This window comes from Perognathus longimembris, chromosome 17, assembly GCF_023159225.1.
Source record: "Perognathus longimembris pacificus isolate PPM17 chromosome 17, ASM2315922v1, whole genome shotgun sequence".
In the NCBI taxonomy this organism is placed as follows: domain Eukaryota; kingdom Metazoa; phylum Chordata; class Mammalia; order Rodentia; family Heteromyidae; genus Perognathus; species Perognathus longimembris.
The window spans coordinates 47,737,837-47,798,784 of record NC_063177.1 but is presented as its reverse complement, the minus strand read 5'-3'; the positions used below and the strand labels follow the sequence as shown (position 1 = coordinate 47,798,784).

The 60,948-nt window shown below is 39.2% G+C and overlaps 1 protein-coding gene across 7 annotated transcripts; it reads left to right on the top strand.

The window, feature by feature from the left end:
- The first annotated feature begins 2,500 nt into the window (after window positions 1-2,500).
- LOC125365235 (ABC-type organic anion transporter ABCA8-like) lies at window positions 2,501-57,015 on the top strand. 7 transcript variants are annotated; one of them, XM_048365182.1, is made up of 41 exons: window positions 2,501-2,750; window positions 2,887-3,048; window positions 4,869-4,956; window positions 5,724-5,829; window positions 6,983-7,187; window positions 7,457-7,621; window positions 8,911-9,014; window positions 10,175-10,401; window positions 12,059-12,200; window positions 12,655-12,840; window positions 13,641-13,788; window positions 16,537-16,705; window positions 18,951-19,009; window positions 21,224-21,334; window positions 21,954-22,129; window positions 22,879-22,998; window positions 23,250-23,388; window positions 23,896-23,986; window positions 25,093-25,232; window positions 27,028-27,147; window positions 30,553-30,751; window positions 32,760-32,926; window positions 34,352-34,485; window positions 35,216-35,353; window positions 37,819-37,926; window positions 42,676-42,849; window positions 43,041-43,154; window positions 45,233-45,352; window positions 46,356-46,421; window positions 47,260-47,351; window positions 48,472-48,592; window positions 49,619-49,736; window positions 50,257-50,348; window positions 51,501-51,661; window positions 51,990-52,065; window positions 52,139-52,233; window positions 53,361-53,480; window positions 53,700-53,840; window positions 54,551-54,630; window positions 56,162-56,217; window positions 56,341-57,015. In XM_048365182.1, the coding sequence occupies exons 4-41, from the start codon at window positions 5,734-5,736 to the stop codon at window positions 56,437-56,439; spliced, it is 4,869 nt and encodes a 1,622-aa protein (XP_048221139.1). In that variant the 5' UTR covers window positions 2,501-2,750; window positions 2,887-3,048; window positions 4,869-4,956; window positions 5,724-5,733; the 3' UTR covers window positions 56,440-57,015. The 7 variants fall into 7 exon arrangements, with proteins under 7 accessions (XP_048221139.1, XP_048221138.1, XP_048221141.1 ...); XM_048365181.1 differs by having other exon boundaries at window positions 4,869-5,049; XM_048365184.1 differs by lacking the exon at window positions 4,869-4,956 and having other exon boundaries at window positions 5,728-5,829.
- The last annotated feature ends 3,933 nt before the right edge of the window (window positions 57,016-60,948 follow it).

Genomic DNA, 60,948 nt, shown 5'->3' with positions numbered 1-60,948 from the left:
TAATTGGTGAATCTGAATGTGAGTGCATTTGCAAGTTGGAAATACACATCCATCAACATGTAACTCCCATCTGTAGAATAATACTTTATTGTATAATTACAAGCATTTTGAGACTATTGCTTTAATGTTCAGAAAAATGTTTTGATGATCTCTGCCTCTCATTCTCAGACCTGTCTGTGTGTATTTTTTGTTTCGCATTCAAATGATAATTTTTAAATTTAAAATTTTATTTTTATTATTTTTAATTAGCTGTACCAAGGTGTTTCAATTCAATATATCCATTTAAGAGCACAATATATATTGAGCAATTTCATCCTTTCTGTCATTCTTCCTCATCCATCCCTTCAAGTTTCCAGGTTCATTTTTACATATACACATTAAATATTATAACTGTACTCTCTCACCCTTTCTCTCTCTGTTCATCAGACCTATATTTTTAAATGTAAAATACTTTCTGTATCTTTTACTCTTTGTGTACAGTATGTTGAGTCAGATTGAGAAATATACACTTTTCATAACAGTAGTGATTACTTCAATTTTAAATCAATAAAAACAAGGCAATGATAGAAAGTTTAGAGAGAATTTTTTAAATTTGTTTATACATACAATTTAAAATATCCTATCTGAGTATATTTCTTTATAAAAAATAGTAATATATAGTTAAAATAGAATTCAAGTCCTGTGCCAATGACATACTTGTAATCCTAGCTACTAAGGGGGCTGAGATCTGAGAATCATGGTTCAAAGCCGGCCCACACAGGAAAGTCTGTAAGACTCTTTTCTACAATTAAACACCTGAACAAATAAAGCTCAGGGACAGAACCCAGACCTTGAGTTCAAGCCCCCGGACTGGCACACACAAAAAATTACATCTATTTCCCTATCATCTAACATCTTTCTACAGTTTATTATTAATCTATATATCTTATCATTCTTATTGATTTAAACAAAATTAAAACAAAGATTAAGGTGAAGAAAGTAAATAATGGTAGCACAATTCTGTTTTGAATTTAAAAATAATTTCTAACTCATTGAGTTGACACAACTGGTTGTTATTTATGAATTCAGGTTGGGAAATATGAATATTTTCACTGTTCTAGAACTTGACAAAATTTTGTAAATGGAGAAGCTACTGAGATAATAGGTTTAACGTAAATATCAATTATTTTGTAAAACTGAGAGTTCAAGTGACCGTGTTAGTATTTTAAGCAAATTCTAAATTTTGAGATGGTTTCAAGTATTTCTCATGAGGTTTTGCTCATTTGATTTGAAAAGCATTAAAACTTGATAATGTAGTATGTCTGTTTTTTTTAAATTATTAACATATTCAACAGATAATATTGTATGTGAGAAAAGCTACTATCTATTTTAAAGAAGTGTGCCTTATATTTTTTTATAAATTTACTACTACTTTTTTGTACTATATTTCCAAATCAATTGTCAGAATTTGTCACTTTGCATAGCATATCAAAGGACTAGAGAGGAAAAAGCTTAAAAAGTTAAAATAGATTTCTTAGTTGGGAACAGCAGTTTACTCTGAAATCCTAGCTACTAAAGAGGTTGAGATAAGAAGATCTAGCTTTAAAGTCAGTCCAGGCAGAAAAGTTCAAGAGACTCTGTCCCTAATTAACCAAGCTGGATTTATGGTTCAAGTGATAGAGCATCAGCCTTCAGCAAGCAAGCTAACAACACCAAGACCTGAGTTAAAGCTCCTGCACCTGCAAAACCAAATACGCAAATGCATAAAACTACTTTAAGTAATCTTGAAGGTGATTTTATGTCTTTGAGGGCAGTACTGATCCAACTTAAAAATACAGCCATGTAATTATTCAGATCTTCTGCTATCTATGTCTTTGGTCACAGATCAAACTTATGAATGTACAGGCACTTGGCTTCAAAGTCATCACAACTCTCCATATGGCCAAATGTGGATGTTGACCTTATTATAATGTACTTTGTGCAAAAGAAACTACAGTAAAATATACATCTTTTCCAGTGCATATAGACTATTCACTAATTTATACTCTATCCTGTCACAAGCCATAACCACTTATCAGGAAAAAGGGTTTCAGACTACAAAAGAATTCAGCTAAAAAAAAAAAAACTCACCAAAAAGAAAAAGAAAAAACAGACATTTGGAAATTCAGCAACATACTGCTAAATAAGACAGAGGTGAAAAATAAATGTCAAGGGAAATGAGAAAATAGTTGGGATGGAGTACAAGTGAAATTGGAAACAGGGAACAAGCATCTTATCTAAGAGATGTCAGGGAAACAGAAGAGATTTTCTCTGAATAAGCCGTTTACCTTCTTGTGTTTGTAAAAAGTGTGATGTAAACCACATTCACTTATAGAAGCTGTCATTCTGCTGTAGAGCAAAGCTTCTGTAAGCTATAAAGAGAGAACACTGAGCAATGTGGCATTTTCTCTGTCAAAGTGCACTTTATACTATTATGGGGCCACAAATGCGCCACTGCTCTGAAAGGGCTGGCTGGGTGTCAATGAAAAGACAAACTGTCCAAGAACGGTCACGTGAGCATGGTATTTGGCAGAGCAAACAGAACTGAGCTCATGAGCTCCTTCTGAAAGCAGACTTCGCAGGATCCGGTCACAGAAGTCAAATGGTTAGTGCAAATGCTAGAGATGTGATATAGACACCAGGAAAAAATTAAGACTCAATTATTTTCTTCTAAACACAGAGACTAGGGGACAAACTGTGTCTCTAGATTCCTTGCTTGGAATTTCTCAAAAGTAAGTTCCTTGTGTTTTTCTGTTATGCTATGGTATTTGCTTTTTTTGTTTTGTTTTGTTTTTTGTTTTTTTTGCTGTTGTTGTTGTTGTTGCTTTTTTAGCTGGATGGTTTTCTTTATTTTTTCTTTATAACCAGATGATAAAGTTTTATGAGCTAAATTCTGAACATCTGTGCTGAAATTACCTTGAAAATTAAGAGGCTGGTTTGGTATCTGCTACTTAATAATACGTATATAAAAGCATTGAGTTAAAACTTTCTGAAAATTCTGCAATCACTACAGCAATTTGAAGACAGAACGTGAGTGTAGACACAAGCTTAAATTGGTTACAGTTGATTATGGAAGAACTTAGAATCTTGAGAATGGATTTGTAAGCCTGTGATGGTTTTGAAGCTATCGTTATTTATTTTTATTTTAGAGTAATTTCAAGGCATTTCGGGGTAGTTAGTTTTCTGATTTTGACAGTGTTTACCAACCACATGTTCAGATATGTTTTATTATCTGATTACTATTACTCTCAGGATTTAAGAATTTTAATAATAAAAGATATTTTCTGTGAGATTTTTCCCCATATTTGGAGACCTGGAGTTGAAGTAGAATGTGAGCTATCTTTTCATAATATTTATCTCAGATACACATTGTTTATGGTAAGCAGAAGTTTTATGCTTTTAGAGTGTAACTTAGTTTGAATTTAACAACAGTGTGAGAGGAAATCCTTTAATTATTTTAATTTGTAAACTATTTGCTGTATGTATAAGAAGAAATTCCTATCATTCAGATCGGTTTTTATTTTTTGTTTGTTTTTTACAAAGCACAGAATATGCAGCAGTTGAGGAGAGACAAAGTAACAATATCTCTTTACAAATGGAAACAAATAATCTAAGGGATTACTGGATTCCCACTGAAATTTCTCTGTCACAAGGGCTGTGGCTGATTCTAAACTGAAAGGTTATCTATCTTGGCCAGTTCACCCTCCTCTCCAACCCTGCACGGGCCCCTTAAAATTGCCCACTGTGAATTCTCTGTCCTAATGACCTACAGAGGTCCACAGACACCCCTCACTCAACACTGACCTCACTCCATTGCCTTGCTGGAATTGTTCTCTCTCTCTCTCTCTCCCTCTCTCCCTCTCTCTCTCTCTCTCCCTCTCTCCCTCTCTCCCTCTCCCTCTCCCTCTCTCCCTCTCCCTCTCCCCCTCTCTCCCTCCCTCTCTCCCTCCCTCTCTCCCTCCTTCTCTCCCTCCCTCTCTCCCTCCCTCTCCCCCTCCCTCTCCCCCTCCCTCTCCCCCTCCCTCCCCCTTCCCCTCCCCCCTTTCTCTCTCTCTCCCCTCAGCTTCACTACACAGCTCTGAGCTGTAGCTCCATCAATGCTTCTTTCTGAGCTTGCCTTGGCCAGTGTGTCTTCCACTGGAACTGGCCTCTGGCCTCCTCACCTGGCTTAGACTCCAGGAAACAGTTCTGCCCTGAACATGGTCCTGTCTCATGACTGGGGATGAGGGCTTCAAATGGGGACTCGCCCACTGGGGATCACTATGGGCAGGTGAATGGCAACCATGGGGTTTCCTGCTGTAGCCCGCATGGCATTCTCGAGGCACAAGACTGCCTTCTGGCTGGGATGGAGCAATGGGCCCTAACCCATTCTTTCAAGTCACCTGCCTGACAGGTTTCTCAAAACTCAAGGAGGTTACTGCAGATAGCTTTGTCTGTTTCTGCTTTGAGGGAATTTTTCTGGTTTTCGTTTTCCTTCTTTTTTTTATTGTATTTTTCTTATTTACCTATCTTTTCTGGAGGGAAGGAGGGAACAAAATGGAAGGACCAAGGGTGAATAAATGCAGCAGTGGTATTCACTAGACACTATATTGAAAACGAACTATACAAATAAACTGGGAGGGAAGGGGGAAACTGGTCAAGTCCAAAGGAAGGGGGTGACATTGTCCAAAAAGAAATGTACTCATTTCCTGACCTGAGAAATGGTAACCTCTCTGGTACATCATAACAATAAATAAATAATAATAATAAATAAGAGCAACATAATAACAATAAATAAATAATAAATACGAGTATTCCAGACTCTCTCTACTTCCTGTAATTCCACTTACACATCCAATTTCCTCCCATAGGAAAGAGTGTTGAGAACACTTGTATTTCAAAGTTTCCAGGGAAGTTTTCATAAAATGAGGTCATAGTTTCTGGCAAAAAGTCTAAAATGTAAGGGTAACCATTAAAGGAATAGAGCTATGCCTTACATACCGTTGGAAGAGGAGAAGAAACAGAGGAAGGGAAGAAATCTTTATTGATCCAGTAAGAACTGAAAGAATCTATACAATAAAGTAAAAATTGAGACAAAACTAGAAACAGATTAAAAGAGGATTAACCTGAGAATAAAATCTGAGGGACCAATTGTGAAAATTCACACTGGATTTAATTCACATCTTAACATATAGCTTTTCTACCCACTTTCTAAGCATTAAAGCAGTTAAGGATTTTATTTTTCATATATCAGACAAAACATTTTAAGTCAACCAAAGGTTAAAAATGGAGGGACAAATAAAGATAGGTGAACAAGTGTTAGCCTAAAAAACCCTCTTTACTTTTAAAGCAACCAGTTTCAAATATTTGTAACAGCAACACAAAACGCTAAGAAATGCATACTACTGAAAAAAGCTGAAGTTAATGCAAGCTAGCAAAAGAAAAAAGTGTAAAGAGCTAAGCCTATTTTCATAGAGCAGACTATGAAGAATGAGTTATAGCTAAAAGACAAATCAGAAACTGGTAGATAAATGATGGAATATAGTCTGGTACTGAGGAAAGGGTGGCAAGGGCATAATAAAATCCAAACTTGGAAACTCTCAGATTCTAAGCATTGGTTTTTGAATACTGAAGTCATCAGTGTCTGATATTTTCTTCTCATTTATGGGATATTTGCACTTTGAAAGAACTCGACATTTATTGTGTTTTCTGTCCTTTCTCATTAGACAGGACAAAATGGGCAAGAGAGAGATAAGCGTGTGTCAGCAAACGTGGGCATTGTTACACAAGAACATCCTTAAAAAATGGAGAATGAAAAGAGAGACCTTAATGGTATGACTTGCTATTGGGGCCACTTGGTATTTCTAATAGAAAAATTCACGTTATCTGTACAGTATATATTGGCATCCTACACACACCAAAAATAAGTAAATAAATAAATGACACACCCTTGTGTAACAAAAGGATCCAGTATCAGACCATGAATCTGTTTGAAGGTGTTTCAGTTGTCACGGGCCCATAAACTGAGGTCTAGAAGCACTGAAGCTGGTAAGAAATTGAGAATTCAATGAGTGGTTGGAAAACCAGTGGTCATACTTTTTACAAGTGTTCCAAATTCACAGGCAACAAAGGTTCAGTTAGGACTATTCTAAAGATATGAGAAATAAATCAACCTGCAGAAACAAGCAGCTGGCATTTTTCTCTTTTGAGTTTCTTTCTCTTTTTAAGAATAAATTATGATCCTGCCTGGGACTGGTGGTTCACACTTGTAATCCTAGCTACTCAGGAGGCTAAGATCTGAGGATCGAGGTTCAAAGACAGGACAGGAACGTCTGTGATACTCTTATCTCCAATTAGTCATGAGAAAACTGGAATTAGCACTGTGGCACTAGCCTTGAGCTGAAAAACTCAGGGACAGTGCCCAGACACCAAATTCAAGTCCCACAACTGACACAAAAAGAAAAAATTCATGATCCTCAAAAATAGTAGCAAAGGTTGTGGATGTATTTACCACCAAGAAGAAAGTTATCATTAATTGATAGTATTACCATGTAGCACAAAGCCCATTTGAACTTTGATATCTTTTGTTTTTTAACTAGATATGTATATCTGAGTAATGTTTTAGTCTTTTTGTTTTGTTTTATGGAAGTCTCATTATATAACACAGATTGGCCTCAAACTCATGATCTTCCTCCAAAGTAATATCACCTTACAGTAATTTACAACATATTGCCCAGGTGCATTTCATATTTTCTTGGGTCAATACAGGCTTTAGTTTGGGTCCTGGAGTTTAATTCTTTTGAAATCCTATTAACAGTTCATGAACACTGAATTTGAACTCTACATATTTGAAATGGTTCCAAAATGGGGATGGTGTTGAAATATTACAAGCAAGCAAAGAGACAAACTCCTTTGCCAACGATGACAAAATGATTATGTGTGAATAATTTGAAATCCTGACTATTCTTTTTCTTGGGTTGTGTAGGAATGGATAAATGCTCTGCTCCTCCTGCTTTTGTTGTACTTATATCCTATCGATCATCAAGTCAATGATTTTTCTTCCCTGAATTCTACGGACTTGGGAAGAGTAGATTCATTTAGTGAACCCAAATTTACAATTGCATACGCTCCTCTGACCAATACGACCCAACAAATAATGAAGAAAGTTGCCTCTGCCTCGTTCATGACAGGTGAGTTTCCTAACAATGCAGGAGGACTAAATGGTAACCAAACGTGGGTCCCTTGACTACAGATGCTAATTTCTTCCTTCTGGCTGTGCCTAGGTAGAACCTTAGAAGGATCTCTTTCAAATGTTGGGATTCCCTGACTTACTAGAAGCCAGCCATTGGTTTCATTTTACTTTCACAAAGAGCTGTAGTAAAAACAATTGAACCCGACATCTTAAGGTCACCTCTTCCAGCAAGATATTAATAATAATATTCCCTTCTCTTAATGGCAGGCAGAGAAGTTTTCGGACTGCCTGATGAAGAAAGCATTAAAGAAGTAACAGCAAATTACCACGAGGATATAGCAAGAGTCCTTTTCACTGATACATACTCATATCATCTGAAATTCTTGTTGGGAAAAGGAATCCCAATAAGGAAAGAACACAGGGACCACACAGGTAACGTAAAGGATGGAATTCCATCGCTCTTGACTTCAATTCTGTCTTGAGCCATTCGTGGGGATAGGTGTTAGCATGTCAAACTAGCCAATCCTGTGAAAATGGATATTCATTTTAGATATACCTGTGCACTCTCTATATTGTTATATGGACATATGGGAACAGTTTCTTACTATATATGTGTGCATTTACATACGTGTATGCATAGGAATAGATAAGAAGACCTTGGGTTGGAGGCATGATTGAGTTTCCTATGTCAATTTGGAGTTCTGGAAAGATGATATACTTATCAAGAGTAGAAACTAAAAAGCCCTTTAGGTGAGGAAGAAGAAAGACAAGGTTGTCTATCTTCTATTGGGTTCTGAGTGAAGAAACAAAAATTCTCTGTAAGAAATTATAGCTCTGGGTCCACCATTTCCTAAGACGTAGTTCTTTATTATGTTATCCTAATTATTAATTCAAATAAACTGATCCTTGGCTGGTCTGGCACTAAGGTAACTATAGAAAGAGTAACATGTTCTCTAAAAAAGAGCAACCTTCCTCTCAAGAAACAAAGATAGAATATCTCCGAATATAGACTTACTATCCATCACACAGTCAAAGTTCTGTAATGAGAATCAGGAGACTCAATCAAGCTGAATATGTCCTTCTCAGTGGAATTATAAAACTGATAATATAAATTGTTAAATCAATCAAAATGTTAAATAATATAGAGTGAAAATAAAAATATGAGAAAGGAAAACATAGTGAGAGCTTAAAAACATACTAACACAAAGCTTAGGAAATCCATTAGCTGGTTTGAGGCTGGTACCAGGGCAAACACATCAGCGTCTCTTATTTTTGTATCATTTTATGTTTTAAATGCATTAGATTTTATATTTTACCTTATTTCCTATCATTTGAGTAAGTTCGTATTTTTAAAGTCTTGATGTAATATGCAGTCATTCCTGTAATCATTTCAATTCATCTTACTGAAGAACATCACTTTAGTAGTTTAAAAAATTCAATGAACATTGTCTTCAAAATCTTTGTCTTCGCAGTATACTCTGATCAACATGACTGAAGCATAATTTATCTTATTCAAACTTTTATATTTTCCCATTAACTCTGTGTTGTATCTCATTTTAGAACAAAGCATAGGTTCAATCTTCCACAACGCATAATACGTTCTAAAAAAGCATTTTAAATGATACTGTTCTCACAGTTTGGGCCATTTGTGAAAGCCATTTCCTATCATGGGGAAAGAAAGAACTCAGTGAAAGTTATGGCTTCTTCTTCTTTCCACAAAGCTCATTGTGTTGAAATAAATGGAGATATTGACTGTCAACTTTCAATATTCTGGAAGGAAGGTTTTGTGGCTCTTCAAGCTGCCATTAATGCTGCTATTATTGAAGTGAGTACAAAATGTTTTCATGAAAACTCATGTTCAAGGCAAATTAATGCTATTCAAGGCACTAACAGTTTCATGGGAGAAAATACAAATGAATGGGCTTGTTCTTGCATTTACTCATTCATGATTTTATGACAAAGTTTACTGAGGTTGCTAAATGTCATGAGGAAATAAATATTCTAAGAAAAAAGCCTGGCTCCTACTTGAACTGATCCTTTTCAGGAATCGACATATATAAATTTTTTCAAATGTTGCAAGTGAAGGATTGACCCCACCCTGTTTTCCCAGGTGCATCTAAATACCAGGCAAGCCACCAAAGATAAGCGCAGACTGCCCGACACAGGCAGGGCAATCCAATCTGAGCCTGGCTGTCAACATTTTATTGTGGGCTTGGCCCATAAGACTCTGAGGCCAAACTGTGAGGCTAGGAAAAGGTTAAGAGGCTGGAAGACTAAAAACTATATCCTGTGAAGGTCAAACTATCTAGGCAAGATAGATTTAGAGCTGTTTAAACATTAAAAAGTTTGAGACCTGGGTTAAGGGAATACTTACCCTATTCTCTGCCAACACCTGCAGTTACCCCCTATACTAAACTCCTGTAACCCTGGTCTCCTTGTTCAGACCCTGTAAAAACCTTGACGCCAACCCCACCCCTTGGCACAACCTCCGTATGGGACAATCTGGGTCCCTCAATGGCATTAAACAGTCCTAGCCTGTTGAGATGGAATATGACCTGTTACTTTCCTTTCTTCTCCATTTTCCTAACAAGAACAGAGATAGGCTATCATGTGGGTATCTGGAAAGCCCTTGTATGTAAATAAAGAAGAACTTCTCTTCTAGAGCATCACTGAAGAAATCCTAATAGGAATAACAGTTAAAATTGAAGCTTGAAGTGAGGGATTTATGGAATCAAATGTATATAAGGTCAGAAAAGGCATTTCAACTAATTAAAGTGATGCAGGGTATCAACTAACACAACACATAGGAAACTTCACGACCTGTGGACAGCTCAAAGATGTCGATGTGGGAATTTAGGATAGCATCAGGTCCTTACAGACTAGTTACTCATTCTTTGGAAATGGGATAGTTTTAACATGAACACTGTTTTTAAACAGAGCATGTCCTTCCTTAGTGCACAAATTTTATTTACTGTCTTTCTTCAGGTCACAACCAATCATTCTGTGATGGAGGAACTGATGTCAGCCACTGGGAAATTCATGACGGTGCATCCCTTCATCGGTCAAGGAGGAGTGACAACTGATTTCTTCATCCTCTTCTGCATCGTCGCCTTCTCCCCATTCAGTTATTATGCATCTGTCAATGTGACAAGAGAGAGGAAAAAGATAAAGGGTTTGATGAAAATGATGGGTCTTCGAGATTTGGCCTTCTGGTGAGTCACACGTAGGACAGAGAAATCGGTAAATGAAAAAAACATAACCTCAGGGTAAGAAGTCATCTTTATTAAAGTCTAATGAGTTTAACTTTTCTTCATTGTTCCTATGAATGGAATGCATTGTATGTAGTATAACATTTGCCAGGCTGAGGTTGGACATTGCTGTGGTTCTAAAAGAAAGGGCACTGGGCTAGGTGAGTGAGTTAGGAGTTAGAGAGGGTAGTAGGTAGGAAGTTACACAGTGATTTCTCTGTCAGATGGAATTGTGCCTGGGACACAGCTGAATAAGATAAAAGAGCTCAAGGATGGGAAGCTTCAGTCCCAAAGGACTGAAGAGTGGGAGCATGAATAGACTAAGTTCTGCATGAGAACTTGTGGTTCATTGACTGGAAGAATCAGGAAGTGTTGTCTAGAGGGAAAAGGGGGGCTGGGCCTGATGGATTATACTTATGGCAATAAGTGAGGACTTGGAGTTTCTTCCAGCACTAAAATCCTAGAAATTAGTATTGACTACTTTATTGAACTACTTTAATGCCAAAGGAAAAGATAGCCAAGCAGTGAAATCTAGAAACTCTAAGGCAAAACATAGAGATTTGAAACATAGTTACTTCACATATTTCTTCACTAGGTTCTCTGTAAAGAAAGTGGGTCAAGCCCTGGCACTGGTGGCTCCTGCCTGTATTCCTAGCTACTCAGAAGGCTGAGATCTGAGGATCACAGTTCAAAGCCAGCCTGGGCAGGACAATCCGTGACACTCTTTTCTCCAACTAACCACCAGAAACCGAAAGTGGTGCTGTGGCTCAAGAGGTAGAATGCTAGCCTTGGGTTGAAGAGCTCAGGGACAGTGCCCTGAATTCAAGCCTCATAAACAAAAAATAAGAAGAAAGGAAGGAAGGAAGGAAGGAAGGAAGGAAGGAAGGAAGGAAGGAAGGAAGGAAGGAAGGAAGGAAGGAAGGAAGGAGAAAGAAAGAAGAAAGGAAGGAGGGAAGGAAAGAAGGAAGGAAGGAAAAGAAAAGAAAGTGTGTCAAATACAGAAATTGTTTCTTGGCATAGAGGTCAGGTGAAAAGCCAGATGACTTAATACTACTAAGTCCTTAAAACATTATCCAAGACATAATAACAATTTTATGTGTTAGTTGTTATTTTGGTGGTTTGTAGCAATTTGGTTTCTGATTGCTAAGTGATATTGTTTCTTTACACTTTTCTAAAAATTTTGTAAAACAGATCAAGAAATTGATGAGGAAAGGAAAACTCTTCCCAAACAAAAGAAATGGTATTTTGGAAAAAAAAAGTGTTCTATCTTAACATAAGATGGGTATAATTTAAAGCCAGTAAGACTATTTGAGATATACATCTAGAGAAATGTGAGAATGGTTTGGAGGAAGAGAAGAGACAAAGTTGCACACAGGGACCAATTTATCTCTAAGGAAATTCATGGAACTCCTCACACTATAGGCCCCCAGGGAAAAGGACCTGGGGCTCACTGAGGGACCCCACATACCCAGCAAGACAGAGGATCTGGAGTTCACTGAGGGGGCACCACATGCCACTACAACAAGACCATGAACAACTTGATAGTGATGTTTAATTGGATTGAAGGTCTCCTTTTCAGCTGAACATGAAATCCTAAAACAGCTCTTTGTTTCCATCTCAGGCTGTCCTGGGGTTTGCTCTACGCTGCTTTCATCTTCATTATGGCCCTTTGCTTGGCACTTGTGATAAAATCTATCCAGTTTTTTGTCCTCACCAACTTCATGGTAGTCTTCACCCTCTTTCTTCTTTATGGATTGTCGATGGTGAGTTGATAATTCAATTTCTCCCTGTCTATCTCTTATCCAAAGAATCATGTGTTGGGAGCCCAGCCTGGTGGCATAGTTCCTCAGAAGTAAAGGCAGAAGAATCAAGGCCAACACAGGCAAAATCAGTTGATCCACTATCATAGAAACAAACAAAATAAAAGGGCAGGAGGAATGGTCCAGGCAATGGACCACTTGCCTAGCATGTATGAAACCTTTGTCATTACTCTGCCTATCTGTTTCTTTTCTGGTCTGTTTGCATGAAATGTCTATAGAAACAGGTGCAATTTGATGTGTGGTATTTTGTAATGTCACTTTTTGGTACCACTTACAATAAAAAGCTTTGCATATTCACATTAAATAATGTAACTGTAATTGTGTATTAAATCCCTTCTAACATGTTACTAATGACTCCTAGAAAATCATAGACCAACAGGGTCTTCTCTCATCATAGGTAGCGCTGGCTTTCTTAATGAGTGTCTTGGTAAAGAAGTCATTCCTCACCGGCCAGCTCGTGTTCCTTTTCACAGTCTTCTGGGGGAGCCTGGGGTTCACCGCATTGTACAGATACCTTCCTGCATCCGTGGAGTGGATTCTAAGTGTTTTTAGTCCCTTTGCCTTCGTGCTTGGCATCACCCAGGTGAGACTCCACCTAAGTGTTTATCACCAACCTCTTTCTCCTCTGGAATTGAATAGTCTACAATCACATCCATGCTCCGTGTTGTGAGATATTAAACCCACATGTGGACTCTTAGAGATTATAAAGATGAACTTTGGAAGGCTTTGAAAGTATTTAGCCCAGTAAAACAAGCCTTTCAGATAGTTTTTTTTTGAAAATGGCCGATGTTCAGTTCTTTACCTTGAAGTCATATTCATTGATTGGTAGACTGTCTTTCCATTGGATTTTTTTCTGCTTAGTTGATTCTTACTGAACTCGAACTCACCTTACATCCAATTAGAGGGTAATGCCAATCATTAGATAGCAGTACTTAGGACTTAACAAAAGAACTGATTATGAAGCACTTATTCACTCGAACATTTACTCATTGACTTCTTGTAGAACTCACCAATGCTTTTTTTCTCCCTAGAGTGAAAACTCCCCTTTGTGCAAGATTGTCAGAGAATACACATGCACTGACTCAGTTCTATTTAAGCCTAAGTTTAGGTTCAATTACCTTTGCCATGCGTCCCCTACTTCCTCTAAATCTTCCAATTCACTTACAATGTGGGTTTAAAAAAGAAAGTATGGTGACTATTAAATTGCATTATACTTGCCCATATGTTCGTAATTTCCAATAGATCTGAGGCCGCAGCCCATCTCCTTATTTAACTTTCTGTTCCTAGCCTGTGATCGTAAGTAGCTATTTTCTTCCTGTGCCAGACTTGGTTTAAATTTTATCATAAATCTAATTTCCATTCATATGTTTTTTAAATCTTCAGCTTTTACACTTGGACTATGATTTGAATTCTAATGCACTTCCTGACACCTCAAGCGGCTCAAATCTCATCATAGCCACAAACTTCATGTTGGCATTTGATACATTCCTCTATCTGGTATTGACAATGTACTTTGAAAAGATTTTGCCAAGTGAGTAGGCTATTAAAGTACAATGTCATTTTATTAGGTTGATTTTCCAATGCAAATCCCCTAGCAATGAGTGCATTATTTATGTATTAAAAAAACCACTTTGTATATCAATGGGAAGGAAATGGACAGACTGGTTCTCTTTTTATTGTGCTATTCAAATTTTATTTTTAAAATTATCTTTAGATATTGGTACAAAGAGGTTTCGATTCAACATATTCATTTATGTGCATGATGAATCTTGACTAATACCAACCCTCCCATTCCTTTGTCATTTGACTGTTAAGAATTGAAGTTTAGTTGGGCACTGGTGCCTCACGCATGTCATCCTAGCTACTTGGGAGGCTGAGATATGAGGATCATGGTTCAAAAACAGTCCAGAAAAGAATGTCTATGAGCCTCTTGTCTCTAATTAACCACCAGAAAACTGGAAGTGGTGCTGTGGCTCAAAGTGGTAGAGTGCTAGCCTTGAGCAAAAGAGCCCAAGGACAGTGCCCAGGCCCAGAGTTCAAGCCCCACAACCACCACCACCAACAACAAAGAATTGAAATTTGTGTGCATTGCTAACTGGTTACCATACTAATCCTGAGTCCTGCCTGTACATCAAGAACCACACAGAGAGATTTAAAGGAATAAGAAGCTTAGCTTACCCGAGGAAGATTCAGATATGATTTAACTATGCTAGAAGATAAGTATGGATGGTTTCGATTATCTTTTTATGCTTGGCCTATTTCACTGGACATAGTGACTTCCCATTTCACTCAAGCAATTTTGGTGTAGATATATGGTTATTGTGGGAAACAGTTTGGAGGTTGCTTGAAAAATTACAAAGAGAATTGCTGTGTGATCCAGCAATCTCACTGTTTGGTATCTGTCCAATGGAAATGAAATCAGCATGCCAGCCACTTGCTACCATTACTGAGAGATAATAAAAATGTAACTTAGAAAACAAGAAATCAGCACTGTTCACACCATCCAAGATAATAGAATCAACCCAAGTGTCCATAAAGAGATGACTGGATAAAGAAAACGTGCTGCACATAAACACGGATTCCCACTCAAAAAAAAAAAAATAATAGTGAAGTCCTGTCGATTGCAGTGATGATTCTGAACATGCAAACATTATCTCTCTTCCTTGTAAATTCAAAAGCAAGGAAAGACTACCTCTTTCCCCTCTGCTGTTCCCATTCAAGACAGAACCTTCATTAATAAACAAAAAGCCACACAGAAAGAACAGTAGGAATAAAAAAAAAAAAAGGACAGTGAGAAGAGAGACAGGGAGGCCTTGAACCAGTTGTAATGTTGAGATAATCTCTTACAAATGATCCTTGTTTCTGATCTTCAGAAAAAATGAGATATCCTTCTAAAATTTGGGGGCTATCTATTTTTATATGATCAGTTATTTCTGTAGTGACATTGTGCTGTCATTTTTTGTAGCAGAAATAAAAATTGTTTGAAACATACAGAAAAAAAACATTGCTTACAAATATTCTACCCCTTGCTACCATCATTTAAGAATTATGTTTAAATACTGTTTTCCCCTCTGGCTTTGATTGTTATGACAAAATGCTGTGACTTTTGTGTACACCACATGAGGTTGGCAAGCTGATTTCATTTCTTGTTATTTTAGGAACATTGTCAATGTGACACAGTAATTACAAATCCTTCCTGTTTTCCTCAACTTCTTCAAATACCAGGCTTCCATTTTCTGCTGCCTGTCTCTGTATGTGTAATGTGTTTATAAGCAATGCATCCACAGACACATGTCACTATACTTCCAATAGCATAAAGGTATCCTCCTAGGAATTATTTTGACTAGTCAATTTACATTTTCTTTTGGTGTGTATTCCGCAATTAATTTTGTCTTCTTTAAGTCCTTTTTTCAAATTTATTTTAATGGCGCTATTATGTTTTATGCCTTATTAAGTTATATGGAATAATGCTACATTTTTAGCTTTACGCATTTTTTGTATTATCCTGTATGTGTGTTACTGTAGTGGGGGGAGACAGAGAAAGAAAGAGATATACTCCCACTTTCTTACCAGGGTGTCATTTTTTCTCTTAAGTGCTACTCAATCTTTTCTTTAAACATTTGTATTATATATCCAACAGTCCCTTCTCAATATCTCCTTCCTTTGTGTGTGTGTGTGCCAACCCTGGGACTTAAACTCAAAGCTTGGGAGCTTTCCTTTAACTTCTTTTATTTTTTGCTTAAGTTTAGCACTCTACCACTTGAGCCACAGCTCCACTTCTGGCTTTTAGGGGGTACTTTATTAGAGATAAGAATCTCATGGACTCTCCTGCTTGGACTGGCTTTGAATCACAATCCTTAGATCTCAGCCAGCTGAGTAGCTGGGGTAACAGATGTGGGCCACTGGTGCCCACCTTCCTTCCTTTTTTAAATATCATGACACCTGGTCTCCTAGACAAAATTTAGCAGGTATCATGTATCATGAATTTTCAAGTCCAGTATCTCATTTTGGGGGGTCATTAAGAAAAAAAATGAGCATTTGTTGAAATTCCCTTTGAAAAAAAATTCAAATTTTAGTTGCTTCCTATGGAAGTAATTATTATCAAGGAACTATCTTTGTGATGTTTTTCTTTATGAAGCTGTACATGTCAGCAAGATAGTGTGTGCTGATACTAAGTTTAGGTTTAGCCACAAAGAGGATGTGTTGCTGGGCTACATTGATGGGAGTGACTCTCACAAAACATGGTGCTTGACCAAACATTTGTCTTCTGGTCTTGTAGACGAATATGGGCATCGATATTCACCCTTGTTTTTCCTGAAGTCTTCATTTTGGTCAGGAGAACCAAAGCCTAATCACGTGACACTGGAAGATGTGGCAGATTCAGATTCCACCCTGAATGACTCTTTTGAGCCACTCCCTCCAGAATTCCATGGGAAAGAGGCCATCAGGTAAGGAAAATGTTTATAAGGACCAGGCCAAGCCTGAGGATCTAATAGTACTTGACCCAAGTGGTGTTCTTGTTGAACTATGTAGACAACCTCATCTAGCTTCACTCATGCTATATCCAGCATTTCCCAGCTATATGTAAAGCAAAGTCCTGGAAGATTACACTGCTGACATTCACCAGAAATAACAAAGATAATTCTATAAGACTCTTGCCTGGCATCTCTTGTTTCTTCCTCCATCCTTACCTTCCCTCCTTTCTTCCATTGGTAGCATTCTTTCGTGCTTTGTCCCCCTTTTAGTTATTATCGGTTTTTCTTCTAAATTTAAAATTTTCTCTTTCTTTTTCTCCCTTTTGTCTCTTAAAAGAAGATAATGGTAGGGAGGAGAAAGGGAGAGAAGGTCAAGAGATAGTCACAAATGGGGTTCAGGAAGCTGTGCATATCTTCCTTCTGGGAATTCTTCTCTCCAAAATAGGAAGAAAGTCCTCAAGGATCATAAGTGTTTGCACAGTCAGTCCTCTGTGAACTGTATCTTCTACAGCCTCTTCCATTTTTCATCTTAGCTTGTTCCAAATTTACCTCCTTTGTGTGCTGTATGTGTGGTATGTGTGCTCTGTGTGTGTGTGTGTGTGTGTGTGTGTGTGCGTGTGTGTGTGTACATGAGCTCATTCATCCTTAGTCCTGAGGCCTGAACTCACCAGGGCTGGGCCACTGTCCCTAAGCTTTTGTTGCTCAAGGCTACCACTGTACCACTCAAGCCACAGCTCTACTTCCAGCCCATTATGGTTAATTAGAGCTAAGAATCTCAAGGACTTTCTTGCCAGTACTGGCTTTGGACTGAAATCCTCAGATCTCAGCCTCCTGAGTAGTACGTATTACAGGTGTGGGCCACTAGCAACACCTGACTTTCCTATTCCTTATTTGACTCACCAGTTAAGTTTATCTCCAGCTGAGCAGTTTAGAGCAAAGTAGTTTTTGCAATGTGTGTGTGAGTTCCTTGTTTTTCGGAATGATCTTTCCAGCACCCCATCCAATTTTAAATACTTTAGAATGACAATAAAATGGGATCAAATTAGAAATGAGAAAGTCTAATTAAGTAGATTCATGTCTAATGAATTATTCCTTGATGACAAATAAAATATATAAATTTGATTTGTCATGTGGATTCTATCTACCTGGTAGAATAACACCACATAGATCGCATCTAGAGTTCCAGATCTATAATAGCATAAGGCAGGTGTTCACTCCACTTTATTGCCTTTCTTATTTTATTTTTATCATATATTTAATTTATATATTTTATCATCTATTTATTCTTATCCTTATTTTTCTTATTTTATTCCATTTTATTGCTATTCTCATCATTTAACCAACATCATCCTGTGCTTATTAGATGTTCACTATAAACCAAGCACTTCACATATGAGATGCAATATTTCACTTACCCTCCCACACAACCCTAAAATCCCTTCAAGATTTCAGGTTGTGGGCTGGGAATATGGCCTAGTGGCAAGAGTGCTTGCCTCGTATACATGAAGCCCTAGGTTCGATTCCCCAGCACCACATATATAGAAAATGGCCAGAAGTGGCGCTGTGGCTCAAGTGGCAGAGTGCTAGCCTTGAGCAAAAAGAAGCCAAGGACAGTGTTCAGGCCCTGAGTCCAAGGCTCAGGACTGGCCAAAAAAAAAAAAGTTAAAAAACAAAAAAGATTTCAGGTTGTGAAAACTGAAACTTGCATAGAAGACATGCATTGGTTAAGATGAACAGAGAGCCAAGGGGCAGACAAAAGATGAGCTCAGTAGGCTTAGTTATTGAAACATCCGGTCAAATCGTATGTATGGTTCATGTCCTCTCTTCTTTACTTCCTCCTTTGAACAAACCTTTGGAGACCTAAGCTAAAATAACCCAAGTTTCTCCATCCTGTCCCAGTGTTCCAGATCATCTTTGCAGTATTGGATGTCCACATCATCTCTCAGTCTGGCTTCGGTAGCTCTGTGGTTCTGAGTTGATGTTTGCTCCTATGGGTAGGAAACATCCCGGTCTATGGAATCAAAACATTCTGCTGCCTAAGCACAAGGTTTCCAAGCTGCTGTGCAGCCTCGGTGGGGAGATGGCATACCAGCTTGAGAGTGAAGACCCAGCTCTTCTTTACCCTGAAAACTCTTGCGATTTTGCTAACCAAACTAGAATTACAAATGGAAGAAAAGCCTCCCCCAAATAGTTTTTCTTTTTTTTCCTTTTTTTCCAGAATCAGAAATGTTACCAAAGAATATAAAGGGAAACCTGACAAAATAGAAGCTCTGAAAGGTAAAAAAAAAAAAAATGCAATTAATACATTGACATTGCTGATTTAAATTCAATCTGTTTTCCTTCTTAGGAGTGATTAATGGTGATAGCTCAGATTTAAAAACTTATTTGAGTCACATGATAAATTTCCTCTTTCAGCACTTTATTTCTACTTTATGAAAATTAGAAGAAGAAAAAAGACTTTATAAGGCCAGGTGAGGTGGTACACACCTGTAATCCCAATTACTTCAGAGCCAAAGATTGACAGGATCACTTTTTTAGAGGCTAGCATGGATAAAAATGTTACCAAGACCCCAGCAAACAAGCTAGGCATAGTGTCCCATGCCTGTAATCACAGCTATGGTCTGAGGCCAGTCCCAGGCAAAAATGCAAGGCCCTATGTGAAAAATAACTAAGGCAAAATGGAGCTGTCATTGAGGCTTGAGACATAGAAATTTTAAGACAAAAAGCCCTAACAAGCTTGACACCCTGACTTAAAAATCCCAGCTCTGATGAATGCATCAGGCAAATGTGGTACATATACACAATGGAATGTTATGCCTCTATCAGAAATAATGGCATTACCCCATTTGTAAGGAAATGGAAGGGCTTCGAAAAAATTATACTAAGTGAAATGAGCCAGACCCAAAGAAACATGGACTCTATGGTCTCCCTCATAGGGAATAATTAGTACAGGTTTAGGCTAGTCATAGCAGAGGATCACAAGAGCCCAATAGCTAGGCCCTTATGATCACATAAGATGATGCTAAGTGAAATGAACTCCATGTTACAGAAACAAGTGTTATATCACTGTTGTAATTACTTTCAACATGCCATAGCATGAAACTGTAACACTTTTGTTGTTGGTGATCCTCTTGTATCCCCTGCACTATCACTGTATCTCATCTGAGTACCCTAGATACTGTATATACTGGTTTAGAACTGGGAAAGTGAAAGGAAATATCAAAATCCAGAGACAAAGGATAAAAAGACAAATGACTCCAAAAGCAATACTTGCAAAACCATTTGGTGTAAACCAACTGAACAACCCATGGGGGAAGAGGAAAAGGGGAACAGGGGAGGGGGGAATGAGGGAGGAGGTAACAAATTGTACAAGAAATGTACCCACTGCCTTATGTATGAAACTGTAACCCCTCTCTACATCACTTTGACAATAAATAAGTAATTATTCAGGGGAAAAAATCCCAGCTCTGACCAAAAAAAGAAAGAAAGAAAGAAAGAGCCAAAACAAACAAATAAAAAAACACTTAGAATTAGATGTGCTTAAAATTTATTCTGTGTTAATGCTGGTGTACCTTAAAGATATCCAGGGCTTTTTTTTTTCTTAAAACTCAAATATTTCTTCTATAATCCAGAAGCTAGTGGCAAGTTCTGTGTGTTTTGTTTGTCTGCAAAAAGGACCATTATTCTATATTTATATCATTCATATGTTATATATTATGTTATTTAATATGTTATGTAATATATAGCTGTATATGTGTATGTATATGCTATATGTCATGTTATATTTCTATGATCGTTTGTTATTGATCCATTCTCCCATCTAATAAATATTAATAGCCACTAATCCTATGCCAGGCATTGTCAGTGAATCATTCAATCATGAAACATTCAATCATTTAAAACAAGTAATTAGACAGGCACAGTGATTCACACGTGAATTCCTAGTAGAAATGAGGGGGATCATGATTCCGTAGCAGCCCAGGCGTAGAAGTGGTGAGAGTTCATCTCTGCTGACGGCTAAGCATGGACGGAAGCATACCCCTGCCATCCCACCTACGGGAAGAGCACACTGGCTGGGGGCACTGGCATGCGCCTCTTATCTGCAGTGATTAGGGGGAACACAAGTAGGGGGATAGAAGTCCGTGGTAGCCCAGGCAGCAGGACCTTACTTTGAAAATAACCAGCACAGAAAGAGGCTTAGAAGAGTGGCTCACATAGTAGAGCTCCTGCCTGGCAATGGTGAGGACCTCAGTTCAATCCCCATTACTACCAAAGGGAAAAAAAGTCATTAAAATTGTCTAGAAAGGATATTTTTTTAAAAAAAGAGTTATTTTTGTTTTGGCAGTAACAACCCAAAATATACAAAATGAAGGCACACACGTATTCAAGAGAATAACAATTACTTTGGCTCTGAAACAGAAGTTGTGGTATCACTTCCTTCCTTTCTCCCATCTTCTTTGTCTTTTGTCCTCTTTCCTTTCCTCCTCCCAGACCTGACACTGGACATATACAAAGGGCAGATCACTGCCATCCTTGGTCACAGTGGAGCTGGGAAGTCAACATTGCTCAATGTGCTCAGTGGGCTGTCTGTTCCCACAAAAGGTAAAAGCTCTTTTTCTTTTTTCCAAAGTCAGAGAGGAAAATAAATTGGCTGCCGATATAAAATCCCTCTTATTATTAAGCAGAAACACACATGCTATGGCAAAAAAAAGGAAGTTTATAGTATTATCCTGTAATAGTTTGTAACATTATTTGGCATAGGTGGAATGTAAACATTTCATTTTTCCCCCTGTGAATCTGAGGGTTGGTAGTTTTTTCTGTTCTAGATGAAAGTGACTGAGACTCAGGGAGCCCAGACAGCCCCACCCATAGATCTGAGCCTCTCAGCGTGGAGACCTGAGCCTCTGCTCCTACATGGACTTTTGTTTCACTGGAGGCTCGCCTGGGATTCTTCTCCCGGTGGTCTCCATGAGCCCAGTCGAGAGAGGACAAGTCACAGTGTCCTCTCTCTACCTGCCAGGGGTTGGTTCATCAAGAGATGACATTTGCAGTAGGAAAGCAAACAGGGCAGCTTTCTCAGCATGCCTTGCAAGAGAAGTGGCCATTGCCTAAACCTTAGAGATAAAAAATCAACCATCTAAACTAGAACTAGTGGTGATTTTGATTTACACATGCTGCATTTGCTCACGGGGCTGACATGTACATGTGACCTGCATGACAGGTTCCGTCACCATCTATAACAAGGAACTCTCAGATGCAGCTGAGCTGGACAGCATCATCAAGATGGCCGGGGTGTGCCCCCAGTGCAATGTGCAGTTTGACTTCCTTACTGTGCGAGAGAACCTCAGGCTCTTTGCTAAAATTAGAGGGATTCAGCCACAAGAAGTAGATAAAGAGGTAAGTAGATTGGTTAGAACTAATACAGTGGCTCGAATGAGAGTTCTCAGGCCTATCCCTATTAGAGTTAAATTTCTTTTTCATTAAATGATCTGCATGTAAATCATCATATAAATGTTGAGCAGGAGAAGCTAATTTAAATGATAGCTAATATTGGCATATCTGTGACAGTCATATCCTCAATTTTATAAATTCACTTTCCATATCCTCAATTTTAAAATTCACTTTTTCCTCACAACAGTCTAATGAGATCAGTGCTGATATTCCCCTGTTTTGTTTTAGTTTGGTTTGGTTTTTTGCTTGTTTGCTTTATTTGTTTTTGTGCTGATTCTGGGGCTTGAACTCAGGGCCTGGCTGCTGTCTCTGAGCTTTTTTGGCTCGAGGTTAGTGCTCTACCACTTGAGCCACGGCTCCTCCTCTGGCTTTTTGGTGGCTAATTGGAGATAAGAGTCTCAGAGACTTTTCCTGCCTGGCCTGGCTTCAAACTGCAATCCTCAGATCTCAGCCTCTGAGTAGCTAGGATTACAGGGTGAGTCACTGGAGCCCAGCTCTATTCTCCTTGTTTTATGTATGTGGAGACTGAGGTTGAAGACAAGTCACTTGGGCTAGATTACACAGGTGAACATGAGTGTTATTCAAACTAGGCAATTGGATTCCACCTCTCACACCTCACACCCTTGGACTCATAACTTAAAAATAAAAAAGTGAGGCATCTTGATGTGTGGCATCCATGTTGTTTGTTTGTTTAGGTACACAGAGTATTGCTGGAATTGGAAATGCAAAATATCAAGGATGTCCTTGCTCAGAATTTGAGTGGAGGGCAGAAGAGAAAGCTGACCTTCGGGATTGCCATATTAGGAGACCCACAGGTAATTCTGACAACATTTACAGGCAAATTTGAATTTTAGAAAATGAAACTTTCATTCCTCATCCGAACTTTTTATATGCACATCCCCATGGGCAGGGGTCATAAAATAGGTACCATGGAGCATGGCATGTAAGAGTACAATTCTAACCACAGTGTCTTAGCAGCTGTAAATAATAACATTTCTGCACTGCTTTCTGGAAGAAGTGGCCTTAGGGGAAGACACTGTGGGTATGTCCACCATTCTATCTCTAGATTTTCCTGTTGGATGAACCCACTGCAGGGCTGGATCCCTTCTCAAGGCACCGAGTCTGGAATCTGCTGAAGGAACGGAAAGCGAATCGAGTGATCCTCTTCAGTACCCAGTTCATGGACGAGGCTGACCTCCTGGCTGGTAATTGTCAGGTCCCTTGAATGTCATGATGAGAGGTCTGAGAGTCGTGGATTGGTACTCTCACAGCTGTCGCTTGAAATCTGGTCAGCTCAATGAATCTCATGATCCGAATGACTGGCAATGCTGTGAACTGGGCCCACGGCATTTTTACCTCCAGCTGCACATTTTGTAGCTTTGACCACAGAGAAATAGGCTCTGCCAGGAAATGCCCTTATAAAAATTCTTGTTACTATACAGAGGAGTTACAATTACATAGGTCAGGTAAAGACTACATTTCTTTTGTGGACAATGTCATCTCTTCCCTTGCTCTCTCCAAGTTTTTAGAAACTCACAATGCTTTTAATATTTGATCTACTAAGATGTCAGCTCAGAACCTTTATTCAACCTTGTTTTCAGAATGACAAAGCACCTGACTGAGAGTTATACCACAGAGATGGTAACTTGTGCTATTCTCATGAGCAGGCACTATTTTGTAGCAACCTTTCTTCTTGGCTTCTCCTTTTTCAGATAGGAAAGTATTCCTCTCGAAAGGGAAGCTGAAGTGTGCGGGATCTTCTTTGTTTTTGAAGAAGAAGTGGGGGATTGGATATCACTTAAGGTAGGACCACTACCTAGAGTCTATCTACCACTGGAGCATATGAACCCTGGGCTAGACTAAGGCATGATGCTTGAAGCAAACAGTCCAACACTCAAGAAAACCTTCCCTTATACACGGAGACTTGAACATGGGTGTATGCATATCTGTCAGGGGATGTATTGGAATGTATACATACATGGTTGATATTGATTAGCAGATTTTAGTGTTTGAGAATATGTCATATTCTCAATGAATATATGATATATTTAATAAACAACGAAATATATAACAATGAAAGTTTAGATAAATAGGATGGAAAATTCACCATCGTGCATTGTTGGGTAAGGAAGATGTTTGTAAAGGAAATCTTTTTCGAAAGACACATTGCACAACCCTCGTCCTATCTTTCCCAGGGTGTTCTAATTCCCTTTTTTTCTTTTTGATGTGGGTTCAAATCCCATGTTATAATTTCTTACATAAACTGCTTGCCTATATTCCTCAAGCCCCTCCTTCTCTTTCCCACTTGTCTCCTTTCCACCTTCATTTTGTTTGTATCATTATTTTGCATCATAGCCTATTTGAGATGTTATTTTCTGGGTGATTGAGTGAGGTGATGGTATCACATTATGTTACTTAAAACTATTTTTAAATGTTTTATTATCATAAAGGTGATGTAAAGAGGGGTTACAGATATATGTCAGTTAAATCTATTTTCTGAAAAAGGGATTCTTGTTACTTTCCCTCTACAAATGAAATTATAAACTCCTGATATATCTCTGTCCATTTTGTGTAACCATCCTTGGCATTTCTTCTAGTGTATAGCTATCTACCTCCATGTACCAAGCCCTGAGTAAACTGACTGGCACTTCTGATTGCTAAGTCTGTGCTTTCTCCCATCACGCTTGTTTGATGCACTTTTTGTCACCTTACTTCATGCCTGCATGACCTCTTTCTTGCAACTCGCTTTCAATTTATTTTCTTACACACACACACATACAATGAGTTATTATTTTCATTATATCACTGACTATGTCAAATAACATGCCTCTCTTTTCTCTCTCTCTCTCTCTCTCCATATATATATATATATATATATATATATATATATATATATATATATATATTAGTTTGCAGTTGAAGGAAATATGTGCTCGGGAAAACATTACGTCTCTTATTAAACAGCACATCCCTGATGCCAAGTTATCAGCAGAAAGTGAAGGGAAACTGGTCTACACGTTACCCTTAGAAACCACCTATAGGTTTCCAGGTAATACACATGAATGTAATGAAGCTAGCTATGTCAATATTATTCATTATGAAGATATCTTGACAACCAGTATATACTGGGGTTAGAATGTGTTCAGATATTGAAACATGATCAAAGTACTCATAAAAAAGGATGATGATGTTACATAGAAAGAGAAACATTGCATCTATGTTACTTTGTAACTTGTGGCTCTTTCTTTAGACCTTCTTTCTCCTTATAGTATATAGAATATTCCAATATTTGCAACCATACATGAACATAAATGGTAAAATGCCTTTTTTAAAAAAGCCACAAGATGTAGTTATTTCTCTTGGTCAAGCTTCTTTATAGTAACGCCAGGTTTTCCAAGCTAATATGTTTTCATTTAGGTTGTCATTAATGTCAGGAGCCAGTTCTGAGGACCTGAGATGAATGAGGGAAACAATTAACTTTGCCATCTGTATGGTTAAATTACCCCATATAGTCACATAAGTACACATTTTATGGTAACATTACACACATGCCCTTAGAAGTATTAAGCAAAATGTCAATAAAACCCTAAGTGATACATTTTAAGAGTAGTTACAATTTAGAAGAAATTTCTTTAAGTAAAAAGAAAGATAAACACTTAGGTAAAATGAAGATCATGGGATTTCTATTAGTTGTTTAAATCATAAATCTTTTCTGTCTCGGTTGTTACAATGCTCCAGATGGGACTCTTAATCAAGTAGACAGCAGATTGAAATCCCAGATTGTCAAAAATTCAAATATATTTGTTTATCTATTTATTTAATTTATTTTTTGCTGGTTCTGGGCCTTAACTCTGGACCTAGATGCTGTCCCTAAGCTCCTTTTGCTCAAGGCGAGTACTCTATCACTTGAGCTACAGCGCCACTTTTCACTTTTCCTGTAATTCTTTGGAGATAAGAGTCTCATGGACTTTCCTGCCTGGGCTGGCTTTGAACTATGATCCATAGATCTCAGCTCCTGTGTAGCTAGAATCACAGGCATGAGCCACTGGCACCCGGCTAGGCGTCATTTAATTAACCATCTTCCTCCAAATCCAGACAGGCAGGAACATTATTCATAGCCTTGTGAATAATGACTAGTGTGAAATATTTTTTGTGACTCAAAAAGAATAATTGGCATCATAATTTTCTACTATTCTAAGAAAATCCCGTATCAATCCTTCCTTCTCCATTCAGTCTTCAATCTTGTATTTATTTTTCATCTTTTATCAGAAAGAGAACTTTTTCTTGTTTGTTTTGTGGCTTGAAGCCTGGGCGTGGACATGGTCTCTGAGCATTCATGTTCAAGGTTAGGTTCTACCACTTGAACTACAGCTCCACTTCTGGCCTTTTGAGGCTAATTAGAAATAAGATCCTCACAGACCTTTGTGCCTAGGCTGACTTGGAACCATGATCCTCAGATCTTGGCCTCCTAAAGAGCTAGGATGATAAGTATGAGCCACCAGGCCCTGAGTTCAAGCCCCGCAATCAATGAAAAACATAGAAAGAAGAAAGAAAAAAAACACGCAAGAAAGAGAGAAAGGAGGGAGGGAGGGAGGGAGGGAGGGAGGGAGGGAGGGAGGGAGGGAGGGAGGGAGGGAAGAGGATTTAGGCCATGCACATAATGAAAAACAGAAAATAATATATAAAATTTGAAAAATGAGGTTACTTATGAAATGTTATATTTTAAAATGTCTTTGACATATGTCTAGTAATATTTCATATACTTGTACTTTTAGGTTGAAGACACCTTAACCTCCTTCATGACCTTTGCTGTTTTGATTTATTGCTATGTGTGTATTCTCCAGAACTGTACAAGGATCTTGACAACTGTCCTGGCCTGGGAATTGAGAATTACGGTGTGTCCATGTCAACTCTGAATGAGGTGTTCCTGAAGCTAGAAGGAAAATCCACAGTTGACGAACTGGGTAAATAAAATGCACACAATTACTGTGCAAAATCATTCATAACACCTCAAGTGCAATTAGTATCTTGTCTCTTGATTAAGGTGGTTCTTGGACAGGCTGGTACAGAGATATTGCTTGTCATTAAAAACAGCTCATTTTCCTTCATGGAAGGAACGCTGTTCCCATCATACCACAACGCCTTCCTGAGCAATTTCAGACAAAACCTTTAGTTGAAGTCTCCTTCATAAACCACTCATAAAAAGGATGATTTTATATAGAATGAGAAATAGTGCATCTATGTTACTTTGTAACATGTGGCTCTTTCTTTAGACCTTTTAGCCTTCTTTCTCCTTGTAGTATGTAGGATATTCCAATATTTGCAACCATACATGAACATAAATGATAAAATGTCTTTTAAAAAAGCTACAAGATGTGGTTATTTCTCTCGGTCAAGCTTCTTTATAGTAACGCCAGGTTTTCCAAGCTAATATGTTTTCATTTAGGTTGTCATTAATGCCAGGAGCCAGATCTGAGTACCTGAATTGAGTGAGGGAAACAATTAACTTTGCCATCTGTATGGTTAGCTTCCTGGTCAGCTGTTCTCTTACCAAGTTTTCTGTGTGTGAAAAGTTCGCTCTACTTTTAATGTTCTCTTGTCCTTTGCTTTTTGTTTCATTTTGCTTTTTTTTTAAAAAAATGTTTATTGTTATTACAAAGATGTTGTTCTTTGCTATTCATAGTTTGAATATGGTGTCTTTAGGGAGGAATATCTTTACATTTATCCCACATGGAGTGTATTGGGCTTTCTGCCTGTGTAGATCAGTATTTTTTAATCAATTTTTAGATTTTTGGCTATTGTTTCTTTGTGTATGCTTCCTGATCCTTCTCTCTCTCTCTCTCTCTCTCTCTCTCTCTCTCTCTCTCTCTCTCTCTCTCTCTCTCCCTTTTCTAGAACTGCCATTGTTTGGTAATGTCCTATCTTTCTCTTAGAATGTTCATTTCCCTTGTTCTTGTTACAAGTCCTTGCAACTAATAATAAAGACCAAGTCGATTAGACATTTGATATTGACTGACAGATGCCAGGTTTTCAGATTCGACTCTTCATTCTTGTTTTGTTTTGTTTTCCCAGTCCTGGGACTTGGACTCAGGGCCTGAGCACGGTCCCTGGCTTCTTCTTGCTCAAGGCTAGCACTCTACCACTTGAGCCACAGCGCAACTTCTGGCCTTTTCTATATATGTGGTGCTGAGGAATCGAACCCGGGGCTTCATGTATATGAGGCGAGCACTCTTGCCACTAAGCCATATTCCCAGCCCTCGACTTTTCATTCTTGATCTTTCTTTGTGTTAAAAAAAAATGGACAACAAAGCTGGCTCTGGGAGGTTCTTGCCTTGTGCATGAGATTTACCCTTTCAGCACATGGCTAAGTGTGGCAGTACACACCCATCGTCTCCAGCATGTTGTAATTGGGAGGATCATGGCTCTAGCCCAGCACAAAATGGAAAAGTCCACAAGACTCTGTCTCCATGGAAGAAACCTGAATGCGATGATATGCACCTGTGATGCTAGCAAGGACCAAAGAAAAGCCTAAACGTAGGGAGAGCTCACATTTGTGTTTACCCCCAAGAGAGGAAATGAGGCCCTACCCTAAAACTAAACACTGAGAAACAAGGCTGGAGACGTGGCTCAGTAGTAGCGTGCCAACTTAACAAGCACAAAATCTCAGTACCACCAGGGGTGGGGGCTGCTTATTTGCTTCCAAGATGGTAGATATCTTCTCCCCTTCTGTTCCCCTTCTGCTTTCAACCCCAGCGAATGAGTTTCATTTCTAATGATATTTCCATTTGTTCCTTTAATGGTTTCTCTGTTGAAGTTTCCTATCAGTTCACTAATGCGTTCTGTGCTGCGCGGGAGACTGTATCGCATAGTTTCATCATAGATCTTTTTAAGCCTGTCTTGGTTCATTCCAGCGTGAGGACCATGTGCGTGAAGCTCCCGAGTGATGGATTCTGGTGGTCTTTTCCGTGTCTGTACGGGCTACATTTTCCCGTTTTTACCCACGGACATTGCTGTGGAAAACAACGTATAAAAACTATTTTGACTCTTCCTCCCTAAGGCTGCTGACAACCCAGACAGATACATCAATCGAATTTGTATTTGATGGTTGTCTGGGCTTTGGGAGACAGTTAACCTCTAGACTTGTCGTTTTGCCATTTACATCTGGTTCTGTTCAATCCCAGCTTTAAACGAATCAAAGGCAAAAACAGATCTCTTCTTCAGCATGACTTTGAATTGTCACATTAGCAAAATTCTAGAGATTTCTCCACGATGTAGAGAAGTGGTTACTAAATTCCTCAAGTGGAGGAAGTCCTCAAGGGGAAGTCCTTCTGGTTTGCAGTCTGTCCCCACTCTTATGCAATTAATCAACTAATTAAAGCTAACTTTCCACTCAGATCATGCTTTAACTTAGATGATAGCTCTCTCTATGCTACTACTTTGCTCCCTGGCAATAACATGCTTTAAACCTAGCCAGGGTCCATTTGACCTCAGTGTGCATCTTCCAGCTTTCTTCTCCAATGACTGGCCCTTGGTGGGTGGAGAGGTTACTCAAAGGAAGACACACACTTTGAATGATGCCCTATGCAAGGCTCCATGTCCCATGTGACTCCCAGGTTTTCCTTCCTGCCCTTTTGTTTGCTGTTTCCAAACACTTAGTGAAAAGCAGCCCTATGGGAAGAAATTTGTAAGCAATGTAACTCCATTTTATCACTTGAACCCTGCAGGGTTACAGTCAATCATAACCGCCAACATGTGATCCTGTGACTACGAGAGTTTCTTTAATCCAGGCTGCTTTCCCTTTGTCCATGCCTTTGTGCGCCTTCTCCATCTTCCATCTGCCTTGTTGCCCTAAGATTGAGCTCAGCAGCAGGAATTTTTGTCCCCTACTAAGGGCTCTTCCTTTTATGAAAATACTCTTCCTATTCCCTCATCTAATAGGATAAAAGTCCTTAATATGGGGTCAGGAATGGTAGCACATGCCTGAAATCCAAGCTACTTGGGAGGCAGAGGTAGGAGAATTATGGTGCAAAGCCAGCCCTTGGCAAAAGTAGCACAAAACTCTATCTGGAAAAAAAAAAAAAAAGAACTTGCTTTCTTTACTAAATTTCCAAGTTGTGATGACACCACATATTTATCTCGCTTCTTTCATGTCTTGTCTGTACACAAAGAAATACAAAATCTCCTTTCTACTCTTCTTTGTGTCCCAGAAATTAGTGTTTTACTTATCTTTCCAGATCAAAGCAGAAGCCATCATGCCATAAAATGCCTCCTTGAATACAGAAGGTTCTAGCTGTCCTCACCATACCAGGACAAACTACTGCAGGAAGCTCAAGTGAGATTTTATAAATAGCTTCTTTTGTGTTTTGAAGATACTGACGTTTTTGGAGAAGTACAAGTGGAAAGAGCTGGGGACACAGAAAGGCTTGTAGAGATGGAACACATTCTCTCTTCCCTGAGGGACATGAAAAGGTTAACAAGTGGTGTGGCTCTCTGGGCAAATCAGATCTGTGCCATTGCCAAAGTTCGCTTGCTGAAGTTGAAGCATGAGAAAAAAGCTCTTCTTTCCTTGTGAGTATCAGAGATCCACAACTTTTTTTTTTCAAATTTTTATTATCAAACTGATGTACAGAGAGGTTACAGTTTCATAGTTAGGCATTGGATACATTTCTTGTACTATTTGTTACCTTGTCCCTCATACCCCCTCCCTCCTCCCCCTTCCCCCCCCCCCCGAGGTGTTTCAGTTCACTTACATCAAACAGTTTTGCAAGTATTGCTTTTGTAGTTGTTGGTCTGTTTTTACCCAGTGTCTCTCAAATTTGGTATTCCCTTTCAATTTCCTACTTCCAATACCAGTATACACGGTTTCCAATTTACTCAGATAAGATTACAGAGATAGTGTAGGTACAACCATAGGAAGGTATACAAGAACATCATCAATAATAGAAGCTACAGATGACATTGTCCCATTTGTAAGGAAATGGAAGGACTTGGAAAAAATTATACTAAGTGAAGTGAGCCAGACCCAAAGAAACATGGACTCTATGGTCTCCCTTATTGGGAATAATTAGTACAGGTTTAGGCAAGTCGTACCAGAGCATCACAAGGCCCAATAGCTATACCCTTATGATCACATAAGATGATGCTAAGTGAAATGAACTCCATGTTATGGAAACAATTGTTATATCACAGTTGTAACTACTTCCACAACTTTTATGTTGTTAGCCAAAGCATCAGAAGTAACTAAGGTGTACAAACAAGAGGAAAACAAAACTAAGAAAAAAAAACCTATATCAAAATCTCTGTGGCTAAATCCTAATCGCCATTTTAGTCCATGGCTAATGGTTATCTATTAGGAAAGTGACATAGGGAACTTACAATATTTCCTATGTGATTCTAGATGAAAAGTTGAAATAGTTTGTTTTCCCATTGCACTCCTTCCTCCCATACAAATTATCCATAATATGGAGGTGGTCCTCCCATATGGAAGGTGAATTCTCTTTCCCAGGGTCAAGGCTGCGTTTTACACACTGTGTGTTTTTTCTACTGGCCCTTCCTCCGATGTCTCATTTTCCACCAGCTTCCTAAAATGGAAGTACCTTGTTCTCCATTCCTACTACATGCCCGGAAGGCACCATCCCTGCCTCCAAGACTCAGATCTCCTCCCTTGACCACTTGGCCCCCAGGGTGCCTTGCCTGCCAACCCAGCAATTAAGAACTGGGTGACCAAGCATATCATTGAATCTCAACAAATATTTCCTAAACAAAATTTTGAGGGGGGGGTATTAGCATGATTTAAGAAAAAACATCTGTAATATTAAACTAGGAAGTATCCCATAACGAAGTCTGGAGAGAGCAGAGAATGGAACGATGCTATTTTGCAAGGTTTCAGACCAGATGTAATCATAAATTAGGAATGGAGAGAGGTGTCAAAGGAAAACACAAACTGTGACAGCATTAGAAATTTTTCATCTATTTGATATCATAAAAACAGGAGAATAAAAACTGAAATAATTCAGTTTTTGAACCTGGAGAGTAAAGAAATCATGGAGTCACTAAAAGAAACAGTATATAAGAAGAAGAGTAGCAGGAAGAAAATAGAACTAAAGTGTAATGAAGTAAACAGCAGAAAGGCAATGGAAACGCAAGATCTATATAGAAACTAGACATGAGTTAAAGGGTACACATCCCACCAAATAGTATATAGGTGACCCAATGGCCAAGAGCAAGGGAAATAACCAAAGGGTAAATTCACACCTTAGCTCCAACAATTTAAGAGTAGGAGAGGACAAAACACTAAAACAACCACAACAACAACAAAAACTTAGAAACAGAATTACATTTTTTTCCTTCAATTTCTTCATCTCATGACATTCTAATCATCTCAGAACCTTTCTAAAAGATGAAAGCTGCTTCATGGCTCCGAGGAAATTAGATGCAATCTCAAAAACAAAACACACGCAAAAGTGCTCAAGTCAAGACCAGGAACAGAGTTCAATCCCCAGTCATTGCCGTGGGGGGGGGGGGGGAGTGTTAGGAAATGATCCTTTATTTACATTGGCAAATTTCTTCTCTGCAGACTACTGATTCTGGCAGCTGGATTTTGCCCTCTTCTTTTGGAATATATCTTGGTAAAAATATATGAAAACAGTTACAGTTGGGAACTTTCTCCTCATTTGTACTTCCATGCTCCGGGACAACCACCACAGGCACCTCTCACTCACTTACTGATCATCAACAAAACAGGTAATAGTGTGTCTCAAAGTTCATTGTAGTACTACTATGGTGTAGTAACATTGTTTTCTTAAATGCTTGCATAGTAGTCTATAGGTTGATAGGTTATCAAAACCCCACTGTTCCTCCCATAGACTTGCCTTTTTGTGTAATTTGCCTCTTCTCCTTGGAAGCTTTCCACCTTCCTTTGCTGTTCTGTATGTGTAGTGTTTTCACTCTAATGTCTCCAAGGATGAGTCTTCTCCTCCCTGGCCTGTTCCGTATTGTCAAGCCCCTCCACGTGAATGACTCTCCCTTTCTCAAGCTGGGAGGGTATTTTCTGCTATTATTTTATTGAAAAGGTTCTCAATGCCTTTACTTTATATCATCTTCTCTTTCTTCCATGCCCATGATTTAGAGATTTTATCTTTTCAGGTGGTGTGTAATAGGGCTTATACTTTCCTTTTATATATGTTCTTAATGTTGTAGGGCTTTCTTTTTATGTTCATTTATTTATTTATTTATTTATTTATTTATTTATTTATTTATTTATTGGCCAGTCCTAGGCTGTGAACTCAGGGCCTGAGACTGTCCCTGGCTTCTTTTTGCTCAAGGCTAGCACTCTGCCACTTGAGCCACAGCACCACTTCTGGCCATTTTCTGTATATGTGGTGCTGAGGAATCCAACCCAGGTCCTCATGTATATGAGGCAAGCACTCTTGCCACTAGGCCATATTCCCAGCCCTCTTTTTATGTTCTTGACTAACCAAATTCCTCTGTTTTCTTTTCAACCAGATAACCTGTCTTTAAATTGTTTTGATTCCATTAGCTAGGTTTTTTATTAGGTTGGGTTTTTTCTTATTTATTTGTTTGTTTTGTGGTTGTTGTTTTTTTTTTGCCAGTCTTGGAACTTGAACTCAGAGCCTAAACACTGTCCCTGGCTTCTTTTTGCTCAAGGCTAGCACTCTGCCACTTGAGCCACAACGTTACTTCTGGCCTTTTCTATATATGTGGTGCTGGGGAATCGAACCCAGGGCTTCATGTATAGGAGGCAAGCACTCTTTCCAGTCGGCCATATTCCCAGCCCTGACTGGGTTTTTTATTTGGTGCTATCAGGGTCATTTCATTTCCAGGATTTTAGTTTGACTCCTTAAAAAAAAAAAAAGATTTCTATGTCTTTACTAAATCCCACTTTCACATCCTTCATTGTTTATTTCGTTCAACCATTTGGTTACATTCTAATTGTCTGTACCATCTTTGAATGATTCTCCTTCATGGAGTGATCCTAAGCAAATGAATATACTACGGAGTTAACTCCTTGAGACAGGAATGGATTCTTGATTCACCACAGCAAGCAGGTTGTCATGTGGGAAAATATCCTGACACTTCAGATCACAGTCATTTGACACCAATAATTTTTGAGCACTAAAACAGCTAACAGGTCACACTGCACCGCAGGGGCAAGCATCGATGACTTCCTCCATTCTGTGGAGCAGCAGAACATCGCCATGGAGGTGGACAGAGCCGGAACCGGAAATGGCCTGGACGATCCATCCTACAATGGTGCTATCATAGTGTCAGGCGACGAAAAGGTACCCACCCTGCTCTCGGGCCAGCACCCCTCCTCCCGGGACTGGAAAGCCCATATTCGCAACTCTCCCATTTAAGGAGCAAAACTGAGAAGATCATATGCTCTTCCCCCCCCCCTTTTTTTTTTTTTACTTAGAGAACCATATTCATTGGTATAAGTGATTATTTCCATGCCCGGCATTGTCTATATAACACAAGCTGTACTAGGAAAATGCTCACTGTATTCAAGTATACATATCCGGGTGTATAGTTAATTCCCAAAGATTCCTATTTTCTCTCAAGGATTTAACAGCATACTTATATTCTGTTAAGCCTACCACGTTCTTGAACACCCCAAACCTGATTCTAGCCTTCAGCAAGGCATTAAGTGAATCAAACTATATTGTTTTACTATCTGCATGGTTTATTTTATTGGTCCCTGTTCTTGATTTTCTTACATTTTTTTTCCTTTTACATAGTATTTACATTTTTTTTAATTATTGACAAAAGACTTTTAAAACATGATCTTGGGATTAGACTGGGGGTGTGGCTCATGCCATGTAGAGTCCTTTGACCAAATCTGCTTGAGATTTCCACCATCAGCATCAAATAAATATGTAAATATATAAATATGTATGTGTGTGTATATATACATACATATAAAGGCAATCTCTTAAAATATTGAATTTTATGTTCTTGAGGGGAAAAAATGAAGGTATTCTGTCATGACCAAATTTACATGTTATGTTTTAGGATTACAGATTTTCCTTAGCATGCAATACCAAGAGATTGAATTGCTTCCCAGTTCTTATGGATATTGTGAGTAACGGGCTGCTTGGCATGTTTGCTCCCTCAGCACGTATTCAGACCGACAGGAGCACATTCTTAGGGGTAAGTACAAGTCTTATGGACTGTCCACCCACAGCAGCCTTTCAAGTGATGAGATCGTTCTCTTCCTGAGTAAGCCGTTGTGTAATTTGCATTCGGATCCATGCAAGCTCTGAGACTTTGGAAAATCAATATACTTTTCAGAGCTTTGGAATTTTTTTTTTTTTTAGCCACAAAATGGATCCGATAAAATATTTTCCAAGGGGAAAGTAAAGCAATCCTGCAACTAGCACAAAGTCCTGAACAAACAGAGGGAAGGCCTCTAGAGGGACGGACAAAGGTTAAGCTAGAGTTATAAAGCGTATAAATGACAATTACTACAGATACTGGTCAAAAATATTGATTCTTTTGGCCTATCCTAGACCTGCAAATACATCTTTTCCAAACACGGGATTAAAAAAAATCTTATTTCTAAGCAAAGGCCCAGGAAAGTATAATTACACAGCCTTTTAAGTCTGAAAATCAGAGAACTAACACAATCACTAATAATCCCTTTATTTGTTTAAATTTTATTTCTCCCTCTTACATATGTAGGGAGTATGTGTTTTTTTTTAACACATTAAATAAATATATTTCCTCCAGGAATAGGCTTGCAACTATAAGCACTAAGTAACTTCTTTGTTGAATGCATAAAGGAATGGTAGGGATCATTAAATTGTTGATATCCCACTCGATTCTAGGATTTTCTAATAATGCATATGAAAAATGATCATATATCCATGGAAATCAGTGATCATAATAATCATGGAAATAATAATATCATTCTTTTTATATTTTCTTTTCTTTTTTTTTTTTTGCCAGTCCTGGGACTTGAACTCAGGACCTGGGCACTGTCCCTGAGCTTCTTTTGCTCAAGGCTAGTGCTCTACCACTTGAGCCACAGTGCCACTTCTGTGTATGTGGTACTGAGGAATCGAACCCAGGGCTTCACGCATGCAAAGCATGCACTCTACTACTAAGCCAGATTCCCAGCCCCTCTTTTCATATTTTCTAGCAAAGATGTTCAGTTACCCTCTGAATCATATCTATTTTGTTTGGGAAAATAGCAAAGATCTTTAATTAAAGGTTTACAACAAATTTTATAATTTCAGCTAAGCTTCATGATGTACACCTATAATTTCAGCTCTCAAGAGACTGCGGGAGTATTAAGAGTTCTAGGACAGACTTGCTACTGAGCAAGATTCTGAAAAGAATAGTAATAATTTATCAATTTAAAGCAGAGGTTTTAGTCACCTTTCAAGTATTTATCAATTTTAGAGGGTATATTATAGTTCATTTAATTGACCTTTAATGATCGTGAAGGTCTTTTCAACTTATGGTTTTGCTAAAGGTGGGACATACTAATTCAGAAATTCCCTTATGCTTTCCTATAAAGAAATCCTATTTTGTGAAAATAAGTCTAATGTCACCCAGTAGTTTCCCTTTTGTTTATGTCCCAAATGGATTTACTTAAACCAATATCTGCAGCAACCTCCTTTATTTGCTGTACAAATTCACCTTACTCCAAAATTAGTAGTTTTCTAGAGGTTCAAACCTGGCTTCTGTCCTTCCCCAAGTCATTGGATTTGTCAAGATTGTCATCTGCCCCACTCTCTGGTTAGTAAGTTTCTTGTTGATGACTAAGCTGAAGAAAACCAAGCTCTGGTTATAACTTTTCAGTAATGCACTGAAGCAAACACCAATTGAGTGAATCATTAAAATAACATGGGACACACAGTCAAGAAACTTTGTGAACCTTTTATCCTTAAACACACAAGAATGACCAGGAGCCAATGGCTCGTGCCTATCATCCTAGCTGCTCAGGAGTCTGAGATCTGAGTATTGATGAAAGTTCAGAACCATCCAGAAAGGAAAGCTCATTAGACTCTTATCTCCAATTAATCACCGATGTGCAACAACTATGGCTCAAGTGGTGGAACACCAGCTTTGAGTGGAAAGGCTTTGGTAGCACCCAGACCCTGATTTAAAGACCCAGGAATGGCACTCAAAACAGCCAAGAGCGGTAGGTGTCACTAAAGGCTTTTACTTCACTGCCCAAGTACTTCTTGTCTGCTTTTGAATCCTCAAGCAATAAAGATGTGGTTTTATGATGTCCCTAACATGTGATATCATTTTTCAGTCCAATAACACATTTGAAAAAAACTTAAAGATCAATTAGAGAATGAACGGCAAAATTGTTTACATACTCTTGATTAATTTTAGAGTCATGAGGTAAGACAACAAAAAGCTTGCTGTTATTATTTACCAAAAGTACAATGTTAGCAAATTATCCCTGGTGGTTGAATCTGTTTTCTGAACAACAGATATGAGAATAAAGTCAAAAGTCATGCATCAGAGAAAGGAGAAGTGGAAGGGATTGGAACTTTGCAAAAGACCCGAGGCATACCTTCGATTTGCTTTAAAAATACTCTCCAGAAAGTGAACTTAGAATTTGGTCATTCCATTCGTTATATCCTTTGTCTTCGCAGAATATACAGATGAATCCATTTGAATACATGGGACCTACCATCTTCTGGCTGATTTTGGCATCTAGTTGCCCTCCTTACATCGCCATGAGCAGCATCAATGATTATAAGGTAATAATGAGCCACTGAAACTTCAGTTACTTGGGGACCATTAGAAGCCAAAGATAATGTATTCTTCAGCAAGATATTTATGTCTTTATTTTGAATTGGGCAGCCACTCAAATATAAATTCTAAGATATAAAAATAATAGGTAACTAGTTGGATGAGAAATGTCCTCACTGCCTAATGTATGAAACTGTAACCCCTCTGTACTTCACTTTGACAATAAAAAAAGAAAAAAATAATAGGAAGGTTTTATTCATAAACTGGAATGTAAGTATATGCAGAAATAGATAGTAGTGAATAATGAGTTATCCAAGTAAGCAGAGAACCTAGAATAGATTCAGAATAAACAAGACGACTATGAAAAGAGAAATAAAGTTAGAAAAATATGCTTCTGAATTCAAGGCTCAGAATGAAATTATAGAAATTGACAGTGTCATATATGTAATATATGTGTTATATATAATATGTATATGTATATATGAATAAAATGAAACAGTCAAGGAATTCAAGTAGAAGTAAGGCCAGATTTTTTCAGCAAATTGAACTGGCACAACTTGATAATTAGTATGAGAAGAGAATGTTCTTCACACCAAACAAACACTATACACAAAATTAATTCAAAGTTAGTCATAGACCTTAAAGTAGACATATGTTTCATGATACAGCATAGTACGTGCATAGCAAAAAGAAAAAGATAACTGTGCTTCATCAAGTTTAAAATCTTTTCTTTGTAAGACAACAATAAGAAAATTAAAAGGCAATCCATAGGTTGGGAGAAAAATATTCACAAGGCAGATCTCTATCGAGGATATTTATAGAACTCATGCTTCAGTGACATATAACCTATTTATTTAGTGTTTATGTATTTATTTATTTACTTATTGTCAAAGTGATGTACAGAGGGGTTACAGTTTTATATGTAAGGCAGTGAGTACATTTCTTATCCAACTTGTTACCTCCTCCCTCATTGTTCTCCCACCTCCCCCCACCCCTGGAGTTGTACAGTTGGTTTACAGCATTTTGTCCTTTAAGTATTGCTGTTGCATTGGTACACCTTTTACCCTTTGTCTCTCCATTTTGATGTTCCCCTTCCCTTTCCTAATTCAGATAAACATATATACAATATCCATGGTACCAAAAATGAGTTACAGTGACATCAGGGTTAAAGGCATAATTTCACATAGTCCATTGAAAATAACAACAATGATAAACCACTCCATTGGGCATTTACCCAAAAGATTACAAGCAAGACCACACTAAAGCTACCAGCACAACTATGTCCACTGCAGCACAATTTACCATCACTAAAATATGGAACCAACCCAGATGCCCCACAGTAGATGAGTGGATCAAGAAAATGGGCTACATATACACAATGGAATTCTATGCTTCCATCAGAAAGAAAGACATTGCCCCATTCATATGGAAATGGAAAGACTTGGAAAAAAAACATACCAAGTGAAATGAGCTAGACCCAAAGGAACATAGATCCATGGTTCCCTCATTGGTAATAATTAGTACACATTTAGGATAGTCCTAGCAGAAGATCACAATAGCTCAATAGCTATGTACATATGAACACATAAGATGATGCGAAGGGAAATAACCTATTTTTTAAACTGATGAAATGTTTGAACAGATAGTTCCCCCGTGGAGATGAACAGATGGGAAAATACTCCTATATGTAATCGGGCAAACAACTCCAATGGGATGAGCCCACGTGATATGATTATGACTAAAATTATTGGCAATACCAAGTGTTTGGGAGATGTAGGCAAGCTCGAGCTCTCCTGTACTGCTGGTGATCGTGTAAATTGTGGGATGACTGCAAAACAAGTTGTTGTCAGCTAAGAAACTGTTATGACCCAGCTATTCTTCCACATACGTATCTACCCAAGAAAAAATATTTCTCCATGTTGACTCAAATATGAAAACCTTTATTCATAGTAGCCAACTACTTCAAATAGCATCAAGCTTTGCATTGATAAACCAACTTCTACCTGTGGGGAAAAACATTGAAAGATATTGTTTACACTAAATTCTTAGAAAAGTAAAAGTAGGGGCTGGGGATATGGCCTAGTGGCAAGAGAGCTTGCCTCGTATACATGAGGCCCTGGGTTCGATTCCCCAGCACCACATATACAGAAAACGGCCAGAAGTGGCGCTGTGGCTCAAGTGGCAGAGTGCTAGCCTTGAGCAAAAAGGAAGCCAGGGACAGTGCTCAGGCCCTGAGTCCAAGGCCCAGGACTGGCCAAAAAAAAAAAAAAAAAGAAAAGTAAAAGTAATCCACCATAATAGAAGGCAGGTTTGTGGTTCCTTATACTTCTCAATAAAAAGTTCCTGAGGAAAAAGGGGCATAGGAAATTTGAAGGAAGGCCGGAAATGCAGCAAGCCTCTCACAGCCATGTGGTTGACATGGCTACTTTTTTATTTGAAAACTACCTCAAAGAAGTTAGCTAAAGAGAGATTTCTTTTTTTTTAATTTAATTTATTTATTAACTGAACACAAATTTTTTTGACAAGGTGTTGTGCAAAAAGGGTACAGTTACATAGTAGGGCAGTGTGTACATTTCTTGTGATATCTTACGCCCTGTTTTTCTTTCCCTTCTCTAGGTCAGGTAGACATATATACAATATACAATGTATCAAGAACATATACAATAGCCATGTGGCCAAGCCCAAGAAAATTCCCCTAGGGCTTTAAATGTTATGTCGATATTAGACAATATGTCGACAGTAGTCTTTTTTTTTGCCAGTCCTGGGGCTTGGACTCAGGGCCTGAGAACTGTCCCTGGCTTCTTCTTGCTCAAGGCTAGCACTCTGCCACTTGAGCCACAGCGCCACTTCTGGCCATTTTATGTATATGTGGTGCTGGGGAATCAAACCCAGGGCCTCATGTACATGAGGCAAGCACTCTTGCCACTAGGCCATGTCCTCAGCCCCGACAGTAGTCTTATATGAACGTACATACATAGCTTTTGAGCTATTGTATTCCACTGAGAGGTCAATTTTTGACCTTTATATGTTGAGTAGTTGTTTGGTTTTAGTTACATACTGTTGGGTCGCTGCCCCAATCCTGTGGGAAATACCATTTGACAAGCAGTTTTTGTTTTCACAGACCTGGTCTCTACTGTCTCTCCGTCTCCCTTTCTTAACGGTCATATATCAGGGAGATCATGCCCCTTTGTTTTCTGTGTTCTAGGCTTGTCTCGCTCAACATTATTTGTTCAAGTTAGAGAGAGATTTCTGAAATGAAAGAAAAAAAAGCATTTTGGAAATGTACATGTTTAAAAGGGTAGGAAGACAATCCCAATGCCAAATGGAATATGTATACATCTTATTTTGCACTCTGTCTTTGATCCACATGGATTGTTGCTGGGTCACTAGTTTACCCAAGCATCTTGCAAACATGAAGATTCTGATTTTATAGTTGTGCCAAATGTTGAGTAGCAACCCTAGGGAGATTCATCAATCCTGGTCACCTCTCATTAGCTGTACTTACGGATATCAGTAGGCTATCCTTTAGTGCTCCATCCTGGTGATTTCATTATTTTAGATCCACAAGACTTTATATAAGCATCTCTCTTGACTCACTTCTACTTCTCTGCTTCACCTCCCCTCTCCAACTTAATTCTGTTGTCCAAGAAAGAGAACAGTCCCATTTAATACCCCCTTTGAGCCTATGACATGCAGGAATGCCATTGACTGGGGTGAGATTCCCCTCAGTCATTCTGGAATTAATACAACCCAGACTTTAAAACTTCTCCCATAAAAACCCTGAGCTCCTTCCTCCATTGGCTGTGATGGCACTCATAATAATATAGCATTCCAGTTACTAGCATACAAAAAAAGAGTGTAAGGGAAGAAAAGATTGAAACATGGGAGACATTTTTAAATTAATTTACCTTATTGTTATTAGAGAGGTGATGTATAGAGGGATTACAATTACATGAGTCGTATAATGAGTACATTGCCTTGCCAACAGTGTCTTCTGTTCCCTCATCCTTCCCCAGTCCCTCCCTCCCATCCCCACCCTCACAATGTATAGTTCTAATATACATACACAAAATTATAATTTAAAAAAATGATATATTGACTATATACTATTAATGTTCATGATGTATAGAATGTATTCTATGATATTAATATATTACTGCACCTATTATAATATTTATGATCACTGTGTATAAGGTAAAATTATATGCACAAATATATAGTATTCATAATAAATATATTACAATATATGGTATAATTATAAATGTCATATATGATCTATATCCTATATGTGATGTTTTAAATTTGCTTATATATTATGCAGATATATATAGATATAGATATATAACACTATTTAGAGAGAGAGGGAAAGACAGAGATGGAGAGGAATCACTGTTAGAGAAACTGAGGATCTTATACACAATAAAACACTCCCACCCATGCCCACTACCTTGTAGGTCATTAAGTCCTCTGTAGTATTTGGCCTTTGATTATTCTGAGGCCTTCTTTCCCATCTTCCTCCTTCAGCCTGCACTGACTTTGAATCTTGTTCCTCCAGGAGTCAGCCTCCTGAATAACTAGATTTATAGGAGTGAGCCTCCAGCACCCATCCGAACATTGATATTCATGTCCATAAATAATTCATATGCTTCATCAGGATAATCATTGTAGCTATAGTCCAGAATCAGCACAAATGAAGGTTTTGTTTGAATAGTCGCTGGCTTAAAACTAATCATGTGTCTTTGTTGTGTCCCAAACAGAGCAAGGCTTGGTCCCAGCTTCGGATCTCAGGCCTCTTCCCTTCCGCTTACTGGTTCGGGCAGGCGTGTGTGGATGTCCCTCTGTACTGCTTCATCTTCATCTTTATGTATTTAATGGACTTCGCTTTAAGCTTCCAGGAGACTCTCTTCACAGTTGTAAATCGTATTATTCACGTAAGTGGCAACTGCCATGGACCGCTGCAGGGGTTTGTTAGACAGTGTGAGGATTCCCACTGTGTTCATGAATGGTGCGTTGTGTTACACTGAATAGCTATGAATTCCTTCCCTGCAGGACTTCTGGAATCTGAGTGCTGTCCTGGATTGCCTTTGCCCCTAACTAAGCTTGGCACTCCTATTGATTTCAGATCCCGTGTGCCATTGGTTACGCCCTGTCTCTCATCTTCTTCACATACGTGATTTCATTCATTTTCCGCAAGGGAAGAAAAAATAGTGGCATTTGGTCATTTTGCTTCTTTGTCGTAAGTATATGTCTTGTGGACATTTATTGTTACATATTTAGTGTACAGTTCTGAGAAAATCCTTTACACTTGCCCTTGTAGACTGATAAATATATTGAAGTCTAAAATGTTTTTACATTCTCCTCGTGTATGGATTCTTTTCAAAATCTGTAACTTTTTCTAACTTTTCCTCATCTTGTTTTCTTCCTTGTTGTTCTTTAATAGTAGCCAAGTTGTTTGTAGAACAATTGAGCTGGAAAGAAGCAATCTATGCCTTCTTGCTTGCCAACAAGAAACAAAGGCAAAGACTTCCATAAACTTGTATAATTACCAATTTGGATATTAACATGATTAAAACTAAAAATTGCTCCACTGAAGATCAGCTCCAAAAGCCACTCTTCTGTTTAAATTAGGGAGGGAATATTGTGTAATTTAAGAATATCCTAGGGGCTGGGGATATAGCCTAGTGGCAAGAGTGCCTGCCTCGGATACACGAGGCCCTAGGTTCGATTCCCCAGCACCACATATACAGAAAACGGCCAGAAGCGGCGCTGTGGCTCAAGTGGCAGAGTGCTAGCCTTGAGCGGGAAGAAGCCAGGGACAGTGCTCAGGCCCTGAGTCCAAGGCCCAGGACTGGCCAAAAAAAAAAAAAAAAAAAAAAGAATATCCTAATTTCTTATGACTTCAGGATCTCAAAAGGTACATTATTGATTGAATAATAATTCATTGGCTTCTACAATGCATCGCAAATGAAAACTGATTATAGGAGGAAAGGTATTAGTTTCACTCCCAAAGGGTTATCAAAGAATGAACAGATAATAAAACAGTCATTGGTTAAAACAGCATAATACAGAAAAATAAACAGATACTAAACAGTCAGTAGTTGAAACAGAGTGTTAAAGATTAACAGCCGGCATTGGTAGCTCAGGCCTGTAATCCTAGCTACTTGGAAGGCTGAGATCTGAAGATCTCAGGAAAGAAAATCCTGGCAGGAAAATCCCTGAGACACTTATCTCCAATGAAGTGCCAGAAACAAAATAAAACCAAAACACCCAGAAGTGGAGCTATGGCAAACCACTAGCCTTGAGCAAAGAAGCTTAGGGACAATACCCAGGCCCAGGACTGGCAGGAAAAAGGAAAAGAAAGATAAACGTCTTTTCCATTAGAAAGTTTGACACCTACGGAATAATAAAGAAATCTTACAAAAATTAGAGAGGGTGGATAGTTATGGAAATGAAAGCACTCTTTTCACTCTTCACCACGAAGACTGAAACCTGAAGAAGAATACGATTAAACATATACAGAAGTATGGTGGTATAAATTAGAAAATAGTGGATGAACAGAAATCTAGAGAAAGGAAGTCCAAGTTTACCTCATGGGCAGGCAATAAATCTGCTGAGGACATGACTAGAACACGAGATAATGCCTGGGCAGGTCCTGGTTATGGTAAATAATAATAATATTAATAGTAGTAGTAGTAATGACTGGCATTATGGCTAGTCTTAAGTTCTGCACTCAGGGATATCTTCTTCAGGACAAACATCCAGTGAAACTGATTAGTAGGATGAGGATAAACTTGCAGGAAATTAGCACAAAGTTTTAGGAAAGCAAGGCAAAGGCTTCCAATGTACTTATACATTCCCAGGAATGTTCTGTGTTAGTGAGTCTCTTTATGCCCTTCTAGATGGTTACATGCTTATATTTACCCACTGGAATAATTAGCAAAAAAAAAATCTCCTTTGGTTGTTGTTAATAGTTATTTCCTGTTAGATATTGATTCCAAATTTCTCTGTTAGTACTTCTTACCTCTTATTTTAAATTTTACTTCCAAGAAGCAATACTCACCAGCACCTTTTTCTCTTTTTAATAATTAAAATGTTCTAAATGGCCATAACATATTTATCTAGTGATATTTTTGCAGAAGGCTAGTCCAGATGAATGTGGTTAATTCTCTAAGAGAAAATAGTAGTGGGGATGGGTTTTGATTGTGAGGTTGGAATTGAAATGTGGGATACATTTTCTCCCAGATGAGTGAGTCACCGCAGCTTGGAATGCATATTGAAATTCATGATTGACATACATATTTGTATTTCCTTTAGATCACCATGTTCTCTGTGGTTGGATTTGTGTTCCAAAACTATGATACTATTACACTATACTGCATCACGTTTTTAATACCACCGGCCACACTGATCGGTTGTTTGTTCATTTCACTTGAGGTAAGTTACACCCGCCTCTTTCACATGACCAATGTGCAAGTTCAGCTCTGTGTCGGGGCTGGACAGCATGCTGAATGTATGTGATATCTCAAGATTCCTTCCTCGTGGATCCAAGAGGCTCTCACCAACATGGGGCCATTTTCACCAGCTAGTCTGTCAGAGGAAAGCTAGCCCTGTCTGACAGATATAGAGGAAGGGGCATGAGGTGATGAGAAATAGAGCAGCCTTCGTGATCATTCTATACCTTACCTTCCAAATCCCTGGGCTTGTTTAGCTGCCAAGAAGGCCAATGATGTCATTAATCTTGGGAACCTCAGGGTTTTAGAGAAGCACCTAAGATAAATGTAGTTCCTTTGTGTTCTCACTAGCTGGTGCACATACGTGTCTTCAGAAGGAAAGCTCAGTACCTGAAGGAGGAGATACGCATGGGGAAAGGCAGGTGCTGTAACAGGCCCAGGAAGGAGCATGAAGCTGTGTGGGAAAGTCAGCACTGGCTCTCTCACTGTTTGGGGACTAACATAGATTCCCCAGGTTCTCTTGTACTAGATGACCATCGATTGATAAATCCCATTGGTCCAGTGGAAACTCCTAGAGCTCAGGAAGATGGAAGCCAGCTCTCCATGTGTATTTTTTTTTTTTTTTTTTTTTTTTTTTTGGCCAGTCCTGGGCCTTGGACTCAGGGCCTGAGCACTGTCCCTGGCTTCTTCCCGCTCAAGGCTAGCACTCTTCCACTTGAGCCACAGCGCCGCTTCTGGCCATTTTCTGTATATGTGGTGCTGGGGAATCGAACCTAGGGCCTCGTGTATCCGAGGCAGGCACTCTTGCCGCTAGGCTATATCCCCAGCCCTCCATGTGTATTTTTGATGCAGATGCTTACCTGCAATTCATAATACAATTCAGGAAAAAGTTATTGGGGCTGCTTGAGGCCAATTCATATTTATGTGGACACTTTATTTTTATAATCCAAAAGCTTCCTGTGTAACCATGTCCTTTCCTTTTGTAGCTTTTCATGTTCTCCATCTTTAATGAAGGGGCAAGGAGCACACATCCATTTCTGGTGTTGCTAATTGTAAGGATACACTGTAAAATTTGTTGCTCTTTTTTAAAACTTTATTCAATGATTTGAGTGTGTTTGTGTGTTTGTGTGTGTGTGTGTGTGCGTGTGTGCACCAGTAGTGGGGCTTGAACTCGGGTCCTGGTGCTGTCCCTGAGTATACATATAAATTCTGTGAAGTTTCTTTATCTGTAGCCTACAGAGATATAATATAGTTTTTAAATTTGAGCCAATTGTTTTTATGAAAATCAACTGACAAGATAATGTATTGTCAAAATTTCTTAGAACATTGTGCAGCTGTAAAAGAAAATAACAAAAAAACAATGGTATCTCATAATTGTAATTGTTTCATAGTTGAAAATGAATTCAAGCCAGGCTTGAATGGCTCACACATATAATCCCAGCTACTCAAGAGGCTGAGATCTGAGAATGGTGATTCAAAGACAGACTGGGCAGAAAGTCCATGAGATTCTTATCACCAATTAATCAGGAAACATAGATAGATAGATAAATAGATAGATAGATAGATAGATAGATAGATAGATAGATAGATAGATAGATAAGAAGTGAAAGTATGGCTCAAATGACAGAGGACCAATGTTGAGTGAAAAAAACAAAGTAAGAATGTAAGACCTTGAATTCAAGCCCCAGGACTAGCACAAGAAAGGAAGAAAGAAAGAAAGGAAGAAAGGAAGAAAGAAGCTAGATAGTTTCAAATATAACCAATAGTGTATTGGAAATTTGTGATTTTGCTGAATATATTTTTCCAAAGTCCAGTTGTTCCTGTTTCATCTTTGAGACTAATAGTGATCTTTTTGTGTCTCTAATTATGCTTTTCTCTCTTTATTCCTAGCCTTTCCTTCACTTTTTTGTTTTTCTTTTTATTCTCCGATGTCTGGAATGGAAGTTTGGAAAGAAATCAATGAGAAAGGACCCCTTCTTTAGGTTGGACTAAATCAAATTGGATTCTTTCATTTCATTGAACTAAGTGTTATCATGTGTCTGCATAGTTTGGGTCAGAAATGGTGTGCCAATATAAACCTCAGAGATTTGGACATCTAAACCAAAGAGGACCATCTAGTAGCAGAAACAGACTTAAAACATTGACTAGAAATGGCTCCATCTAACACTATGGAGCATGTAAGAACCAGAGCTTTTGTCCCTAGATACATTGTGATGATTAAAGGAAATACTGAATGTGATTTGATTCATTTTAAGAAGCAATCAATTTGAATTATTGATAGCTTGAAGGAATGCTACCCATTCAAGAAGAAGAAATAGGACAACCCATAGGCCCAGAGTAGTGAAGAGCCCAGATGGGTGGGTCATAAGTTCAGTTATAGATGGATGGAAGTACACTAATTGCCACCTCAGCTATTTGAGAAGCATAAATAGGAAGATCACGGGCCAGGCTAGCTCAGGCATTAATGTGAGATCCTATTTGAGAAATAAATGAAAAGGACTGGGAATATGGCTCAAGTGGCAGAATATCTGCGTAGCAAATGCAAGGCCCTGAGTTCAAACCCCAGAACCATGAAAAAGAAAGAAACCATGAGCACTAAATATAATAGTGTTATTGACAGAAGCAAGCAGGTTGCAAAAGAGTCTCACTGAAGTGATGTAAGGTTATGAAGCTCTTTCATTGTGTGATCTACTCAAGTGGAAGGTTTAAAGAATGTGTGGAAGTGGTGCTGTGGCTCAAGTGGTACAAGACTAGCCTTGAGCACAATGAGGCTCAGGGACAGCACCTAGGCCCTGAATTCAAGCCCCACAACCAACAACAAAAAAATGTGTTATTCCCAATACAAAGATAAAAGCCATACATTAGGGCTGGGAATATGGCCTAGTGCTAGAGTGCTTGCCCCATATACATGAAGCCCTGGGTTCGATTCCTCAGCACCACATATACAGAAAACGGCCAGAAGTGGTGCTGTGGCTCAAGTTGTAGAGTGCTAGCCTTGAGCAAAAAGAAGCCAGGGACAGTGCTCAGGCCCTGAGTTCAAGCCCCAGGACTGGCAAAAACAAAAAAAAGCCATACATTAACTATGGATGTTTGTGTATCTAGAATTTCTCCGAGAAGCAGTAATGTATTTCAAAACCCAGAACAGCCAGAAGGGGAAGATGAAGATGTTCAGATGGAGAGAATGAGAACTGCCCAGGCCTTGAGCTCTACAAATTCTGATGAGGTAAACCAAGCAAAGCAAATATGTTGTCAAATAACACCAATGTTTATCAGTTAATATAATCCACTCCCAAGTCTAATTCCCAGATGATTTCGAGTTTCTTTAGAAATGTATTTTCTCTTTTAGAAGATATTCAGTATTTTTACATCTAAATGAGCAGATTAAAGGTCAAGCTAATTTCCTTTGTATTTCTCAAATAAGTGAAAAGGGAACAGATGGGGGGAGGGGGAAGCTATACCTCTAACCTCAACTGCTCTGGATGTAGAGATTGGGAGGCTTGCCTGGGCAAAAAAGTGAGTGAGACTCTATCTCAGCAACAACAAAACAATCTGGATGTGATGCTACATCTCCCATCTTAACTACCAAGTAGGATCATTGTGTGGGTCAGCACTCAATAAAAATACAAGACCCTGTTCAAAGAAAACAAAGCCCCCCAAAGGGGCTGAGAATGAGGCTCAAGGGACAGGATACCTGCCTAGCAGTGCAAGGCCCTGATTTCAATCCCCTGTGCCACAAAAAGTTAAAGAGGGAGAGAGAGAGAGAGAGAGAGAGAGAGAGAGAGAGAGAGAGAGAGAGAGAGAAGAGAGAGAAGGAACAAAGAAAAGAAAGAAGAAAAGTGCAGATGAAATTACAAAAGGCAGAACAGAATTCCAGAAACTGAGACAGGTGCTTTTTGGAGAAAGCACATGGCTTGAAATTCAGAGTACAGTGCACTTCACAGCATGTTATTTTTTTTTCCTTTGAGCGTGAGCTAATGTTTTTCTGAATCTCTTTGTTCCTGGCTCTGCTCTGCTCTGAGTTAGCCCCTGCAAAATAATGTGTTCCTATCATGGTAAGAAAGGAGAATGATGGTACCTTCTTTCCTAAAACAAATCCTACTTCATGTGAATGACCAGTAAGCTTAACACCTCTGTAGAAATACTTCCTCAGTGTCTAAGCTGGGCAGGAAAGGGTAACACCCATAAAAGACAGAGCTTCAAAGCTGGTGGAGCACATGAAGGTCTGACACGATTTATTTGTCATCTTCAGAAGCCAGTTATCGTTGCCAACTGTCTGCGCAAGGAGTATTTGGGGAAGAGGAAGCATTGCTTTTCTAAGAGGAAGAACAAGATAGCCACCAGAAACGTCTCCTTCTGTGTTCGGAAAGGTTGGGCACAAGACTTTGCCATGTTCCCGTGGAGCCCCACTCCGTGCTTCCTGGCTTCTGAGGAGACCCCCCCTTTGCTCCCAGGCAAACCCCACAGCAGGGCTACCCCAGAGCTTCTCTTATATAGAGCTTCTCATGGCTAAGTTAAATTCATTCACTCACCTTGTGAATGGGCAAGCAGTCCCATCCACACGGAAAGTATAAGCTACTAGAATATATGATTGATATCATGATTTCTCTCCAAAGAACATAATCAAATAGCTACTGCTTGTGTTTTTCACATGAGGACTGCCTAGGGATGTAGCAACCTATGGCATAGGCTGGACCAGCAAGTGGTAGATGACTCAGAAAAGAATGGCTTTGTCACTATCCATCAACGTGACCCTGAGCAAGTCACTTGATTCTTGACAGCTTTGTCCCCAACTATGAAAAAACACATTACGATGACTCTTACTCTTAATTGTACTATTCGAATTCCTTAATGATGCGAGTAACCTTTTCTTTGTTTGTTTGTTTTCAGGTGAGATTTTAGGGTTGTTAGGACACAATGGGGCTGGTAAAAGCACATCCATCAAGGTGATAACTGGAGACATGAAGCCAACTGCTGGCCAGGTAGGTGAAGAGGATGGAAAAACATACTATGTCATAGTGCTCAAAATAAATGTATAAGATGTTATCTGTGTGTGTGCGCATGTGTGTATGCTGGTCTTGGACCTTAAACTCAAGGTCTGGGCACTGTCCCTGAACTTTGTTGCTCAATTCTAGTGCTCTACCACTTGAGTCTCAGTGTCACTTCCAGTTTTCTGGTGGTTAATTGAAGATAAAAGTCTCACAGATTTTCCTTCCCAGGCTAGCTTTGAACTCTGATCCTCAGATTTCACTTCCTGAGTAGCTAGAATTAAAGGCAGGACCCACCAGGGCCTGGCTGGTGTTAATTATAATGCAAGATGCCATACAGGCATTAGATGATGAAAATAACAAATCCAGTACTTGGAAGACTAAGTGCCAACACTATTACATAAGGCACACAAAAATTAAACCCTAAAAAGGAATCATTTATTCAGGTCTTCATAAGCACCAACAAGGAATGTTCTATTTTACAACAGAAATCATTGTCCAAATGTACCCAGCCTTATTAAGAAGTCTAGGTAAAGCACAACCTCCAAGGAACATTCTGCTCCGGGTTTGTTCCATTTTATCTTGAGCAGAACATTTTAAACAGAACAGAAAAATAGTAAGCCGTTCTACTCCCTGTCCTTCATGAAATGCTTCGTGGCTCAAGTGCAGTTTGATGCAAACACATGCTCATCTTTGCCCCAGATCTCTAGCCTGGGCCTCATCCGTGCCTGACATCTTTCCTCCTCTGCCGAAACCACCTCTGTGTAGAGAGAAACCACATTGTGTCTACCTCTGCTCCATAATGTCCACAAGCCCCATTGGACAGCCACGTTGACTGCTTCTTCTACTTGTTCATTTCCTGGTTCACTCAGCAAAAGGAAAACTCCAAATCGGCAGACGTTAGTTATTCCATGTTCCTTTTGATCAACAGGCAGCACAAAACTTGTCAATGTAACATTTGATCAGCAATGTTTGACCAATTAGTGACTCCTAGTGCCCCTTCCCTAATGCAAAAGTCACTACAGACTATTCATCTTCGTTAGGTTCTGGCTCTCCTCTCCCTTGTCTAGGCTGATAAAGAGCACCGTGGAGGTCCTCACAGAAGCCCTGGAGGAGGGGGGCTCTGACGGGGGCGTTTATCCTCAGGTGCTGCTGAAAGGGAGCAGTGAAGGGGACACCCTGGGGTTCCTGGGGTACTGTCCTCAGGAGAACGTGCTGTGGCCCAGCCTGACGGTGAGGGAGCACCTGGAGTTGTTTGCAGCTGTGACGGGGCTGAGCAAAGGGGACAAAGAAGCCGCCATCACGAGGTTCCGCACCTGCTCTGTCCTGTACCCGGGAGGGGGGAGAGGGGGGGAGGGGATGTGCGCGGAGGCTGCACAGGAAATTCAGGATGGAAAGCGCTGAATGCCCACTCACCGTGGGAAGTAGCCAGGAAATGGTTTCAAAATGCTAAATAAAAAAAAATGTCCTCCTCTCAAACGAAACATAGAGCAAAAATGGCATTTGTGGGTAGACTGGTTGAAAATACTGAAAGTTAGATTGTTATAGAACAGCAAGCAACGGTTTGGCTATCACGGTTTGGGCCTATATTCTTTCAAAAGATGGCAGAGGCCTCAAACCAGAATGTTCCTCCAGGCTGGTGGACGCGCTCAAGCTACAGGAGCACCTGCAGGCCCCCGCCAAGGCCTTAGCAGAGGGAGTGAAGAGAAAGGTATGGACAGGACTCGGGGATGCTCTGAGCCCCTCACAGACCTGCACCTGATGGGCGCTGCCTCTCCTTCCAGCTGTGCTTCGTGCTGAGCATCCTGGGAAACCCGTCGGTGCTGCTTCTGGATGAGCCATCCACAGGCATGGACCCCGAGGGCCAGCAGCTAATGTGGTGAGGCTCGTTTTGCCACCTTCCGAGCCAGGGCAGGGTGCCTGGCAGGGAGTTTGAGAGCTGTTTCACTCACTTAAAAATGATCCCCTCCATCTGTTTCTTAATATGGTTAAAAAAAAAAAAAAAAAAAAAGAAAGAAGGCGGGGGCTGGGGATATGGCCTAGTGGCAAGAGTGCTTGCCTCCTATACATGGAGCCCTGGGTTCAATTCCCCAGCACCACATACATAGAAAATGGCCAGAAGTGACGCTGTGGCTCAAGTGGCAGAGTGCTAGCCTTGAGCAAAAAAAAAGAAGTCAGGGACAGTGCTCAGGCCCTGAGTCCAAGGCCCAGGACTGCCCCCCCCCCACAAAAAAATATGGTAAAAAAAATTAAGTATTATTAGTAAATATATACTTAGCACAAAATAAATCAAGCCTTCCCCTGATAATATTTCATAGCCCTGTGTTTCATGGGAAGAACGAAGAATGATAAGCATTGCTGTGGACAGAAGGGGCTCTCTCTGGGAGTACCCTCATTGATCAAGGCTGGTGAGGGTCACCACAGCCACGTAGAGAGTCCAGGACATGGTACAAGAGCCATTCTTATTAGTTGTAAAAATGTTGGTCATTGTGTCTTTTATTCTGCCCTTTACTTCTTACCGTGGCTGAGTTTTGTACCGTGTGTTTCCTTCTGCAGTGTCTTTTCATCTGCAATCCTCTTTCCCCAGAGTTCCTCTCTCAGTGCGGCCTTGTAGTAAATACTGTATTCTGTAAGCACCTTCCAACCCTCCCTCCCCCCCCCCCCCCCGTGGCTGCCTCCAAAGAGCTTCCTCCCCCTCCCTGTCCTCCTACTAATCCTCCTGGACCAGGCCTCTTCATTGTCATACTAGGGTCCAGAGAGAATTCTTTTCTCCATCCTTTTCTGGTTTATCAAGGGGGAAGGAGTGGGCAAGTAAAGATGGGTGCAGAATTAAGCAGAGTAAGGGAAGGGATGAGGAAGGGAGGGCTGGGTGCGAATGTTGAGTGGGACGATGTCAGTCAAGGTAGATTCATAAACTGCATTGGGAAATGGCCAACTCCTTTGTACAGTACTTAAAGATTTTTTTTAAAGATCCTCGATATTCCAAATATTCTCTCGGCAACATAGGCAGGCGATCCGAGCCACCATTCGAAACACAGAGAGGGGCGCCCTCCTGACCACCCATTACATGGCGGAGGCCGAGGCTGTGTGCGATCGTGTGGCCATCATGGTGTCTGGCAGGCTGAGGTGAGTGCCCGGCCCCAGGCCATGCGAGGCCTCCAAGGTGGGGGAGGGGGGTGGCAAGGAGACATTGCCTTCGAACAAGAAGAGATCATCACGCCCGGCCCGAATCGCTCTGCGTGGGTCTGACATTAGTAAAGGCTTTGAGACGATGCTGACAACACACCGGTGATCTCAAGCAGCGTCCTCCTTTCCTGGACAACTCTGGCCTCCTCCCAATTCCAGGTGTATCGGTTCCATCCAGCACCTGAAAAGCAAATTTGGCAAAGACTATCTACTGGAGATGAAGGTGAAGACTCCCTCTCAGGCCGAGCCCCTCCATGAGGAAATCTTGAGGCTTTTCCCCCAGGCTGCTCGGCAGGACAGGTAAAGTGTCTTCCTCCTTTGGATCCGCTACCGTGTATGAGTCACGTGGACTGGTGGCCCTGTGTGAAGGGAACAGGGGGAAGATGACTCCTTGGCTATTCCAGGAGGTAAACTGAAGAAGAGGGAACTGGTGTTCAAGTTGATATAACATCTGTTATACACCTACTAGGTGGAGATTTTTCAAAGTAGCTGCTGTCATACCAAAGAAAAACGAGATCCTTTTTTTAATTTTGAAGGAGTCTGGCTTTATATAAAAACTTTATGCATGAATTTATAATTTTCTCCATTAAAAAGGACATAGGAGACCTTTCAAGAAGCGAACTGCAGGTTGGCAAGCATTGTCAGGTGGAATTTGGACCCAACTCGATACCTCGTGCTGCTTATTCCTTTGTTTCAAACTCCAGTAGACTTACAATGTGGCATACTTGTGTAAACAAGATTGCTGCATTTCCAAAATGCTCTTTCAATCCATCTGTGATAAACATTTGGGGGAAGTCATTCTTGTTATAAATTAGTAATGTTAATAACATTAAAAAAAAAACAGGAAATGGACACAGAGACAGGTTAGTTAGTATTACCAAGTTAACAAGTGGCTGAACCAGGATGTAAGTGTAATCGCTTTGTTTCAAAAATGTATTAATACTTTGAATTTTACATATCATAATTCTCTCTGTGCCCCTCTCCTCTCCTTTTCTCTCCTCTCCTACCAGGTACTCTTCTCTGATGGTTTATAAATTGCCAGTAGAAGATGTGAAACCATTAGCCCAGGCTTTCTTCAAATTAGAAAAGGGTAAGAACTATGTCTTTGGAATAAGACCCTGGAAAGGAGAGAATCCCGTATCGCAAAACTATCTGCACGGTAAAAATGAAATGAGACAGAATACCTTAAATTTATAAGTCAAAATCCTAACTTACCTTTTAGGTGTACCAAACCCAAAAGAGATGAACGGATTCTGTGTGTTTGTGTGTCACAAGGGATCATGGGGGTGATTTTTACTTTTGTTTTTATGTTCTTATTCATGTATTTTGCATGTGTACGCGCGTGTGTGTGTGTGTGTGTGTGTGTGTGTTGGTACAAACGAAGTCAAAACTTAATTACCCTTGCATACACAGAGAGTTCTTTCATTTGAAGCATCAATGCAAACATATTTAAAATTGTCTGAGGACTGCCATCTTGTTAGGTGGCCTGGTCAGTATGAAAAGAATCCAGCGCCCATTTGATCATCAAAACAGTCTTGCTGATTCTGATGCTCTGTAAAATGGCCACAGCCCCTGTTCTTGCCTGCTCCTATGTTATCCATTGGACTGGTGGCTTTGAACAGTGCTGCTCAGAACTCCTCCCTGTTCTGTTTGTCATGGCTCAGTGGTATTTGATTGTCACTTGCCCTAAGGAAGAGAATGAGATCTCCTGGTTCTAGAATGCCCTGCTCACTCCTGCTAACAGCACCCAGGGTCACAGGAACACAACTTCTCTCCACTCTCTGAGCTGAACACCCCAACTTTCTGAGTAATGTGGTCATTCCCTCCAGTTTCAAGCTGACACTAGCCCAGGACTTTGGGTAGTATATTTCCAATCTGTTGGGCTCTTATCCTAACTCCAACTACCATTCCAAGTTTATTTAGGCCAACAAGAAAGGGTTTTCAATCCCATTAGGAGAAGTTGCAATGGCTTTTAGAAAGAGGCCCTAGATATTTACTCCCTAAGAAACCCACTTCACAAGTACTTCTTTTATTTGGTGGGGGGAGAAGGGGGCTGATCCTGGGGCTTGAACTCAAGGCCAGGGCGCTATCTCTGAGCTTGTTTTGCTCAAGACTAGTTCTCTACCACTTGATCCACAGCACCACTTTCAACATTTTCTGAGTAGTTTATTTGGAGATAATAGTCTCATGGGCTTTCCTAACCAGGCTGGCTTTGAACCGCCGTTCTCAGATCTCAGCCTCCTGAGTAGCTAGGATGACAGACATGAGCCACCAGCTCCCAGCTACAAGTACTTCTAGTAATCTTCTGCTGAAACTCTTTTCAAAGTGTGTCTTGTTTGTTTTGACGCTGACAATGTGTACAAGGAATGGACTGTCAGCATCAATTTTCTTCCTAAAAAAATGTAGATCTCAGACACTGCATGACCATGAGCAACTTTCCCCCAAGTCTAAGTCACCGTACTGCTATCTTTTCAATTTACAGATATACCCCAGACATGAACACATCTCACTTTCTTACGTAAAAGTTTAAAAGGTGCATTCTATGTTCCACATGTTGACTTGTAAGATCACTGAGATATAAAAGTATATAGACTCCTAATACCGTTTCCCTCTTTATGCAGTTAAACAGAACTTTGATCTAGAGGATTATAGTCTCTCGCAGTCCACCCTGGAGCAGGTGCGTTCGTCCTAGTGATTTTGTGCCATCCATAAAATCTAAGCCTGTAGTCCGTGCCTACTCTCCATTCACTAGGAGCTTCAGGAGGCCATGTGACAGCCTTTTCCCGTTCATCCCTTTCAGGTCTTTCTAGAGCTTTCCAAGGACCAGGAGCTGGATGGTTTTGATGAGGAACTCGATCTCTCGGTGAAATGGAAGCTCCTCCCGCAGGAAGATCCTTAAGCCACAAATACTCTGTGTTTGGGAGTAAGCCTGTGGCGGCTTTTATTTTTACAGACATTTATTTTTGTAGTATCAATACCTTATATTCAGAAAATATTTTATACACATTGCAATGGTTCTTCATGGGGGTAGAAGAGTGAATGCTGGGCCGTGGGGGGGGGGGCGGGGGGAGTGGAGATAGAAGCAAATGACCCAGTGACCCAGTTGCCTCCCCAGCCACTTCTGCAGGCCACTTGGCCCCTAATTTCTGTATACTGCTGAATAAAATATAGTTACTTTTATACGGCTAAGATTCTGAGTGTGATCAACCATTTTTTAATTGAAGTAATTTTCATGGAAATCTGAAAAGACGCTCCTCTAACCTAGTCTGAAAGGTCCATGTGTTCACTCTAAATAGATACTATCTTGATTTTTAACTTCCTATTTTACTTTTTTTTTTTTAATTTTCTATTATCTTTAAGTAGTTGTCCAATGGAGTTGCCATATAACACAGCAGTTTCTGGATACACTGTATCTTGATCAGTGTGGTCGCTTCAGCAGTCTCTCCCAGCCTTTCCTTCGCTCTTCTTAATTTTGTAAGCTAGACATTGGATTCTTGAAGGGGAGAAGAGGGATGGAAAGATGATACCTTCATAGGAGTTAACTTTTGAATATATTTTAGTGTATGGCTAAAAGTACTCATACATCATTCATCATAATATCCAGTGTCGATATCAATATGTTTAACATATCCATGAGTAACTGAACCATAGGCTGAAAACCACGACTCCTCATGAGATCTGATTGTGCTTTTTTTTTTTTCTTTTTCACTTCTTTAAACCAATTTCCACTGTATTTTTAAACCTAGGCATTAGAGAGGCCTGGATGGTAACTGATCTTCCTGCAGATGTTTTTCACTTCATTTTTGAAGCCACATAAATGTGGTAACTGGTCAAATGACGAACTAGCTGAAAACACAAAATAATTTTGGTGTGTAATTTTGAGACCTTTTCTGTTTGAGGCACTGTATCTTGTTTCTTGACTCCATGCCTCCAACTTAAAATTCCACTGAAACCTTTTACAGATAATTTCAAATTGTTAAAAAAAAATTACAGCATATAATCATTACAGTTGCAAATATAAGCAAGTACGATATATATAACATAAACTGACAAAGACCCTAGATGCTGGACATTAGATCATCACCAAAGGATTTTGTGCTATAATATCATTTAGACTAATTTAGATATGTTTTGGGTATTGACCTAATTACTGTCCTTGTTTGTCAAGTATAATACTTAAAAACTAATATAAATTACTCCCGATGGCTGCTCCCCATTCAGATTTTTAGCGATAAAACCAGGCAATGGACAGAGAGTTTTCACATACTTATTTGCTTAGACTTCTGTTTGCCTCTGTAATTAATATTGTGATTTGAAATAAAACAATATCTAAGTCCAGCATGGCTTTTGTCTAGAAATATGCTTAGGAGAATATCCCACAACCCACCAAGCCTTAGTGTAATCCGTGGCGATCGTTGAAGGGTCTCTGGTGCTACTTTTATACATGTAAATCAGTGTCTAAAGGGAATCTGTTACTTAATCAAGATCACACGTTGCATAATGAGCGCATTCAGCTGTCAAGCGTTCATATCTTACGTCAAAGGTCGTGTTCTTCCCACCACATCAAGTGTCCTTGTATTCTTTCACATTATTTTACTCAGAACTCAGCAAACACAGAAAACTAAGATAGCTCTTGATGTCTTCACAAGTTAGTCAGAAGTGAAATAACACACACTTGGTATTTAAAAAGACATAACAGAATAATACAGAATCCAATACTCTATTGCATGCTACCAGCAAAAGGGCTTCATACAAAATTTTTAGGAAAAGATGATCAATCTTTGTGTGAGGCTATCTACCAAAAATAAAAAACAAAAACACTTCAAGGCATTTAACCTTGAATTTGAAGGTAGCATCGGGTTTGTGCTGGGGAAAAACACAGCAAAGTATAACCAAAAGTGCAAGTCAATGTTCATTGCAAAAAGTTTATGATCATTCATGCTTAAAATTAAGCACGTGCCTAAATATGAATGTCATTGGACCAAAGGTCCAGGGACTATAGAGTATGATGGTGCATCTTTTTAGTTATAATCAGTGAGTTTCTGAGATTCAAAGGAATGAATATTCAACTTCAAATGGGAACTGCACCAAAATCAATGACTAGGAAGAGAGATCAGAGTTGGAGTGAATGTTTTACATTTTTCTGATTTGGAAAACAAGACCAATGAACCATCTGGTTTTAACTGCCTGGAGATGGAAGGAGAGATCAACAATGTTCCTGGAGTTACTTACTTTTAGGGCTATGCTCTTAACCAGGGACTACTTAATCATTGTTTTAATATCATGGCCATGGTTATGGTCTGTGGCTATTCAATATCTGATGTTTGTGATGCATTTGCAAAGTTTAAGTGTCCGCTGCAGCTGTTGAGTATTTATTTGCAGTTGTCTAAGCAATGACACATGCAGTTTGTGTTTGTTGTCAGCGCTGTGGGTTCCTTTATAAATGGCTGTTTCCTTTGCTTTTTTTGAAGAGGGCATTTTGAATAGCAGAGACACTTGAAACAGAGGGGGGATTGCTATGCCTGTGTGACACCGATTTCTGAAACTAGAAGCCACATATCTACTTCTCGAAACATGAGAAATGGTGAAAGAATGTGACCTAAGGCTCAGAGTTCAGCAGCCTGGTTCCTTTAAGAAATACCAACAGGGCAGAAAGAGAGCATTGGCAAGAATGCAGAAAAACAAAAAAGGCTCTGAGGAGAGGGATGATGTCAAAGGGCTGAGTTGTAGAGGGAGAAAATAGATCTGCTGCCATTTTGTCATGGTAAAAATTTGATGGAGCTCTTGGAAGGTTCCACACTTTGAATGAAGAGAGCAAGCCAGGTCTGTAAAGCTATCAGAGACTTTAAGACCAGGGAGGAGACGCCAATGATGTAATTAGAACAACTACCCCAAATTTAGGTAAAAACAGAACAAAAAAAAGCCACTCCAAATTGCCATTCAAGTTACTTCTGATAACCAGCATTCAAATTTAAGGCTTGTGGTGTGTTTTTTTTAAACTTCTATTAGAGTTTTAAATTTGTATTACTTATTTCTATTAATGCTGTGTGAATTATATACTCCAAATGCTCCATGATAAGGAGATGACAAGGAGGTCTTCATCTGGTATTATTTCCTTACATTTTTGTTGCAACCACTGCTATCTATAGAGTTAACTATAATCTGATGTGTCTCTTGAGCAGGCACAGATGTGTATTCAGACAGTCTCCACATATCCTATAGCATTTGGGATTTTGATGCTATTAACTCCTATTAGCTAATTTCTCCCTAGCACATCTAATGACAGTGGTTTATTGAAATTAAAGTAGACAAATAGTCTGATGGACACCGGAACTCTCACCTCTATGTCCACTAAGGCATACCGTTGTTAAACTGAAGGGCCTGCAAATTAAACAAGATTGTTCATGTTTTTGTTATACATTTCATATTGCACCAATTGAACTTTTCTCATTTCAAGGGACCTTGAGTCTTAAAATAACTCAGGTTAAGGGCTTTGTTTGTTCCTTATTATTTGTTCTCTTGAGATGTTTGTAAGTATCATATTCAGAAAAAAAAGTGAGTTAATCTGGAGCTTTCTCTTAGCTTAAGCTTGCAAAGACTTTAAAAGAAGATGATGGAATTGTTGCATATAATGTCCTCATGTTTTAAAATGTATACCCTATTATTAAAATACTGTAAGGGATTAAGATAGCTCAGAACTACAAAAGTAAAAATATAATCATGCTACTGGGATCATGGGGAAAACAAAACAACAAAAAAGAGAAAACAAAACAACAGCTAAGAAACACATGATGAGAGGAGGAAACGGATGGATATGAAATTAGGGCATGAGGAAAATGATGCTCCATTTCTGCCAATGACTCTAAAAGAGAACAGAGCAATTTTTCATCATTAAAACATGGCTACAGCTATATCATAATAATTAACCTAATCTGAGCAGCCATGTTTATCAGTAAGTAAATACGTGGAAGTCCTATAGCTGCTAAAGACATCCAGGAGAGATAGAAATATCATTCTGCAATATTCTGTAAAACAAGGCATAAATAAAAAATTGTTCTTGTAGGGAGTAAAGAACACAACATCTGTGCAATGGTGACATTCTACCAAGAAAATTTGAATACCTCCTACAATGCAAATATATAATAAACATTCATATATGAGAACTTAAATTGGTTCATCTTCCTAAGGAAAATTATTAGGCAAATTCTAGGAAAAAAAATAAAACAGACTGAGATGAGATACTTCCCTTTTCTAGAGAACAAGCCTGACACAAGAATACACCCATTTCCAGGTAATGAACATAATGAGAGAGGAGAAATAGGAAACAGTTGGAGAAAATAAAAACAAATAATTTCACCCTTGGAAAAGGCCTACTGTGCATAGTAAAACAGTGAAGAATACATAGCAT

Coding starts and splice junctions, on each gene's coding strand:
- LOC125365235 (XM_048365186.1), top strand. CDS start 5,734: ATGGGCAAGAGAGAGATAAGCGTGTGTCAGCAAACGTGGGCATTGTTA. Junction 21,335..21,953: donor GCTGTCTGTTCCCACAAAAG/GTAAAAGCTCTT, acceptor CCTGCATGACAG/GTTCCGTCACCATCTATAAC. Junction 47,352..48,471: donor AGAAAGGACCCCTTCTTTAG/GTTGGACTAAAT, acceptor TTGTGTATCTAG/AATTTCTCCGAGAAGCAGTA.